This window comes from Bos indicus, chromosome 3 (genome assembly GCF_029378745.1).
Source record: "Bos indicus isolate NIAB-ARS_2022 breed Sahiwal x Tharparkar chromosome 3, NIAB-ARS_B.indTharparkar_mat_pri_1.0, whole genome shotgun sequence".
NCBI classification, from domain to species: Eukaryota; Metazoa; Chordata; class Mammalia; order Artiodactyla; family Bovidae; genus Bos; species Bos indicus.
In genome coordinates, this window is record NC_091762.1 from 99,472,869 (window position 1) to 99,533,816 (window position 60,948).

Below are 60,948 nucleotides of genomic sequence, written 5' to 3' on the forward strand. Positions count from 1 at the left end.
CACTCATGGGAGGAAATGAGGCCAGGTATACATTCACAGAGCTGGGTCTTCACAAACATCACCTCTGATCCAGACCAGGTACCACCTGTTCTTAGCTAACATTAGATGAACGAAAGCAATTGAGTAGCTCATGCCCCATTAGAGCCATTTTAGCTTTTCCTTGCCTTGAAATATTTGCTTCCTAGTGTTGGATATCAGAGAAAGCAATGACAACCCACTCCAGTACTCTTGCCTGGAAGATCCCATGGATGGAGGAGCCTGGTAGGCTGCGGTCTGTGGGGTCACTAAGAGTCGGACACGACTGAGACTGAGCGACTTCGCTATCACTTTCACTTTCACTTTCATGCATTGGAGAAGGAAATGTCAACCCACTCCAGTGTTCTTGCCTGGAGAAACCTGGGGACGGGGGAGCCTGGTGGGCTGCTATCTATGGGGTCGCACAGAGTTGGACACGACTGAAGCGACTCAGCAGCACCATCACCAGCAGTACTGGATATCACCTGTCCAGATCTGACATCAGGACACAAAGGTTCTGGCTTTGTCCCCTGAGAAACTATGCTTTCTGCTCTGCCAAAGGTGGTTATTTTCATAAATCATTCCACATATTCAAAATTACTTAGGATATTAGAGGAGAATATAACTGCATATATAAGAAAGATTCAGAAAAAATAGGCATCACATTACACATGGGTGTTACAGGCCTAAGTTGCTAAAACATGTCTACTTAGAAAAGGGGAAATCTCATCTGAAGATGTAGAGACAGAGAGAAAGCCTGGACCTGGCAGCACAGGTCTTCTAGGGGAGCAGAGCAGGGCCAGTGCCTCCTCCCTCCACAGGACAAGTGGGAGGAGCTCGTCAGCCAGGACTCACATCTGGAGATCTTTGGACATGTCTCCTTGATGACCCTGGACACCATCATGAAGTGTGCCTTCAGCCAACAGGGCAGCGTCCAGACGGACAGGTCAGTGACAGCTCTTCAAGGGCAGGGTCCTGTTTTCCCGAATGGGAAGGACTTACCTGAGAGGCAGTAAGGGCAGTGTGGATGTTTATCAACACAAAAAGTAACATTCTACAGAGAAACATGCACCACGGTCAAATTCCACCCAGACCACCCTTGACTCAGTCAGAGGTCCCTGACTCCTGCTCAGGGAGAAGCCTGGCCTCTCAGGACACCTGTAAAGGACTCCAGGGGGAGGGCTCCAGGGAAATGAGGCAGAAATCACAATGCCTCGGTGTTACCTGAGGAATCTGACCCTCTCCAGGTCAGTGCCTCCCTCACCTCCAGCCTCTTCTGCGTCCTCTCCCTTCAGGAACTCCCAGTCCTACATCCAGGCCATCAAGGACGTCAGTCATCTGATTATTTCCCGACTGCGGAATGCTTTCCACCAGAACGACCTCATCTACAGGCTGACCCCTGAAGGCCACTGGAACCACCGGGCCTGCCAGCTCGCCCATCAACACACAGGTTCCCCTCCTTCCTGGGCTGCTCCCCCACCTTCATCAGGCTCACATGGCCTGGCCTTGACCCCTTAGGCAGATCCCAGACTTCTGCTTCCTCTTCAGGAGCTGGCACAGACCCACCTGCTGCAGGGACTGGGAACCCAGAGGTCAGGGAGTAGGGTGTTGAACAGGGAGTTACAGGAGTCCCCATGTTGGTGATGACTGAGTGAGACCCTATCCAAGCAGCATTCAGCCAGAGGCCCAAGGGCTGTGCTAGTGTTGGGATTCCCATCTAGAGTAGAATGTGTTGGCGCCCTAATTCCTGACATGCTCACCCAGTCCCACACTCACCCTCACCCTCATCCACCTGGCACCAAACTGGGCCTGAGGGGCAAATGGGGTTATGGTGGGTGCAGAATCTGAACTGCCCAGAGTGCTCAGTTCTGGCTGGAAATCATCTGGGACAGATGCAGTGATCAAGGAGAGGAAGGCTCGTCTGCAGAAGGAGGGAGAGCTGGAGAAGGTGAGGAGCAGGAGGCACTTGGACTTCCTGGACATCCTCCTCTTTGCCAGAGTGAGTGTGGGCAGGAGAGGCCTGAGCCTTTGGGCGGAAGCACACAGGAAGGGCAGACCCTGCACTCTGGTCCTGCCTCCACAGATGGAGAATGGGAGCAGCTTGTCTGACGAGGACCTCCGTGCTGAGGTGGACACGTTCATGTTTGAGGGTCACGACACCACAGCCAGTGGCATCTCCTGGATCCTCTATGCTCTAGCCTCCCACCCAGAACATCAGCAGAGGTGTCGGGAAGAGATCCAGAGCCTCCTCGCCGATGGCGCTTCCATCACCTGGTGAGCATCCTGGAGATGGAAGAGCCCTGTCCTACCTGAACTAGAGAGAATCCGTGTTTGTCCAGTCCTGCCTGCCCTCAGATGGGCTTCCTTTCAGGGACCATCTGGACCAGATGCCCTACACGACCATGTGCATCAAGGAGGCCATGAGACTTTATCCACCAGTACCAGTCATCAGCAGAGAGCTGAGCAAGCCCATCACCTTCCCTGATGGACGCTCCTTACCTGCAGGTATGAACTTCACCTCACCACTCAGCTAAGCACTCTGTAGGACCACATGCTAAACCAGTAATCCACCTGTGCATTTCCAGTTCCAGGATGCTCTGGCTCTTGTCTGCCTGAAGATAATATTTATTCTGTAGTTTGAATGAGTTTTAAAAAATGCTTTTCCATAAATCCTAGGATTAATACTACCATATACTCAACAATCCTACTCCTAGGAATATACCTTGGGAAAACCAGAATCCAAAAAGCACATGTGCCACAGTGTTCATTGCAGCATCGTTTACAATAGCCAGGTCGTGGAAGCAACCAAGATGTCCACTGATAGATGAATGGATATGAAGCTGTGGTCCGTATACACAATGGAATATTACTCAGTATAAAATGGAACAAATATGAGTCAGTTGCAGTGAGGTGGAAGAATCTACAGCCTGTTATACAGAGGGAAGCACTCAGAAAGAGAAAAACAAATATTGCATAATAACACACACATGTATATATAGAATCTAGGAAAATAATGCTGATGAATGTATTTGCAGAGCAAGAATGTAGATGCAGACATAGGGAATGGACTTGTGGATGCAGGAGGGGAAGGAGAGGGTAGGATGATTTGAGAAAGTAACATCGACATAGATAGACTATCATGTGTTAAATACTAGTATGTATCTAGTGGAAAGCTGCTATATAAAAGGAAAGTAAAAAAGAAATAGAGTGAAGTCCTCAGTCGTGTCCAACTCTTTGCGACCCCATGGACACCAGGCTCCTCCGTCCATGGGATTTTCTAGGCAAGAGTACTTGAGTGGGTTACCATTTCCTTATCCAGGGAACTTCCCGACCCAGGGATCAAACCCAGGTCTCCCACATTGTAGACAGACGCTTTACCGTCTGAGCCACCAGGGAAGTCATATAAAAGGAAAAAAGGAAAGGAAAGGAAAGCGAAGTGGCTCATTGTGTCCGACTCTTTGCAACCCCATGGACTGTAGCCTACCACGTTTCTCCGTCCATGGGATTTTCCAGGCAAGACTACTGGAGTGGGTTGCCATTTCCTTCTCCAGGGGATCTTCCCAACCCAGGGATCAAACCCGGGTCTCCTGCATTGCGGGCAGAAGCTTTACCGTCTGAGCCACCAGGGAAGTCCTATAAAAGGAAGCCCAGCCTAATTCTCTGAAATGACCTAGAGGGGTGGAATGGGAAGGGGGAGAGAGGTGCAAGATGGAGGGGATATAGCTGTTGTTTAGTTGCTAAATCATGTCTGGATCTTTTGCAACCCGATAGAGCGTAGACCACCAGGCTCCACTGTCCATGACATTTCTCAGGCAAGAATACTGAAGTGAGTTACCATTTCCTTCTCCATATATATAGATACATAACTGTGCCTTATTTGCACTGTAGTATGGCAGAAACTAACACACTGTTGAAAAGTAATTAACCTCTACTGAAAGAAAAAATGTTTGACACAAAACTTGAATGCAACAAAGCTCAACAAATAAATGTTGGCCCTTCTGTGCGATCAGAACTAAAATTCTGATTCTTGAATCATGACGGCAGAAGCAGAGGGAGGCATGGTGCTTCCATATGGGGTGTAAATAAGGGAGGGAGCTCAAAAGACTCCACTGTCATGGGTCAGAGGCTCTAGTCTCTGAGGTGCCCTCTGCTGGGTGGCAGAGAGCAGGTGATGATGAGGTCTGAGCCCTGCCATGGCTGGAGGCTACCCACTGACTCAGCACCCAGTGGGTCTGAATCCCAGCCCTGTTCCCTCCTAACTGTGGGATCGTAGACCCAACCCTTAACCTCTCTGAGGCTCAGGTGCTTCATGGGCTTGTGGGGACAGGAGTGCTTGTGTGAGGATTCAATCCCAGCTTCATGATGGCACTTGATAAATGTGAGTTGTCACCTGAGCTGCTCCTAAGTGTAACCTTGCAGTTCTTTTAATTCTCAATCCTGGGCTGTGGTCACCTACCCCTAATCTGTGATCATGTGCTTTGTCATGCCCCGCCCACCTGTCTTGCAAGAGCATCATTTCTTTCAGAGTGACCGGGGGTGCTCCCATGATGGCTCCCAGGACTTTTGTGAAGCCGCTCATCCCCTGCACTATGGGACCATCAGGCTTCTCTCTCTCCTCTGCCCCACAGGAATCTTAGTCTCCCTCTCCATTTATGGGCTTCATCACAACCCGAAGGTGTGGCCGAACCCAGAGGTACGATGGACGTGGGAGGAGGAGATGGGATGCTCTCTCGACACCAAACCCTTCCCCTGCTCCCTCTCTGGGATTCTTATCCCCCAGTGCATTCATGTGAGGGGTTTGACCCTAAATGTCCTGGCCCTGATGCTCTCTCTACAGGTGTTTGACCCAACTCGGTTTGCGCCAGGTTCTACTCGACACAGCCATGCCTTCCTGCCCTTCTCAGGAGGATCCAGGTGAGGCCTCTGTACTGGGGGAGGCAAGTGTCACTGGTTGCTACCCGATGTGTGTGACTGTCTACCTTCATATGAGGAGCATGCAGTTCTGTCCTTGTCTGTTGATGTGCTGAGAAGAAGGCGTGGGTGTCCATGTACAAGAAGGTCTTCAGGGCCCTCCACTCTGACACTGACCTCCTACTGTCCACAAGGATTGACCTCATTTCCATGTCAGTGGCCAATCCAAAGTATCCAGTGTTTTCCTCACTTTAGGAGTATGACATTTGAGCATTACAGGTCTTCATGAAATTTAAACTACACATGTTTGGTTAGCACAATTTCAGTCACCTTAAAAGATGATTTTCTCTGTTCCCACCTTCCTAGTCAGCCCACTGTCTTTCTGCTTAATTCACTTGTCACTGTATTCATCGTGCTTGTCTGGATTGGGAATTCCATGTCCTGAGGCTTCAAGTCATGTATGTGATCAGTTACAGTTGTAGTTTGAAGAAAGTTTCACAGTCATGAGTGTGTTCTCAATTCCTGCAGTATATCCGACATAGATTTGACTGTGTATTAATATAACTGTGACATATATTTTCTGTTGCCAAAATTATTTATTAAAAAGCAGAGTTTAGACCGCGTGGTCCCAGATTATACGGAGTAATGTTAGTAAGAAAAACTTTAAAGTGGAGGACAATCAAGCCTGCTTTGGGAAGTCTATTGCTGATCCTGCTCGTGATGCCAGTTTCTCACTGTTCATACTGTGCACACTGTTTGCTGAACCCAGGATAGATGCAAAGCGTCAGCTAAGAGGCTGGAGGAGGACTGGAGGAGCCATAGGAACTGCAGACACATTTATTCTCTCCTGGCTGTGTTATGGCCGCCATAACACAGCTCTGTCCTGCCTGACGCAGCCACTGTAGCAGCAGCCATAAAAACCATAACATAGCTAGAACATAACCTCATATAATATAACCATAATGTTGCTCCAACGTGGCCCCAATGCAGCAGTAACCAGGGCTTTCATAGTCAAACTCATAAAGGCATACCACACACCTCCCTCAGAGCTTTTGCAGGTGGAGCTTATATAACAAAAGTAGCCAGAGTCCAAGCGAGTACCATGTGACACACATACGCAGTGCTATACCTGGTCTAGCTGTTCCATAATCATTAGTTACAAACCTTGAGGCGACAGTGAGAGACCGCAGGGAGAGAGCGCCTGACAATGCCATCTTGGCTAATTTGCTCTTTCCCTACATGGGGGAGAGTATTTTGTGTTTGACACGTGCATTTGAAAAATCTATTGCATGTAAAACATAAAGCACCCTTGAAATAGCTGTTAGCCTGACTGATACACTCCTAATGATTGCTGTGAAGATCTTAAAGGGCACAGAACCTCCCCTGAAATAGTAACTACAGTGACTTGTAACTTAGTAGAAACAAGTTTTTTCTGACTGTACAGATCTAGGAAACTTTCAGTTGGTGAATCAACCTTAACAGAAGAGTGTTGAAGTAAACTGTCTTCCTGAATTGATTCTAGGATTTGGTTTACACCAGGGTCCAGTCCTTCCTTGTAGACATGGCTGCAGGTCATTCAGTTGCTACTAGAGGGCAGGAGGGACTCAGCAGCTTGATTCCTACTTCAAACTGAATATTTCTTATATTCTCATTCCACTTGAGTTGTTTTCAATTCAATTACTATTGTTTAAATATGAAAGTATGTATTATGCGTGTCTTCGTGTGCCAAGACCTGTGCTAGGAGATGGGAACACGGGGATGATAACGCTGTCCTCCCCCAGGGCTCACTGTCAACAACATGTCTCCTCAAGACAGACATCATTCACACATCCACTCTTTCACTCATTCATTCCTTGAGCAGACTGTGGAGGATCCAGGATCCGGTGTTATGCTGGGCACTGGATGTGCTGTGTCCTTGAGTTACACCCATGGTGCCTTGAGGGTCCAGAGTGGGAAGAGGTGCAGCCAGCAGAGGGGGTGAGGGTGGTGGTCACTGGATGGAGCCTTGAGCATGAGGATGGCAGAGGCAAGGGGAGGGGACCTCAACCGTCCCTGAGTCAGGAAGACGAGAGGGACAGATTCCAGATGAGTGAGGAAGAATCCAGAGAGGGCTGTGATGCCGCTGAGGCACTGGGACATGTGCTCCCTGTGATGCGGAACAGAGCAGGCCTGGAGCTACTGGGGCTTTAGAGGGAAGGGAGGAAGGGAGGCTGAAAAGGCCAGATGAGGAGCCCAAGTGATTGTTAGGAGGGTCATTTTTGGATTAGAATGGAACATGCCAAAGGTAGATTGACTGAGGGACTGAGGGAGACAGGAAGCAAGACCATTAACTGGGAAGGAATGGGTCCAGTAGGTTCAGGGTCATTAACCCTTGTCCTCTCCAGGAAGCCTCCCTGTTGCCATTCTGATTCCTTGCACAGCCCTGTCTTGTCATCTCTGGGGACTGGGCAGCCTGTCTGTCCACCGTAGGTGGTAAGGTTCTGAGAGGCTGTCTGCCCTGCCCCTACAGTGCCCTGGGCTGACCTGAAACCGGGAATTGCCAGTGGACGAGTGAATAAAGTACTAGTTCACAGTCTTGATCCACTTGACTTGACTCTGTGGTTTAGAGCACTGATGCTCCCCAGGTTTTCCTGCTGAGAGCAGGAGTATGAGTTAGGAGCTAGTCCTTAGAGAGGTGGGCTTTGTCATCTGTCAGGGGGAGAGCTTTGCTGGCAAGTTCAGTGTGTTGAGTAAGGAAGGGATTAGGGCTGGGCCACCTCTAGGAGAGCCCTGATTCCCTGTGCTCAGCAGGGGTTAGAAGCCTCTGCTTACTTCCTTTTTATCTCCGAACGTAGGAACTGCATCGGGAAGCAGTTTGCCATGAATGAGTTGAAGGTGGCCGTGGCCCTGACCTTGCTTCGCTTTGAGCTGTCACCGGATTCCTCCAGGGTCCCTGTGCCCATGCCAGTCATTGTGCTGAGATCCAAAAATGGGATCTACTTGCAGCTCAGGAAGCTCTCTGATCCAGGTGGGGACAAGGACAAGCCCTGAGGGCCCCTGCCCGCCATCCTGTCTTGCTGTCACTCTCCCTGTCCTTGCCCCTTTGCCCACTTCCAGCTTTGATCTGCCCACCTGCCAGCTTGCCTCATCTCCTGCCTCCTGCTCAGCTGACTTGCTGCCCTTCTCTCACCTTTCTCCAGGCTCCCTATCTGCTTGTCTCTCCATCTGTCTCTGACCCCCTGTATCTCTCACTGTCCACCGGAATCCTCATCACCCAACACCCTCGAGTCTGTCTGTTCTCACCTGTGTTTCTCCCTTTCTGCCTGCCTGTCTGTCCCTGTATTTACTTCTGTTTTGATGGTAAAATGAATTGTCTCTGCCTTAGGGACTTAGAACAACACAAAGTTATCCTCTGATGGCTCTGGAGTGAGAAGTCTGAAAAGGGTTTCCCTGGACACAACCAAGATGTTGACTCGGCCCTCATCCAGGGACCTGGTACAGGATCCTGCTTTTTGCCATTTTTGTATCTAGAGCTGCAATCCTTGCATTCCTTGGCTCCTGGGCCCTCCTCCACATTCAAATCCAGCAGCATCTTCAAATGTCCCTCTGCTTCTGTCTTCATATAACCTTCTCTTTCATCAAGACTTTGTGCTTACCTGGGCAACTCAGATCAAACAGGCTTATTCTGGGTTTCTGGGAACTAGGATAAGAACACCTGGGGAGCCATCACTGGACCTGTTAAATCCTGTGTGATTCCTTCACCCTGGGCCACTGCTCTCTCCTGTGTGAGATGGGTCTACCCCCGTTTCACTCACATGGTTTCCTCTTTCCCCATCCCTGGATAAAGTGTGCAAATTCATATGGAATGTGTGCGTCTTGTCTGAAAGGAGTTGGATGAAGCAGAAGAGAGAGAAGGGGAGGGAATAACAGTGGGGAGGAGGAGGGGAGACAGCACCTGCTCTATGGGGCCAAGACCCTAGCAGGGAGAGCATGTCCAGCCCCTCTGCAGCTTCACACTCTGGAGTCAATCAAGCCCCACATCCTGCCTGGCGCCTGAGGCTCCCAATGACAGCTGAGTCAGGAGAAAGGCCTTGTCGCCTAAGGCTCAGAGGGAAGACGCTCACTCCAACACCTGTCAAAGAAGGAGCCTGCCTCTTCTTCTGTGGTAGCTTTCTCACCACATCTGTAGAGGGGCCCAGCCAGTGCCCACCCTGTGCTGAGCAGGGGAGACTTACAGACTTGGTCAGGCACAAGGGTCTCCTTCACCCCAGAAGAGATTTGAGAAGAGCCCAGACTGGCCATGTCACCAGCCCCCTGGCAGCCCTTCCTCATGGACAGGACCTGCAGGCTCCTCAGATGCCACAAGGGGTGGGGGCGTGTGTGTGCAGGAGGGCCTGGGAGGAACCAGCTGGGCACAAGTCTTGGCTGCCATGCAGGGAGAAGCCAGGCCCCTCAGGACACTTGTAAATACTGAGCTTCTCCAGAGGGTAAGGCAGAAATGACAATGCCCCAGTTGGGAATGCAAGCTAGTATAGCCACTGTGGAGAACAGTGTGGAGATTCCTTAAAAAGCTGGAAATAGAACTGCCGTATGACCCAGCCATCCCACTTCAGGGTATACACACTGAGGAAACCAGAATTGAAAGAGACATGTGTAGCCCAATGTTCATTGCAGCACAGTTTACCATAGCCAGGACATGGAGCAACCTAGATGTCCACTGGCAGACGAATGGATGAGGAATTTGTGGTACATATACACAATGCAGTATTACTCAGCTGTAAAAAAGAATGCATTTGAGTCCATTCTAATGAGGTGGACGAAACTGGAGCCTATTATACAGAGTGAAGTAAGTCAGAAACAGAAAGACCAATACAGTACATTAACGCATATATTTAGAATTTAGAAAGATGGTAACGGCAACCCTATATGGAAGACAGCAAAAGTGACACAGATGTAAAGAACAGACTTCTGGACTATGTGGTAGAAGCAATAGTGGGGTGATATGAGAGAATAGCATTGAAACATGTATATTACCATATGTAAAACAGATGACCAGTGCAAGTTCAATACATGAAGCAGGGCACTCAGAGCTTGTGCTCTGGGACAACCCAGCGAGATGGGGTGGGGGGTTCAGGATCGGGGACTCACACACACCAATTCACAGTTGACGTATAGGAACAACCACCACAATATTGTAAGGTAATTAGCCTCCAATGAAAATAAATAAATAAATAAAAGGAATGGAGGTGGTGTGTAATAATTACAAAATAATATGAATGAACTTGTTTACAAAACAGAAATGGACTCACAGTCATTGAAACATGCATTTGCTTACCAAGGAGTAAGGGAGAAAGGAATAAATTAGGAGTATGGGATTAATCCTGAGAAGGCAATGGCACCCCACTCCAGTACTCTTGCCTGGAAACTCCCATGGACGGAGGAGCCTGGTAGGCTGCAGTCCATGGGGTTGCTAAAAGTCAGACACGACTGAGAGACTTCACTTTCACTTTTCACTTTCATGCATTGGAAAAGGAAATGGCAACCCACTCCAGTGTTCTTGCCTGGAGAATCCCAGGGACGGGGGAGCCTGGTGGGCTGCCGTCTATGGGGTCACACAGAGTCGGACACGACTGAAGTGACTTAGAAGTAGCAGCAGCAGCATGGGATTAATCAATACACACTACTGTGTATAAAGTAGATAAATATCAAGATTTTACTGTATAGCACAGGAATCTTATTCAATATATTTTGATAGCCTATAATGGAGAAGAATCTAAAAAAGAATATGTATGCATATACTGCATATATCTGAATCATTTTGCTGTACACCTGAAAGTAACACAGTATTGCAAATCAACTAGAAGTCAATAAAGTAAAAAAAAAAAAAAAAAAAACAAATAGCACCATACATTGGCCTTTAATTTAGAGCATTTACCCTCTCCTGGAGAACCTTACCTCAGACATGCCAGTTATTGCCACCTAGAGGTGCTGTATACCCACCCCTCCTAAAGTTATTTTTCTGGTTCTGGAATGCATAACTAGAACACATATATTCATCAGTTGGTAAAGAAGAAGTAGCTAAATTTAGGGTTTTAATGTTTTGAGCTTCCCTGGGATCTTCCCATATGTCCCCATTCCAATGTCAGGTTCCCATTACTTCCCAATAAATGCTCACACTTTGGCAGAAGATTGAGGAATCAATTTGCATGTAATTCAGATACTGACAGGATGAGACTCTGGATTTTGTTTTCACAAATCTCAGCCCTGGCTGACGCCCTGTGACTACAGGAAACAAAGGTTTCTTTCAGGTCAGATATTGAAGCTTTCTGGTCAATTACATGTAGTTTGGCCTGGGAATTTGAATCCCCAACCTCATCCATTTCCTTCAGTGCTTTCACCAGTACAGCTAGGACCAATCAGCTGGTCTCACTAAAGTCTTAAATTTGCCTGAAAAGTTCTAAGATATTGAATATATGGTCATCAGAATTTTCCTTTTTATGAAAATATGGTTAGTAACATCCAGTGATGATGTTTTATGTATCTTTATTTAAAATCCTCAAAGATGATGCTCTTAAAGGACTGCCCTCAATATGTCAGCTAATTTGGAAAACTCAGCAGTGGCCACAGGACTGACAAAGGTCAGTTTTCATTCCAATCCCCAAGAAGGGCAATGCTAAAGTATGTTCAAACTACATATCCTTGTGCTCACATTACATGCTAGCAAGATTATGCTCAAAATCCTTCAAGCTAGGATTCAGCAGTATGTGAATCAAGAATTTCCAGATGTGCAATCTGGGTTTAAAAAACAGAGGAACCAGAGATCAAATTATGAACATTCGCTGGATCATTGAGAAAGCAAGGGAATTCCAGAAAAACATCTACTTCTGCTTCATTGACTATCCTAAAGCCTTTGAGTATGTGGACCACAACAAACTGTGGAAAATTCTTTGAGATGGGAGTACCAGATCACCTTACCTGCCTCCTGAGAAACCTGAATGATGCAGGTCAAGAAGCAACAGTTAGAACTGGGCATGAAACAACAGACTGGTTCCAAACTGAGAAAGGAGTACATCAAGGCTGTATATTGTCACCCTGTTTATTGAGTTTATATGCAGCATATATCATGTGAAATGTTGGGCTGGCTGAGTCACAAACTGGAATCGAAATTGCTGGAGAAATACTGACAACTTCAGATATGCAGATGATACCACTCTTAATAGCAGAAAATGAAGAGGAACTAAAAGCCTCTTAATAAGAGTGAAAGAAGGGAGTGAAAAAGCTGGCTTGAAACTCAGTATTCAAAATACTAAGATCATGGCATCTGATTCCAACAATTTATGGCAAAAAAGGCAGAAAAAGTGGAAGCAGTGACAGATTTTATTTTCCTGGGCTCCAAAATCACTGTGGATGGTGACTGCAGCCATGAAATTTGAGACACTTGCTCCTTGGATGGAAAACGTTGCTAAAACCATATAGCACATTCAAAAGCAGAGACATTATTTGGCTGACAACGATCCGTATTGTCAAAGCTAAGATTTTTTTCAGTGGTCGTGTACAGTTGTGAGAATTGGACCATAAACAAGGCTGAGCACCGAAGAATTATTGCTTTCGATTTATGCTGCTGGAGAAGACTCCTGAGAGTCCCTTGGACTGAAAGGAGATCAAACCAGTCATTCCTAAAGGAAATCAACTTTGAATATTCATTGGAAGGACTGATAGTGAAGCTGAGGCTCCTGTACTTTTGGCTACCTGATATGAAGAACAGACTCGTTGGAAAAGGCCCTGATCCTGGGAAATCTTGAGTGCAGGAAGAGAAGGGGGTGGTGGAGGATGTGATTGTTGGATACCATCACCAATTCAATGGACATGAATTTGAGCAAACTCCAGGAGAAAGTGAAGGACAGAGAAGCCTGGCATGCTGTAGTCCATGGGTCGCAAAGAGTCAGACTCAACTTAGCAACGGATCAACAACAATATTGCTACCTCATGCCCTAGACTACCTGGGTCCTCTTTACCATTGACCACATAGTCATTAGTGTCTTTCCAACTACTTGTATTAGAGAACCAGTTCCATCCAGAAGCCAATTCAGGAAACTCATCCCTAAGATTTTGCTCCCCCACCACCATTATGGGTAGCAAAATCTGAGATAGTCTGAGTTCTAACAGAGAAACAGAACGAGCAGAATAGACGTCCACACAGGAAAAAAGACAAATGCAGCAGGAGAAGGTGCCTGCGTGCTGCTTCTCTGCCCAGCCACGAGCTCTCCTACCTCCTTCTCTGTCATCCCACTAGGAAGCTGAGCAGCTGAGCTTAAGAAGGGACCATGGGGACCAGGCAGTCCGGTGGATCAGATGACTGACTGAGTGGGAACAGGGCAGGGAGAGCCAGGCCAGGCAAAGATCCTTCTCACACAGCACCAAAGGGGAGTAGGAAGGGCAGGGAAGGCAGGTGTTCACTCACCAATCCGCTGGAAGAAGAAGTCATGTATATCTGGGCCTTAGGATCTTTAAGAGACAGAGAAGACTGAGTCAGGCAGAGACTGAGGGATTCCCAGAGGAAGCCAGGAATAAATAAGGTGGGTCCCCACCTGGCCAGACTTTGGGTGCAGGCCCAGGACCCCTCCCCACATGGCACCTTGAGCCCTCTCCTCATGAAGCTTCAACTCAGAATCATTTCTGTATCTGATTCCAGGCAGAGAGATGTGATACAGATTTGTTCTTGTTCAGTCCCTCAATCGTGTTTGAGTCTTTTTGACCTCATGGACTGAAGCATGCCAGGCTTCCTTATCCTCACCATCTCCTGGAGCTTGTTCAAACTCATGTCCTTTGAGTCGGTGATGCCATCCGACCATCTTGTCCTCTGTCATCACCTTCTCCTCCTGCCTTCAATCTTTCCCAGTATCATGGTCTTTGTTAATGAGTCAGCACTTCCCATCAGGTAGCCAAAGTATTGGAGCTTCAGCTTTAACATCTATCCTTCCAATGAATATTCAGGATTGATTTCCTTTAGGATTGACCTCCTCTAGGAGTGACTGGTTTGAACTCCTGGCAGTCCAAGGGACTCTCAAGAGTCTTCTTTAACACCACAGTTCAAAAACGTCACTTCTTCAACACTCAGCTATCTTCATGGTCCAGCTCTCACATCCATAAATGACTACTAGAAAAACCTTAGCTTTAACTTTACATACCCTTGTCAGTAAAGTAATGTCTCTACTTTTTCATATGTTGTCTAGTCTTCTCGTGGTTTTCCTTCCCAGGAGCAAGTGTCTTTAAATTTCATGGCTGCAGTCACCATCTTCAGTAATTTTGGAACCCAAGAAAAAAAAGTCTGTCACTGTTTCCATTGTTTCTCCATATAATTGCCCTGAAGTGATGGGACTGGATACCATATTTTAGTTTTTTGAATGTTGAGTTTTAAGCCAGCTTCAACAGGGGTGGTACATATTGTCCAAGGCTAAAATAAACAGAATTATTCTGCGGCTTCCACTGCATGGGGAAAGCAAGCAAATATTTAGGCTTGAAAGACTTTTCCTGGAAGTTTCTGTCTTTATATGAGGGTAAAGGTAAACAAGATATGATAAGTTGCATCAGCATGAAACCCAACTTTTTCAAGTGCAGAGAAGAAGAAGTGCCTGTGACCTCCCCACAGCAGTAATCCCTTCAAGCTGCTAACTTGGGAGTTGACTAATTTCCCTCTTCCACCTTTCTGTTGCCTATAACCTGAGCCAGGAAGCATCCTGAAATAAAAATATTAATTTCCTTGTTAAAATATGGCACTAAAAACTGACCCTAGCCTGTTGAAGATTATGATTTAACTAGTCCAAAGTTACACTTCCTCCCTCTTTCATTCATTTATCAAATCAGTAGGTATTTACTGAGGCTCATCAGTAGGTACTGTCTTCTGGTCCAGGTTATGGAAATTATAAGGACATAGAATGCTTAGTGACAACTTTCGAGGAATCCTTGGTTGGGTTAGGTGAGTACCAAATGAATGGGAAAAATATTTACTGGTTAATAAATGTTAACCATAGCTGACATAGTATTTTTAAAGAGTTTAGCTCATACTTTAGTTAAATAGTTTCACTTTGTAAAAAGCTCGTTGAAAATTCTCTGTAAACATCATTTTCAGTGATTGCTACATCTAACCACAGAGTTTGCCAACACTTTCTCACAAAGGCAGCCCTGAGTAGTGAGGCTGCATTTATACCAGTACATGGAGCTGATAACCTGAAAGACTCTCCTGCTACTTGGATCACTGGAAAACAGATCAAACACGAAACGCTCTTGGAAAATTAGGCTGCATTCACATATGGACGGCAGTTCAACCCACTCATTATCTTTTTATGCTCATGGTTAACAGCAAAGTCTCTGGATCCAGACTGCCTGGTTTGAATCCTGGTTCTACCTCTCACCAACAGAGTGACCCTGGGCAAGCAGCCAGCCTCTTAGTGCCTTTGTTTTCTTGCCTAGACTATTGGGATTATTTTAATTTGTCTTGTAGGATCCTTGTGGGATAAAACATATAATGTTCTTTGTTTAGTTCCTTTAATGAAGGAGGTGCTCACTAACATTAGCTATTGCCAAGCATTTTGAGCTCAGCTACATAGAAGAGGCCAAGGACTGAGGAAGGGAAAGGGTAACAATGAGAATTCAAATCCAGCTTCTCCCACTTCAAAGTTCTTTCCCTTACTTCCCCTATGCTGTGGGAGAAAAGCTAGTGCTGAGCCAAGTGAGGGAAAGAGTCAGGGTCCAAGAGTCCTTGTGTGGGGGCACAGAGGGGGATGGAAGGCAACCAAAGAACAAGGTGAAAGTGGAGAAGAATGAGTGTAAGCGGTTACATGCCCTGGAGTTTGGACAGACTCAGGATTTAGGGGAAAAAGAAAAGAACTCTGGCCTCACGGGTTGTGTAATAAATCCCCTGTCATGAGGATGGGTAAAGGAGGAGGGTGTTGGGAGTAAGAGGTTAAATAGTTCAAAGAGCACGTCCATAGGAAATGGGGCCCCATTGGGAAAGCTTTCCAAAAAATCCTTCCTGAAATGTATGGTGTTTTACTTTCTGTGTTATGGGTCTTGGATATGGCCTTGAAGGAGATAATCGTGGGAAAAGTGAGAGGCATGTTGAGTTGAAGGTGATGTCCTCACCCCTTGCTTTTTCATGTATGACATCCATCAATGTGCCAATACTTGGAAAATTTTCCTAGCGTTTGCCAACTTGTGTTCTCCAATCCATCTTCCAAAACTTCTTTATCTTTTAATTTTCACCTTCCCTAGGTGGCCCAAGCCTACTATTCATTCCTTCAGTGCATCCTTTATCATATTTTATTGAACTAATTCATTCTTCTGTCTTAAGGCACCAAACCGTGAACTCAAAAGATATTAATTTTTGAGTGAATGATTGAATAATTGTCTGAGGTATTTAGAGAAAGGATTACCATCCTACCTTTATTAGTTTTGCAGGAGAACTGTACCAATTGACCAGAAACTTGGTGACTTAAAACAATATAAATTTGTTGTGCCATAATTCTTGGGGTCGTAGTATGAAATCAATATCACTGGGCCAAAATCAAGATATTGGCAGGGCCATACTCTCCCTGGAATCTCTAGGGTGAATTCATTCTCTTCCCTGTCCCCACAGCTGCTCCTAATGTACCGGTTGTAGGAATATTTTGAATTTGAAGCTCATCCTCACCTTAAGATGGAGTACAGAGCTAACTTGTTATTTGTAGAATAAATATTAGCATTAATCTTATATTAATTAGTGGATGTGGTATGGGTAGAACAATTCAATTTGTTAATATTAAGGAAAGCAATAGAACTGATGCAATGATAAATATTAATACAGAAGAAGCTCATGGGTATAATGATTCTTTAATAATTTTACAGCTTTGGCAATTAGTATTGGTATTCCATAGAAGACAATACACTAGATCCTTTGTGAAGTTCTGCACACCCTGAAACCTTTTGTACCATTAATGTTAGGAATGTATGGTAATTAGACAGGAATAGCAGTCACAGGGCTTCCCAGGTGATGCAGTGGTAAAGAATCTGCCTCCCAGTGCAGGAGACGGCAGGAGACGGGTTTGATCCATGGGTTGGGAAAATCCCTGAAGGAGGAAATGGCAACCCACTCCAGTATTCTTGCCTGGAAAATCCCATGGACAGAGGAGCCTAGAGGGCTATAGTCCATGGGGTCACAAAGAGGTGGTCACGACTGAGCGACTTGGCACACTGGAGCACGCAGACAGCTAACAACACGTCATTAGTAATGAACATATTGTTAAGAGGAATTGCCCCTCTGAGTAGAAAGGTTTAAGTGTTATAAAATTACCAGGCTTGGCTACCTTAAGAAACCCATCTTGGAGTAAAGCTAATATTTTTGGTTTTGATTAAGATGATTTCATCTATAATAATAGAAAAAACTTTCAAAAGATCGGCCTTACGTCTGTTGCCCACCTTAAAATACAGAAGCCTGTCAGGAGCTGTTTGTCTGTTAGTGCTGCTGCTGTTGCTGCTGCTGCTAAGTCACTTCAGTCGTGTCCGACTCTGTGCGACCCCAGAGACGGCAGCCCACCAGGCTCCCCCGTCCCTGGGATTCTCCAGGCAAGAACATTGGAGTGGGTTGCCATTTCCTTTTCCAATGCATGAAAGTGAAAAGTGAAAGTGAAGTCTCTCAGTCGTGTCTGACTCCTAGCGACCCCATGGACTGCAGCCTACCAGGCTCCTCCATCCATGGGATTTTCCAGGCAAGAGTACTGGAGTGGGGTGCCATTGCCTTCTCCAGTCTGTCAGGGCTAGATTTCCAATATTTACCAAAGATATAGGCAGAGTTTTAAGTGATCATCCTATTTTTTGCAAACCTGGCTCATCATTTAAATTACGAGTAATGGATACAAAGCATAAGACTAACCCACTGGAGTGGGTCGCTGATTCCTCTTTCACAGCATCTTCTCGACCCAGGGATTTAGCCAGACTTTCCTGCATCTCCTGCACCCCAGGATTTATTTATTTTATAACTGACAGTTTGAACCTTTTGACTCAACCCATTTTGCCTAACCCCCACCCCCCACCTCTGGCAACCTCCAATTTTTTCTGTGTAAGTCCAACTGTTTTATTTTATTTTGGATTAGACATTTAAGTGAGATGATGTCTCACTTAATAAGACATAACTAAGTGAAATATTGGCATAATGCCCTTAAGTTTCATCCATGTTGTCACAAATAGCCAGATTTCCTTCCTTTTTTATGTCTGAATTACATTCCAGTTATATATATGTATATATGTGCTCAGTTGATTCAGTCATGTTTGACTCCTTGTGACACTGTAGACTGTAACCTACCAGGCTCTTCTGTCCATGGGGATTCTCCAGGCAAGAATACTGGAGTGGATTGCTATGCCCTCCTCCGGGGGATCTTCCCAACTCAGGGATCAAACCCATGTCCCCTGCGGCTCCTGCATTGCAGGCGGATTCTTTCCAACTGAGACACTGGGGAAGTCTCTCTCTCTCTATATGTGTGTGTGTGTGTGTGTGTGTGTGTGTGTGTGTGTGTGTATAAAACATGTTTTATCCATTTATAAACATTTTCTTATTCATTCATCCATCAATTAACACTTAGATTGTTTCGGTGTTTCTTGGCTGTTATTAATAACATACTGTTTTCCGTAGTGGTTTCACCAAGTTACATTGCCACACATGGTGCACTAGTGTTCCCTTCTCTCAATATTCTTGCTAACACATTTCTTGTCTTTTTGGTAATAAGCATTTTAAGAGTTCTGAGGTGATAACTCATTGTGATTTAACTTGCATTTCCCTGATGATTACTGATACTGAGCACTTTTTCATGTGTCTGTGGGCCATCTATGTTTTCTTTTGAAAAATGCCTATCCAGATCTTCTACCAGTTTCTAGTCAGATATATAAGTCTGCTATTAATTTTATGAGTTCTTTATCCATTTTGTATACCAACCCTTTATCAGATTTATGAATTTCAAATATTTTCTCCCATCTGGTAGGTTGCCTCTTCATTTTGTTGATCACTTTCTTTGCTGTGCAGAAGCTTTTCAGTTTGACTTAGATGTTATATCCCACTTGGTTATTTTGCTTTTGGTGTCAAATTCAAAAAATCATTGCCAAGACCGATGTCAAGGAGGTTATCACCTATGTTTTCTTCTAAGGAGTTTTAGGATATTTTGAGCTTATGTCCACGTCTCTAATCTATTTTCAGTTAAGTGTAAGATAGTGGTTCAGTATCATTATTTTGCATGTTATGGTCCAGTTTTCCCAACACCACTTATTAAAGAGATTGTCTTTTTCCCATCGTATATTCTTGACTCTTTGGTCATGAATTAACCAACCATATACATTGGGTTTATTTCTGGGATCTCTGTTCTATGTCAATGGTCTGTGTGTCCATTTCTATGACAATACTATATTGTTTTGATTACTACAGCTTTGTATTCTAGGCTGAAGTCTGGAGGCATGATACCTCCAAATTTGTTCATTTTCTCAAGATTGCTTTGGGTATGTGGGGACTTACATGCTTCCAACTTTTAAATTATTATTTAATTCAGTTTGCTAATATTTTGTTGAAGATGCTTGTGCCTATATCCATCAGATATTGGCCTGAAAGTTTCTTTTCTTGAGATATCCTTATTTGGTTTTGTTACCAGGGTAATACTGGCCTCATACAAAGGGTTTGGAAGTGTTCTCACCTATTCTATTTTGAGAAGAGTTTCAAAAGGATCAGTATGAATTCTTCTTCAAAGGTTTGGTAGAACTCACCAGTGAAACTGTCTGGTCCTACACAATTTGTTTATTGAAGGTTTTTGATTACTGATTCAATCTCCTTACTACTAATCCTAAGTTTAGATTTTCTCTTTTCTTCATGTTTCAGACTTGGTCGGTTGAACAATTATAGAAATTTACCATTTCTTCTAGGTCATCAAATTTGTTGGCATGTAATTGTTCACAGTATTCTCTTATGTACCTTGTATTTCTGTGGTATTGGTTGTAACATCTTTTCTTTTTCTTGGTGAGTCTAGCTAAAGTTTTCTCAGAAGAAAGCAACAAGTTTTAAAATACCATTTTTTGTTTGTTTGTTTAAGAACAGATTGCAAGGGATTTGCATTTCTATACACTAATAATGAGAAAATAGAAAGAGAAATTAAGGAAACAATCCCATTCACCATTGCAACAAAAAGAACAAAATACTTAGGAATATATCTACCTAAAGAAACTAAAGACCTATATATAGAAAACTATAAAACACTGGTGAAAGAAATCAAAGAGGACACTAATAGATGGAGAAATATACCATGTTCATGGATCGGAAGAATCAATATAGTGAAAATGAGTATACTACCCAAAGCAATCTATAGATTCAATGCAATCCCTATCAAGCTACCAGCAGTATTTTTCACAGAGCTAGAACAAATAATTTCACAATTTGTATGGAAATACAAAAAACCTCAAATAGCCAAAGCAATCTTGAGAAAGAAGAATGGAACTGGAGGAATCAACCTGCCTGACTTCAGGCTCTACTACAAAGCCACAGTCATCAAGACAGTATGGTACTGACACAAAGACAGAAATATAGATCAATGGAACAAAATAGAAAGCCCACAGATAAACCCACACACCTATGGACACCTTATCTTTGACAAAGGAGGCAAGAATATACAATAGAGAAAAGACAATCTCTTTAACAAGTGGTGCTGGGAAAACTGGTCAACCACTTGTAAAAGAATGAAACTAGAACACTTTCTAACACCAAAAATAAACTCAAAATGGATTAAAGATCTAAATGTAAGACCAGAAACTATAAAACTCTTAGAGGAGAACATAGGCAAAACACTCTCTGACATAAATCACAGCAGGTTCCTCTATGACCCACCTCCCAGAATATTGGAAATAAAAGCAAAAATAAACTAATGGGATCTAATTAAAATTAAAAGCTTCTGCACAACAAAGGAAATTCTAAGCAAGATGAAAAGACAGCCTTCAGAATGGGAGAAAATAATAGCAAATGAAGCAACAGACAAACAACTAATCTCAAAAATATGCAAACAACTCCTGCAGCTGAATTCCAGAAAAATAAACGACCCAATCAAAAAATGGGTCAAAGAACTAAATAGACATTTCTCCAAAGAAGACATACAGATGGCTAACAAACACATGAAAAGATGCTCAACATCACTCATTATCAGAGAGATGCAAATCAAAACCACAATGAGATACCATTTCACGCCAGTCAGAATGGCTGTGATCCAAAAGTCTACAAGTAATAAATGCTGGAGAGGATGTGGAGAAAAGGGAACCCTCTTACACTGTTGGTGGGAATGCAAACTAGTACAGCCACTATGGAGAACAGTGTGGAGATTCCTTAAAAAACTGGAAATAGAACTGCCTTATGACCCAGCAATCCCACTGCTGGGCATACACACCAAGGAAACCAGAATTGAAAGAGACACGTGTACCCCAATGTTCATTGCAGTGCTGTTTATAATAGCCAGGACATGGAAGCAACCTAACTGTCCATCAGCAGATGAATGGATAAGAAAGCAGTGGTACATATACACAATGGAGTATTACTCAGCCATTAAAAAGAATACATTTGAATCAGTTCTAATGAGGTAGATGAAACTGGAGACTATTATACAGAGTGAAGTGAGCCGGAAAGAAAAACACCAATACAGTATACTAACACATATATATGGAATTTAGAAAGATGGTAATGATAACCCTGTATGCGAGACAGCAAAAGAGACACAGATGCATAGAACAGTCTTTTGGACTCTGTGGGGGTGAGGGGGAATGATTTGGGAGAATGGCATTAAAACATGTATAGTATCATATAAGAAACGAATGGCCAGTCCAGGTTCAATGCAGGATACAGGAAGCTTGGGGCTGGTGCACTGGGATGACCCAGAGGGATGGTATGGGGATGGAGGTGGGAGGGGGGTTCATGTACGCCCGTGGCGGATGCATGTTGATGTATGGCAAAACCAATACAATATTGTAATGTAAAAAAATTTAAAAAAAGAACAGATTGCAACAAACAGTGCATTAAAAGCTCCCAAGCAGCGTGTAAAATCGTTAATTATATAATTGTTTTCTAACATAGTATAAAAGGGAATTACTAAAACTAGTCCTGCTACAAGTGTAGTACTTCAGTGAAGTAGGACTGAAACTGGTGTTGGATCCTCTACGTCTGATGGAAAGTGAGGGGTGTCGTCCAAGGTGAGCACATTTTCTGGTCACAGCTCAAAGTAAACCTATTAGTAGGAAAATACCATAATTAAGATCAAGGATAAAACCTTGTTGAAATTCTCAAGTGTTTGAATGGAGAAGTAATTATGCATTGATATTGCAAAACCAATCATTCCAATGTGATCATAGGGCTTCCCTGGAGGCTGAGACAGTGAAGAATCTACCTGCAATGCAGGAGACCCAGGTTTGACCCCTGGGTCAGGAAGATCATCTGGAGGAGGGCATAGCAACCCACTCCAGCATTCTTGCCTGGCCTGGAAAATTCTATGGACAGAGAGGCCTAGTGGACTACAGTCCATGGGGTCACAAAGACCCAGAAAAGCCTTGCATGACTGACTGGTCATTGCAATGTGATTATAAAAATGTGCTTAAGGGTTGTTAATTATCCACAGTCACAACCAGGAGGTAGGTAGGAGAAGGTAAGACAGCGGACTGGGAGGGCCGGACTGGAGGGCTCAGGTTCTTAGAGTATGGTTATGGTCAATAAGTCCACAGGACAAAGTCTTGTTGTGTAACAATCACATGGTTCCTGGGGAAAAGCCAGCTAACCTCTCAGGTCTTGACCCCTCACCCAGTCCTGGGAGCTCACTTCTCTTCAGGCCCTGTGCTGGTAACCTCAGTTCTGTCAGACACCCCTTCCTTAAGGAGATATCAGACTGTCCTGGTAGCCCTGCCCTTAGAAAACAACAGCTGTTCCTTCCTGAGTCTCCCTGTTCTCCAGGCTGAGCACCTTCAGCTGTTCTCAGAGGCTTCCAGATGCTTCCCTGCCCATTCCTCAATCTCACCCTATCCTGGCTTGATTTTGTGGAACACAGCACTTTGCTTAAAACTGACATTCCCAGACAGACTGATGAGCCTCAAGGATGGTGTCTAGCAAGGGGTGCTGATATTTGACTTGTGCCCTTAAACTGGGTCTGGTTATCTCTGGGTGTTCTTCCCTCATACAGTGTGCTGTGAGTTTCCTGGGGCTGAGGTATCATCCCCTCCAGGTACCCCTGAACTCAGCACAGAGACCGACCTGGAGGGCTGCTCAGCCCAGGTGTGTGGAGAGAGAGAGGAAGAGAGAAATGAGCCGCTTGCAGGTTGGGGAAGTGCAGCATCTACCCACTGAAGGAGCCAGCACCCAGCCCTGTGGTGGGGCCGGGCTGGGGGGTAGAGGGGGTGAGGGCTCACCGTGGGGCCAGCCTTTTCAAGAGAAGGAGTCTCAGTCATTATCAGCAGAGTGGAGGCAAGATGGGGACTGTTAGAATCAGCCACAGAGAGACGCCAAAGCCCAGTTTGTTCACAGAAGTTGTTGTGTTAGATTTCCAGATTATTTTGATTTTCAGAACTTGTGGTCTTTTTTTGGGTGCAAATGTCCATTTTCTGAGCTAAGGGTTGACACATGGAACCATTAAAACACTTTCACTGATGTTCCCATTTCACTGTTTGCCATTACGTAATAGGTAGACTCTGTACATAGATAATTTCTCTTATGTCGATTGTATTACTCATGGTGCTTCAATAATGGCCCAGATGGTAAAGAATCTGCCTGCAATGCAGGAGACCTGGGTCTGATCCCTGAAATGGGAGGATCCCCAGAAGAAAGGAATAGCTACCACTCCATTATACTTTGGAGTATATTGGAGAATCGCAATACTTATGAGAATTCCAGGGACACAGGAGCCTGGCAGGCTGCAGTCCATGAAGTAACAAAGAGTAGGACACAACTGAGCAACTAACACACACACACACACACACACACACGGTGCTTAATCATCTCTCTATTTCTGCTGGTCTAATATAGCAATTGCAACCAAATATTTCTAGCTTATATAATACAGAGATTTTTTTCAAGACCTCTGTTATTGGCACGGTTAGGAATTAGAATTCCAATTTAATTGGGTAGAACAAAGGACATGCCCAGAAAGAAGGACTTGCAGGCATCTGGCTTTCTTAGGCACCAAACAATCAGAAAAGACGACCAGGACTTCTGGACCCACTAGAGGAGAAAACTAGGTAACATAGCTAGAGTGGTTAAGAGGCTCCTAAAGGTCAGTCCCTGCACTGGATCAGAAGAACAGGGCAGACTAAATGATGGTCATGACTTTGGAGCACAGAACAGCCCCCAGAATGCACTCAAGCAGTACATGTCTCAGTTCAGGGCAGGATTGTCAGACCCCACTAGAACAGGAGCTCCATGACGGCAGAGATTTTGTTTACTGCTGAATATATTGCTCCTGCTGCTGCTGCTGCTAAGTTGCTTCAATGATGTCTGACTCTGTGCGACCCCATAGACAGCAGCCCACCAGGCTCCCCAGTCCCTGGGATTCTCCAGGCAAGAATACTGAGGTGGATTGCCATTTCCTCTCCAATGCATGAAAGTGAAAAGTGAAAGTGAAGTCGTTCAGTCGTGTCTGACTCTTATTGACTTCATGGACTGCAGCCTATTAGGCTCCTCTGTCCATGGGATTTTCCAGGCAAGAGTACTGGAGTGGGGTGCCATTGCTTTCTCCTAGGTTGGCAATTGATCCAAAGTATGTCCTCAACATATAGGTATCAAATAAATGAATAACTGAGCTCATCTACCCACCTACTCTTTCATGTATTTGACATTCACTGTGGTAGAAACATTATGGGATGTCTGCCCAGCTGACTTGTCAGAGATTTATTCCCTCACAGAGGGTGGACCTTTTTAAGGTCTATTCACCCCAGCCACAGTTGATTGTAATAGGTGGACACCTTGGCCATGATATTAGAATCAGAGTCTTAGAATAGGATTTAATAGGGCCCCTCAGGCTTAAGGGTGGCAGAATGGGGAAACGTGCCAACCCCAGAAGGGTAGACATTCCCTCCTCCAGACCCCACCCAAGGACAGGGACTGTGTCTGTTGATTCATGACTGTATCACCAACTCCTAGAAAACTATCTGTTCAAGATAGAGCCTCCTTAGACACTTGCAGAGGGATGACTGCGTGGATGTACCGAGAGAAGGAATGGGAGACACAGTCCTGGCAGCCCTCCAGTCCCTGGTTCTCCCCTTCCACACCCTGGCTGCCCCTGCCCTCAGGCTCTGTGAGATGCCCCTGAGCCCCAGCTTTATTTTGGTGCTTCTTTCTTTCCTACATTAATTCTGACTCTATCTGATACTTGTGAACAGAATTTTGTATTAAACTCACTCACCACTCCTATATGTACTCATTCCTTCTTCATGAAATTATTGCTTCTTTGAAAAGTGAGGCTTAATCCCTATGAACATGCTCTACACTCGCTCTAAAAACAGGGATGATAGTTATGAAAGGCAAGCCTGTGAACACGATGCCAAGCAATTAGAACATTGAATGGAAATGTGATAAGAAAGGCACACAGAGAGTCTTGGGAATCCTGGGAAGGGACACCTTGGGGTCAGCAGCTTTGGGTTTAAATGCTCTCACCTGGGTATATATTCTTTACATGGGTTTTCTCATTCTTCAGTGAAACAAGATCAAGTAATATTCCCCCTTCATACAAGTTTGCCTTGTGTTTTACATAAGCCTATGAAAATGTTTTGTACTCCGTGGAGTTAATCCCTGAACATTTGTCAAGCATTCACTGTGTATAAGGTTCTAATGGCAGTTCTGAGTGAGAAACAAACAAGGAAACTAAATCAGATCTTAGGAAACTAAATTAGAAACAAAAAGGAAACTAAATTAGATCTAACTCAGATCTGCAGGCCAAGTTCTGGAGAGATATTAGAAGTCTGGATCAGAGTCTGACTCAGCAGTTCTAGTCTTTGATCTCTGTGGATACCTTCAGAACCATCTCACCATGCCTGTGCAAACATTCAGCCTTACCTCAAGCACTTGACCTTAAAACAGAGTTGCTGCTGTTTTTTATTTTTTGCTCTTGTTATAGTTCCAAAGAAACAGAAACAGCAACAACTGCTGAAAAGGACAGAGAAATTCCCATGTATTCGTGTTCACTACTGTGGGTGAGCAAGGTTAGCCCTGTGACTCTGACCCTGACGACATGAAAGTGGTCCTGCAATTACAGGTGGAGTGAAACCCACATGCCAGCAGGAGCAAATCTTCCCTCTTGGGTACATGCCCTGGGTCTGAGAAATTCCTACAGACTGGCCCTTCAGCATCAGTACGTGACTCTCCAGCAGCCATATGTGAAGCCTGAGAGAGTCAGGGATGGGAAGCAAGTCTGTGGTGACTGAGACAGATTGATAGCTGAGAGTCATCAGGAAGGGAAGGCAGTTCATTGTATTATTCTTATTAAAGATAGTCATGATAGAAGCAACAACCCTCTGAAGTATTTTCTCGGATCTAAAGAAGAAGAGATAACAAGCGCTCTTAGTAACACGAACTCTTCTTATTAAGTGCCAGATGAGTTCCCCCACCTGCCACAAATAGTGAAAGCCTGCATGTAGCAACGAGGATCCAGCACAACCAAACATAATAAAATAAATAAATAATTTTAATTAAAAAAGATGGCCCTATACGCTGCCCAATATTATTCTTCATATACTAGAAAGGAGGAGATTGTTTCATGCCTATCACGATGGATAAAACTTGTGAGATGATCGGTTTTCTTACTTTTTTCTGAACAATGAATAATTAATAACAAATAACAAAGGAAAGAGATTATTAAATGTTTTCAGAGTGTGATTATATTTCAAATATATATGATTTTTTAATAATTCATTTTAAAATACTTTTATTGCCATGTCATTGATTTACCCTGTTCTGCAGTGTTAGGTGTACAGCACAGGGATTCAGCTTCTTTTCCCTTATAGCTTACTACAAAATATTGAGCGTAGTTCCTCGTTTTATACTGTAGGTTCTTGTTTCTCCTACTCTTTTTTAACCTTTATCTCAAACTGTCACATCTTAATGGTACAGCAATTTTGAAAATTCACTTGCTGGAAATGCACTGGCCTTCCTGAGTTTTCCTGCCACATACCTCCTTCTGAAAATCTTGGTTCCTCCTATTCCCTCTGATCCAGTCTCTCTGACCCCCACACACACCCATCTGTGGCCCAGGGAATGGTTCTCTCCTGTTGGAGGGGCAGATGTGGTTCCAGTACCAGTGGATGCTGACCCCAGCCTTCCACCATGACATCCTGAAGCCCTCCATGGGGCACATGGCCTACTCTGTCCAAATGATGGTGGTGAGTCCACCTCTGTTTCATCTGCTCATTCTCACACCAGGCTTAATCCACGGTTCACTCTCAAGCAGATATATCTATCAAACATCCATCAGACACAGCTCCCTAGAATAATGTGTTCAATCCCAGAGACAGGCACATCACACACGAGAGTACACAACACATTGTCAAGTGCTGAAACTCCCTTCTACAGCCAAGCCTGTTCCCTCTTGCAGAAACATGGACATATTATTACCCATCTTATGTGACACACACCTCAACATACATGTACTACAGCCATATAGAGATAAGAATTTGGGACTATGGTGGGGCTGCATCTGGGCCCCCAGAGTCCTCAGCTCTGGCTGGGAACCAGTGTTCTGGGACTGACACAGTGATCATGGGGAGAAAGACTAATGTGCAGATGGAGGGACAGCTGAAGAAGAAGACCAGGAGGCACTTGGACTTCCTAGACATCCCCCTCTTTGCCAGAGTGAGTGTGGGCAGGAGAGGCCTGAGCCTTTGGGCAGAAGCAAACAGGAAGGGATACCTGCACTCTGGTCCTGCCTCTGTAGATGGAGAATAGGAACAGCTTGTCTTATGAGAACCTGTAGAAGTTTCAGTTGCCTTGGACAAATGAAAATGATTCATGTTGTCAAGCAGGGTATTTCAAGGCTATTTATACTAGAGAATTAAACCTGATTCTGAACAATATCACACTGTTAAATAAGACACCACAGGGATAAGTTATTCAAGGAGCTTTTTCCGTAATCTGAATGTTTGTTTGTTCTTTAACCTTTTATATTTTTTACTGAAAAGAAAGTTAGTTGCTCAGTAGGTTCGAACTCTTTGCAACCCTAAAGACTGTAACGTGCCAGGCTCCTCTGTGGAATTCTGCAGGAAAGAATACTGTAATGGGTAGTCATTGCTTTCTCCAGGGGATCTTCCTGGCTAAGATTCAACCTGGGTCTCCTGCATTGCAGGCAGATTCTTTACCCTCTGTGCCACCAGCCCAATTTTTATTGGGGTACAGCCAATTATCAATGTGTGATAGTTTCAGGAGAACTCTGAAGGGACTCAGTTGTCAGGAAGCTTTTAAAAATATTTACTTTTCTCTTTTATTTCAAACTGTCTAAAGGTTTCAAAAATGTAAGAATGTGATAGTTTGCAGTATCCTAGAACAACCCAGATCCCAAATCAATTTATAAATATTATCTTCTCTTCATAATACCTACATTTTGTAACAAAAGAGAGATTGGTTTAAGAAAAACAAACAAAAAAAAAGAACAGCAAATCTGGAGGCCCAGGTCTGAGCTCTGCCTTCACCTTCACCCTCCCCCAGGTGGGCGGGGACATCCTCCCAGATCAGGCTGGCTGCTCAGGGGAGGTCAGCCACAGTCAGGGACAGTCAGCGATCCAGAAGCCACTGCACCATGAGTGTCTCTGCACTGAGCCCCTCCAGAGCCCTGGGTGGTGTCTCCGGACTCCTGCAGGTGGTCTCCCTGCTCGGCCTGGTTCTGCTTCTGATCAAGGCGGCACAGCTCTACCTGCGCAGACAGTGGCTGCTCAAAGCCCTTCATCACTTCCCATCTCCTCCTTCCCACTGGTTCTGTGGACACAAGTGGGAGGTAAGATGGAGCTGGATGGGGGAGTGGGAGGGTCGGGAGGGCCGGAGATCTAGAGCATGGTCACACTCAGCAAGTTCATACCTGGCCCTGTGCTTTCCTGACAGCACAAATGTCCAGTCTGATGGATCAGCCCCGTGGGTTCACTGTGTGTGGAGACAACAGACAGGAATCTAAGAATGTGTCAAGTCACAGGAAAAGAGGCTTACCTGCGGGGTTGGGTTATGTCAGGTGTGGAGACAGAGTGGCTTGGTTCATTCAGACTAAGGGATTTTCTAGTCCGGTAAGGTCAGTGCCAGAAACCCACACCAGAGGCCACACACAGGAGCGAAGTTCCCATGATGAGGCCAAGTGAGGAGAACTGCCTGTTTGGTGTCGTCTTTCTGAACTATGAGCTCTGGGAACTGAGCCTGTAATCCTCCTCACCCTCAATGCCCAAAACAGAGCCTGCACAGAGCGGTGTCAGTCCATTGTGTGGAGGGACAGGCAGGAGGGAAAGGAGCAGCTTGCAGGCTGGGAGGGGCAGCACCAGCCCACCCAGCACCGGCACCAAAGCCTGGGGGTGGGGGAGCTCAGAGCAAAGTCAGGGACCACATGGAAATGGGTCACCAAGGGTCTGTGACTTAAACAAGTTTTAGGAGATAATCACAGGTTGCAGAGAGCTGAGGTCTCTCTTTCTCAGCAGCACGATTAGAGCAGAGTGGAGCCAAAGACAAGAACTAGAAGCAGCCCAAGCCCCATGCAGCCTGGCCCAGTACCTCTCTCTCCTCTCCTTCCTAATCTCCTGCACCCCAGGTCACTCAAGGTCCTTCCCCCCTGCCTGTGCATTCCAGCCTCTGGGACTCAGCTCCCATGTGCCCTCTCCCCGGAATGATCTCATCCCTCCAATGAGTGTCTCACAAGTCCCATGCCCAAGTCATTTTCATCCTGAATCTCCCAGGAGTGGAGAGGACACTCTTTTTCCCTTGGATGTCCTTCCCACAAGTCAGTGCTAACTAGTTATTTCTCTCTGCAAGATATAGCAATGAGCTTCTTCTGGGAAACCTTGCCTCTGGTTCATGTTTCTATCCTGAAAGCATCTTGGTAAATGGGAGCCAAAGAAAAAGCAAGTGCAGGAAGACTTCCTAACATCCAGGTCTGAGTTAGGCCCCCTTCCCCAAAGCTTCCTCATAGGCTTTGTCTTCTGTCCATCACACATTCATGATGCCTTCCGCTTATGGCCACTTGCTCTCTCAGTCTATTTCACGAGCCTTCAGGCCACAAACAGACAAGCATCTTGAGCCGCTGCCTAATTTAGTGCCTTCAATCTGTGTCTGGCACAGAGTTGCTGCTCAGTAAACACAAGCTCAGTGAAGGAACGTGACCCAGAGTAGCCAATTTGCCTCAGAGCTGGTGAGTCTTGATGGTAGAAAGATGCTGGTAGAGGTCAGATACCAAAGTGTAGAGGGTTTGATCTGAGTTACACAGAAGCCATTGAAATAAAGATGATGTGACTATTTGGAACTTGCCTGGGATCAAATGTTGACCAGAAATCCAGAGGTAACAAAACAAACTGAGTCTCCAAAGTAGAGGAGAGGCAGTTGCTCTGTGGTAAAGATGACAGGCCACCAGGTAGAGGGAAGAACTTGAGCAAAGACACGGAAGATGAGCAGGTGGACCCAGTGCAGGAAGCGCTGGCAGCAGCATCCTGGGGGCAGAGCAATGGGTCCTGTGGAATCGCCAGCCTGTCAGGGCAAGAAGAGAGAGGGCAAATTCAGAAAGGAAAGGCCTTTGTGGTCCACACTCAGGGGTGTACAAAGATTCCACCACAAGACGGGAAGTGCACAAAAGTTTCTGACAATTAGTCAACGAAAATGAGATCAAAACTCCACATATCAAAATCTTATTTCAATACCATTCTCATATGTGTACATGCCAAATCTGACCTACAACTGTGCACACACTCAAGATGGAAAATTATATCACACACAATGTAATATTTAATTTTTTTCACTTAGCCAAACACATTCCAAACATTCTTTCATACTCATATACATTAAATGTATGCTGGGATAACATCAAACATATATATGATCAGGATGGCAAATGAAACTAATGTATAAATTAAATTCTTAAAATATTTATCTCTTCTATAAATAAACCAAATAATATGAAAACTTGCTTACTTTCTCCAGGGAATCTTCCCAACACAGGCATCGGCCCAGGTCTCCCACTTTGTAGATAAATTCATAATACCTGAGGTGCCAGGGAAGCCTACCAAGTGATACAAATTATCATAAATTGCTCAAGAAGTTATGTCACTGTGTGCAAATTATTTCCAAATGTTTCACAAGCCATGGAATTATCTTTGATGTAAGATTCTGTAGGCAGTTTGTAGTGTTGGCCCATAACTCTACTTGACATGGGACAGAATCCGATCTTAGGAGAATGGTGGACAGCCTGCACGGTTGGATGAGATTCCAGGTCAGAAGAAATCGTTCTAAACTCTTAGTTCTGCTGATGGCTGCAGAGTGACCACCTGGTACCCTCGCAGGCCTTCACCTCCACTCCTGCTCTGGAACTAAAAGAAAGAAGTCACTGACTTGTCTTTCCCTTGGTGACAGTACCAAGAGGAGGGCGAGCTGCCACACCTACTGAAAAGGGTAGAGAAATACCCAAGGGCCTGTGTTCGCTGGATGTGGGGCACGAGGGCCTTGTTATTGGTCTACGACCCTGACTACATGAAGATGGTCCTGGGGAGATCAGGTGAGAGGGAAACCCTCAGCCGGAGACAATCTTCCATTTGAGTACATGCCCCTGGGTGTGAAATTCCAGAAGACACAGGCACATCAGATGCCAAGGCCTGAATTCCTCCAAACACCCTCCCAACCAAAGCCAGATAGGACAACATTATTTACTATTAATAAATGCTTTACTCCTGGTGAGGGCTGGTTTCTCTTTTACGTCTTTTTTTCTTTTTAAAACAAACTGAAATGATCCCAGACTGGAGCCAATTCCTTGTCCACACTGTCTTAGGTTGGGCACCTTTCACTGTTGCCTGTCCTGGTTCTTGAGATGGCCAGACCACCACTGACTATAGAAAAATCACAGATTCTGTCTCATTCTATGGCACTGAACAGAGTTTATGTTTCAGGGCAATTCACCATCTTAGTCCTGTGGGTGTTCTGCTCTGCAACACTGAGTCTACTTTCCTGGGACCACAGTGACTATCAGGACAGAGAGTCAGGGATGGGAGGCAAGTGGGTGGTGGCTTCAGAGTGAGTGCCGTTTGGCAAGCACCAGGAAGGGAAGGGAGCCAAGGTCTAGACCTCAGCTGCTCTAGAGGCTGTCTCCGTGTTTGGTCCCATCCATCTTCCCTCCTTACTTTTCAGACCCAAAGGCTCACGTTACCTACAGATGCCTGAAGCCCTGGATTGGTAAGTGCATTTAAATACAACTGCCAACCACCCACCCGTTAGGTTAACCAAGAGCAGTCTCTTTGTGTAAATGGAGAAGAACAGGAGTCAGGAACCCTCAGCTCTGAATCAACCCTCATTTTTCTAAAATTCCACCAGTCTTTGTAATGGCACTGTAGCCCTCCTGAAGCCTAGCTGTTTCTTCATCAATTCTCAGTCTTTTCTAATGTTCCCTGACTTTTCAATAAGTTCTTTTATGACCTGCCCTCTTACACTTTTTCATCATAATCACATGCTATGGACACACATACTGGAAATTCACATCCCTGAAGTGTACTGGCCTTGCTGACCCCTGCCCATGAGGAGACTTCTCCTGACACCCCTGGTTCCTCCCAAGAGGGCCCTAGTCTCTCCGATTCCCATACACACCCATCTGTGGTCCAGGGACAGGTTTGCTGCTGTTGGAGGGGCAGACGTGGTTCCAGCACCGGCGGATGCTGACCCCAGCCTTCCACTATGACATCCTGAAGCCCTACGTGGGAATCATGGCCGACTCTGTCCGAGTGATGCTGGTGAGTCCATCGCTTGTCACCATACACACTAGAATCCAGGACAGCTGACAAAGTCCACTATCAGACACTTACGTCCCTCAGACACCTATTGAATAGAGCCGCCCAGAATGATGCACTCATGACTTAGTAGGAGACAGCACTCATTAAAGCTAGGTGGGACAGAGGAACATCTAGGCACCAACCTGGATCCATACTTTTCTCCTCACCAAGAGAAATAGGGCCACGGTGTATTCAGGGTCCACTCTTCTCCCATCTCCATGTTTGAACACAGGGGAGTAGATCAAGGAGGTCAGCTCACAGTGGCCCTGGCTGGCCTGGACAATGACAGTTGCAGAGGCAGAGTGGATATCCCAGGATGTCACACAAGTGGGATCTGGCCTGGGTTCCATGGCTTTTGCATGTCACTGAGCCATCCATAAGAGGAAATGAGTCTGGGTCTACACTCACAGAGCTGGGTCTTCACAAACATCACCTCTGATCCAGCCCAGGTAGCACCTGTTCTTAGCTAACATTAGATGAACGAAAGCAATTGAGTAGCTCATGCCCCATTAGAGCCATTTTAGCTTTTCCTTGCCTTGAAATATTTGCTTCCTTGTGTTGGAAATCACCTGTCCAGATCTGACATCAGGACACAGAAGTTCTCCCTTTGTCGCCTGAGAAACTATGCTTTCTGCTCTGCCAAAAGTGGTTATTTTCATAAATTATTCCAAATATTCAGAATTACTTAGGATATTAGAGGAGAATATAACTGCATATATAAGAAAGATTCAGAAAAAATAGGCATCACATTACACACGGGTGTTACAGGCCTAAGTTGCTAAAACATGTCTACTTAGAAAATGGAGAAATCTCGTCTGAAGATGTAGAGACAGAGAGAAAGCCTGGACCTGGCAGCACAGGTCTTCTAGGGGAGCAGAGCAGGGCCAGTGCCTCCTCCCTCCACAGGACAAGTGGGAGGAGCTCGTCAGCCAGGACTCACATCTGGAGATCTTTGGACATGTCTCCTTGATGACCCTGGACACCATCATGAAGTGTGCCTTCAGCCAACAGGGCAGCGTCCAGACGGACAGGTCAGTGACAGCTCTTCAAGGGCAGGGTCCTGTTTTCCCGAATGGGAAGGACTTACCTGAGAGGCAGTAAGGGCAGTGTGGATGTTTATCAACACAAGAAGTAACATTCTACAGAGAGACATGCACCACGGTCAAATTCCACCCAGACTACCCTTGACTCAGTCAGAGGCCCCTGACTCCTGCTCAGGGAGAAGCCTGGCCTCTCAGGACACCTGTAAAGGACTCCAGGGGGAGGGCTCCAGGGAAATGAGGCAGAAATCACAATGCCTCGGTGTTACCTGAGGAATCTGACCCTCTCCAGGTCAGCGCCTCCCTCGCCTCCAGCCTCTTCTGCGTCCTCTCCCTTCAGGAACTCCCAGTCCTACATCCAGGCCATCAGGGACGTCAGTCATCTGATTGTTTCCCGACTCCGGAATGCTTTCCACCAGAACGACCTCATCTACAGGCTGACCCCTGAAGGCCACTGGAACCACCGGGCCTGCCAGCTCGCCCATCAACACACAGGTTCCCCTCCTTCCTGGGCTGCTCCCCCACCTTCATCAGGCTCACATGGCCTGGCCTTGACCCCTTAGGCAGATCCCAGACTTCTGCTTCCTCTTCAGGAGCTGGCACAGACCCACCTGCTGCAGGGACTGGGAACCCAGAGGTCAGGGAGTAGGGTGTTGAACAGGGAGTTACAGGAGTCCCCATGTTGGTGATGACTGAGTGAGACCCTATCCAAGCAGCATTCAGCCAGAGGCCCAAGGGCTGTGCTAGTGTTGGGATTCCCATCTAGAGTAGAATGTGTTGGAACTCTAATTCCTGACATGCTCACCCAGTCCCACACTCACCCTCACCCTCATCCACCTGGCACCAAACTGGGCCTGAGGGGCAAATGGGGTTATGGTGGGTGCAGAATCTGAACTGCCCAGAGTGCTCAGTTCTGGCTGGAAATCATCTGGGACAGATGCAGTGATCAAGGAGAGGAAGGCTCGTCTGCAGAAGGAGGGAGAGCTGGAGAAGGTGAGGAGCAGGAGGCACTTGGACTTCCTGGACATCCTCCTCTTTGCCAGAGTGAGTGTGGGCAGGAGAGGCCTGAGCCTTTGGGTGGAAGCACACAGGAAGGGCAGACCCTGCACTCTGGTCCTGCCTCCACAGATGGAGAATGGGAGCAGCTTGTCTGACGAGGACCTCCGTGCTGAGGTGGACACGTTCATGTTTGAGGGTCACGACACCACAGCCAGTGGCATCTCCTGGATCCTCTATGCTCTAGCCTCCCACCCAGAACATCAGCAGAGGTGTCGGGAAGAGATCCAGAGCCTCCTCGCCGATGGTGCTTCCATCACCTGGTGAGCGTCCTGGAGATGGAAGAGCCCTGTCCTACCTGAACTAGAGAGAATCCGTGTTTGTCCAGTCCTGCCTGCCCTCAGATGGGCTTCCTTTCAGGGACCATCTGGACCAGATGCCCTACACGACCATGTGCATCAAGGAGGCCATGAGACTTTATCCACCAGTACCAGTCATCAGCAGAGAGCTGAGCAAGCCCATCACCTTCCCTGATGGACGCTCCTTACCTGCAGGTATGAACTTCACCTCACCACTCAGCTAAGCACTCTGTAGGACCACATGCTAGACCAGTAATCCACCTGTGCATTTCCAGTTCCAGGATGCTCTGGCTCTTGTCTGCCTGAAGATAATATTTATTCTGTAGTTTGAATGAGTTTTAAAAAATGCTTTTCCATAAATCCTAGGATTAATACTACCATATACTCAACAATCCTACTCCTAGGAATATACCTTGGGAAAACCAGAATCCAAAAAGCACATGTGCCACAGTGTTCATTGCAGCATCGTTTACAATAGCCAGGTCATGGAAGCAACCAAGGTGTCCACTGATAGATGAATGGATATGAAGCTGTGGTCCGTATACACAATGGAATATTACTCAGTATAAAATGGAACAAATATGAGTCAGTTGCAGTGAGGTGGAAGAATCTACAGCCTGTTATACAGAGGGAAGCACTCAGAAAGAGAAAAACAAATATCGTATATTAACACACACACGTATATATAGAATCTAGGAAAATAATGCTGATGAATGTATTTGCAGAGCAGGAATGTAGATGCAGACATAAGGAATGGACTTTTGGACGCAGGAGGGGAAGGAGAGGGTAGGACAAATTGAGAAAGTAACATCGACACAGTTAGACTATCATGTGTAAAATACTAGTATGTATCTAGTGGAAAGCTGCTATATAAAAGGAAGCCCAGCCTGATTATCTGAAATGACCTAGAGGGGTGGAATGGGAAGGAGAGAGAGGTGCAAGATGGAGGGGATATAGCTGTTGTTTAGTTGCTAAGTCATGTCTGGCTTTTTTGTGACCCCATAGAGTATAGCCTACCAGAATCCACTGTCCATGAGATTTCTCAGGCAAGAATACTGAAGTGAGTTGCCATTTCCTTCTCCATATATATAGATACATAACTGCCTTATTTGCACTGTAGTATGGCAGAAACTAACACACTGTTGAAAAGTAATTAACTTCTACTGAAAGAAAAAATGTTTGACACAAAACTTGAATGCAACAAAGCTCAACAAATAAATGTTGACCCTTCTGTGCAGTCTTATAATACAGCCTAAAATTCTGATTCTTGAATCATGATGGCAGAAACAGAGGGAGGCATGGTGCTTCCATATGGGGTGTAAATAAGAGAGGGAGCTCAAAAGACTCCACCGTCATGGGTCAGAGGCTCTAGTCTCTGAGGTGCCCTCTGCTGGGTGGCAGAGAGCAGGTGATGATGAGGTCTGAGCCCTGCCATGGCTGGAGGCCACCCACTGACTCAGCACCCAGTGGGTCTGAATCCCAGCCCTGTTCCCTCCTAACTGTGGGATCATAGACCCAACCCTTAACCTCTCTGAGGCTCAGGTGCTTCATGGGCTTGTGGGGACAAAAGAGTGCTTGTGTGAGGATTAAATGATTCTTGCACATTCCCCAGCTTCATGATGGCACTTGATAAATGTGAGTTGTCACCTGAGCTGCTCCTAAGTGTGACCTTGCAATTCTTTTAATTCTCAATCCTGGGCTGTGGTCACCTACCCCTAATCTGTGATCATGTGCTTTGTCATGCCCCGCCCACCTGTCTTGCAAGAGCATCATTTCTTTCAGAGTGACCGGGGGTGCTCCCATGATGGCTCCCAGGACTTTTGTGAAGCCGCTCATCCCCTGCACTATGGGACCATCAGGCTTCTCTCTCTCCTCTGCCCCACAGGAATCTTAGTCTCCCTCTCCATTTATGGGCTTCATCACAACCCGAAGGTGTGGCCGAACCCAGAGGTACGATGGACGTGGGAGGAGGAGATGGGATGCTCTCTCGACACCAAACCCTTCCCCTGCTCCCTCTCTGGGATTCTTATCCCCCAGTGCATTCATGTGAGGGGTTTGACCCCAAATGTCCTGACCCTGGTGCTCTCTCTGCAGGTGTTTGACCCAACTCGGTTTGCGCCAGGTTCTACTCGACACAGCCATGCCTTCCTGCCCTTCTCAGGAGGATCCAGGTGAGGCCTCTGTACTGGGGGAGGCAAGTGTCACTGGTTGCTACCCGATGTGTGTGACTGTCTACCTTCATATGAGGAGCATGAAGTTCTGTCCTTGTATGTTGATGTGCTGAGAAGGAGGCGTGGGTCTCCATGTACAAGAAGGTCTTCAGGGCCCTCCACTCTGACACTGACCTCCTACTGTCCACAAGGATTGACCTCATTTCCATGTCAGTGGCCAATCCAAAGTATCCAGTGTTTTCCTCACTTTAGGAGTATGACATTTGAGCATTACAGGTCTTCATGAAATTTAAACTACACATGTTTGGTTAGCACAATTTCAGTCACCTTAAAAGATGATTTTCTCTGTTCCCACCTTCCTAGTCAGCCCACTGTCTTTCTGCTTAATTCACCTGTCCACCCTCACTGTATTCGGCGTGCTTGTCTGGATTGGGAATTCCATGTCCTGAGGCTTCAAGTCATGTATGTGATCAGTTACAGTTGTAGTTTGAAGAAAGTTTCACAGTCATGAGTGTGTTCTCAATTCCTGCAGTATATCCGACATAGATTTGACTGTGTATTAACATAACCATGGCATATATTTTCTGTTGCTAAAATTCTTTATTAAAAAACAGAATTTAGATAACATAGTCCCAGATTATACAGAGTAATGTTAGTAAGAAAAACTTTAAAGTGGAGGACAATCAAGCCTGCTTTGGGAAGTCTATTGCTGATCCTGCTCATGATGCCAGTTTCTCACTGTTCATACTGTTCACACTGTTTGCTGAACCCAGGATAGTGGCTGGAGGAGGACTGGAGGAGCTGTAGGAACTGCAGACACGTTTATTCTCTCCTGGCTGTGTTATGGCCTCCATAACACAGCTCTGTCTGGCCTGACGCAGCCGCCGTAGCAGCAGCCGTAAAAACTGTAACATAGCTAGAACATAACCTCATATAATATAACCATGATGTCGTTCCAACGTAGCCCCAATGCAGCAGTAACCAGGGCTTTCATAGTCAAACTCATAAAGGCATACCACACACCGCCCCCTGACCTTTTGCAGGTGGAGCTTATATAACAAAAGTAGCCAGAGTCCAAGCGAGTACCATGTGACACACATACGCAATGCTATACGTGGTCTAGCTGTTCCATAATCATTAGTTACAAACCTTGAGGCGACAGCGAGAGACCGCAGGGAGAGAGCGCCTGACAATGCCATCTTGGCTAATTTGCTCTTTCCCTACATGGGGGAGAGTATTTTGTGTTTGACACGTGCATTTGAAAAATCTATTGCATGTAAAACATAAAGCACCCTTGAAATAGCTGTTAGCCTGACTGATACACTCCTAAATGGTTGCTGTGAAAATCTTAAAGGGCACAGAACCTCCCCTGAAATAGTAACTACAGTGACTTTGTAACTTAGTAGAAGCAACTTTTTTCTGACTGTACAGATCTAGGAAACTTTCAGTTGATGAATCAACCTTTACAGAACAGTGTTCAAGTAAACTGTCTTATTGATTCTAGGATTTGATTTACACAAGGGTCCAGTCCTTCCTTGTAGACATGGCTGCAGGTCATTCAGCTGCTACTAGAGGGCACAAGGGACTTGGCAGCTTGATTCCTAGATCAGACTGAATATTTCTTATATTCTGATTCCACTTGAGTTGTTTTCAATTCAATTAATATTGTTTAAATATGAAAGTATGTATTAAGCGTGTCTCCATGTGCAAAGACCTGTGCTAGGAGATGGGAACACAGGGATGATAACGCTGTCCTCCCCCAGGGCTCACTGTCAACAACATGTCTCCTCAAGACAGACATCATTCACACATCCACTCTTTCACTCATTCATTCCTTGAAAAGACTGTGGAGGATCCATGATCCGGCGCTCTGCTGGGCACTGGATGTGCTGTGTCCTTGAGTTACACCCATGGTGCCTTCAGGGTCCAGAGTGGGAAGAGGTGCAGCCAGCAGAGGGGGTGAGGGTGGTGGTCACTGGATGGAGCCTTGAGCATGAGGATGGCAGAGGCAAGGGGAGGGGACCTCAACCGTCCCTGAGTCAGGAAGACGAGAGGGACAGATTCCAGATGAGTGAGGAAGAATCCAGAGAGGGCTGTGATGCCGCTGAGTCACTGGGACATGTGCTCCCTGTGATGCGGAACAGAGCAGGCCTGGAGCTACTGGGGCTTTAGAGGGAAGGGAGGAATGGAGGCTGAAAAGGCCAGATGAGGAGCCCAAGTGATTGTTAGGAGGGTCATTTTTGGATTAGAATGGAACATGCCAAAGGTAGATTGACTGAGGGACTGAGGGAGACAGGAAGCAAGACCATTAACTGGGAAGGAATGGGTCCAGTAGGTTCAGGGTCATTAACCCTTGTCCTCTCCAGGAAGCCTCCCTGTTGCCATTCTGATTCCTTGCACAGCCCTGTCTTGTCATCTCTGGGGACTAGGCAGCCTGTCTGTCCACCGTAGGTGGTAAGGTTCTGAGAGGCTGTCTGCCCTGCCCCTACAGTGCCCTGGGCTGACCTGAAACCGGGAATTGCCAGTGAACGAGTGAATAAAGTACTAGTTCACAGTCTTGATCCACTTGACTTGACTCTGTGGTTTAGAGCACTGATGCTCCCCAGGTTTTCCTGCTGAGAGCAGGAGTATGAGTTAGGAGCTAGTCCTTAGAGAGGTGGGCTTTGTCATCTGTCAGGGGGAGAGCTTTGCTGGCAAGTTCAGTGTGTTGAGTAAGGAAGGGATTAGGGCTGGGCCACCTCTAGGAGAGCCCTGATTCCCTGTGCTCAGCAGGGGTTAGAAGCCTCTGCTTACTTCCTTTTTATCTCCGAACGTAGGAACTGCATCGGGAAGCAGTTTGCCATGAATGAGTTGAAGGTGGCCGTGGCCCTGACCTTGCTTCGCTTTGAGCTGTCACCGGATTCCTCCAGGGTCCCTGTGCCCATGCCAGTCATTGTGCTGAGATCCAAAAATGGGATCCACTTGCAGCTCAGGAAGCTCTCTGACCCAGGTGGGGACAAGGACAAGCCCTGAGGGCCCCTGCCCGCCATCCTGTCTTGCTGTCACTCTCCCTGTCCTTGCCCCTTTGCCCACTTCCAGCTTTGATCTGCCCACCTGCCAGCTTGCCTCATCTCCTGCCTCCTGCTCAGCTGACTTGCTGCCCTTCTCTCACCTTTCTCCAGGCTCCCTATCTGCTTGTCTCTCCATCTGTCTCTGACCCCCTGTATCTCTCACTGTCCACCGGAATCCTCATCACCCAACACCCTCGAGTCTGTCTGTTCTCACCTGTGTTTCTCCCCTTCTGCCTGCCTGTCTGTCCCTGTATTCACTTCTGTTTTGATGGTAAAATGAATTGTCTCTGCCTTAGGGACTTAGAACAACACACAGTTATCCTCTGATGGCTCTGGAGTGAGAAGTCAGAAAAGGGTTTCCCTGGACATAACCAAGATGTTGACATGCCCCTCATCCAGGGACCTGGTACAGGATCCTGCTTTTTGCCATTTTTGCATCTAGAGCTGCAATCCTTGCATTCCTTGGCTCCTGGGCCCTCCTCCACATTCAAATCCAGCAGCATCTTCAAATGTCCCTCTGCTTCTGTCTTCATATAACCTTCTCTTTCATCAAGACTTTGTGCTTACCTGGGCAACTCAGATCAAACAGGCTTATTCTGGGTTTCTGGGAACTAGATCAAAAACACCTGGGGAGCCATCACTGGACCTGTTAAATCCTGTGTGACTCCTTCGCCCTGGGCCACTGCTCTCTCCTGTGTGAGATGGGTCTACCTCCATTTCACTCACATGGTTTCCTCTTTCCCCGTCCCTGGATAAAGTGCACAATATCATATGGAATGTGTGTGTCTTGCCTGAAAGGAGTTGGATGAAGCAGAAGAGAGAGAAGGGGAGGGAATAACAGCGGGGAGGAGGAGGGGAATAACACCTGCTCTATGGGGCCGAGACCCTAGCAAGGACAGTGTGTCCAGCCCCCCTGCAGCTTCACACTCTGGAGTCACTCAAGCCCCACACCCTGCCTGGCGCCTGAGGCTCCCATGACAGCTGAGTCAGAAGAAAGGCCTTGTCACCTAAGGCTCAGAGGGAAAAAGCTCACACCAACACCTGTCAGAGAAGGAGCCTGCCTCTTCTTCTGTGGTAGGTTTCTCACCACATCTATAGAGGGGCCCAGCCAGCGCCCACCCTGTGCTGAGCAGGGAAGACTTGCAGACTTGGTCAGGCACATGGGTCTCCTTCACCCAAGAAGAGATTTGAGAAGAGCCCAGACTGGCCGTGTCACTAGCCCCCTGGCAGCCCTTCCCCATGGATAGGACCTGCAGGCTCCTCAGATGCCACAAGGGGTGGGTCCGTGTGTGTGCAGGAGGCCTGGGAGGAACCAGCTGGGCACAAGTTTTGGGTGCCAAGCAGGGAGAAGCCAGGCCCCTCAGGACACTTGTAAATACTGAGCTTCTCCAGAGGGTAAGGCAGAAATGACAATGCCCCAGTTGGGAATGCAAACTAGTATAGCCACTGTGGAGAACAGTGTGGAGATTCCTAAAAAGCTGGAAATAGAACTGCCGTATGACCCAGCCATCCCACTTCAGGGTATACACACTGAGGAAACCAGAATTGAAAGAGACATGTGTAGCCCAATGTTCATTGCAGCACAGTTTACCATAGCCAGGATATGGAGCAACCTAGATGTCCATTGGCAGACGAATGGATGAGGAATTTGTGGTACATATACACAATGCAGTATTACTCAGCTGTAAAAAAGAACGCCTTTGAGTCCATTCTAATGAGGTGGACGAAACTGGAGCCTATTATACAGAGTGAAGCAAAGTCAGAAAGACCAGTACGGTACATTAATGCATATATTTAGAATTTAGAAAGACGGTAATGACGACCCTACATGGAAGACAGCAAAAGAGACACAGATGTAAAGAACAGAGTTTTGGACTATGTGGTAGAAGCAAGAATGGGGTGATATGAGAGAATAGCACTGAAACATGTATATTACCATATGTAAAACAGATGACCAGTGCAAGTTCAATATATGAAGCAGGGCACTCAAAGCTGGTGCTCTGGGATAACCCAGCGAGATGGGGTGGGGGGGTTCAGGAAAAGGGGACGCATGTACACCTGTGGCTGGGTCGACATATGGCAAAAACCACCACAACATTGTATAGTAATTAGCCTCCACTTAAAACAAATAAGTAACAGGAATAGAGGTAGTGTAGAAAAATTATAAAATAAAATGAGTGAACTTGTTTACAAAACAGAAACGGACTCACAGACATAGAAACATGCATTAGCTTACCAAGGAAAAAGGGAGAAAGGAATAAACTAGGAGTATGGGATTATTCGATAAACACTACTGTATATAAAGTAGATAAATATCAAGATTTTACTGTTTAGGACTGGGAATCTTATTCAACATATTTTGATAACCTATAATGGAGGAGAATCTGAAAAAGAGAATGTATGCATATAGTGCATACATCTGAATCTCTTTGCTGTACACCTGAAAGTAACACAGTATTGCAAATCAACTAAAAGTCAATAAAGTAAAAAAAAAAAAAAAAAAAACAAAGAAAAAGCACCATACATTGGCCTTTAATTTAGAGCATTTACCCTTTCCTGGAGAACCTTACCTCACACATGCCAGTTATTGCCACCTAGAGGTGCTGTATACCCATCCCTCCTAAAGTTATTTTTCTGGTTCTGGAATGCATAACTAGAACACATATATTCATCAGTTGGTAAAGAAGTAGCTAAATTTAGGGGTTTAATGTTTCCAGCTTCACTGGGATCTTCCCATATGTCCCCATTCCAATGTCAGGTTCCCATTACTTCCCAATAAACGCGCACACTTTGGCAGAAGATTGGGAAATCAATTTGCATGTAATTCAGACACTGACAGGATGAGACTCTGGATTTTGTTTTCACAAATCTCAGCCCTGGCTGAGGCCCTGTGGCTACAGGAAACAAAGGTTTCTTTCAGGTCAGATATTGAAGCCTTCCAGTCAGTTGTGTGTAGTTTGGCCTGGGAATTTGAATCCCCAACCTCATCCATTTCCTTCAGTGCTTTCACCAGTACAGCTAGGACCAACCAGCTGGTCTTACTAAACTCTTAAATTTGCCTGAAAAGTTCTAAGATATTGAATATATGGTCATCAGAATCTTCCTTTTTATAAAAATATGGTTAGTAACATTCAGTGATGATGTTTTATGTATCTTTATTTAAAATCCTCAAATATGATGCTCTTAAAGGACTGCACTCAATATTTCAGCAAATTTGGAAAGCTCAGCAATGGCCATAAGATGGGCAAAGGTCAGTTTTCATTCCAATCCCCAATAAGGGCAACGCTAAAGAATGTTCAGACCACATACCATTGTGCTAACTTTACATGCTAGCAAGAGTATGCTCAAAATCCTTCAAGCTAGGACTCAGCAGTATGTGAATCAAGAATTTCCAGATGTGCAAGCTGGGTTTAAAAAACATAGAGGGACCAGAGATCAAATTATCAACATTAGCTGGGTCATTGAGAAAGCAAGGGAATTCCAGAAAAACATCTACTTCTGCTTCATTGGCTATACTAAAGCCTTTGACTATGTGGATCACAATAAACTGTGGAAAATTCTGAAAGAGATGGGAATACCAGACCACCTGACCTGCCTCTTGAGAAACCTATATGTAGATCAGGAAGCAACAGTTAGAATTGGACATGGAACAACAGACTGGTTCCAAATAGGAAAAGGAGTATGTCAAGGCTGTATATTGTCACCCTGCTTATTTGACTTATATGTAGAGTACATCATGAGAAACGCTGGGCTGGAAGAAGCACAAGCTGGAATCAAGATTGCCGGGAGAAATATCAATAACCTCAGTTATGCAGATGACACCACCCTTATGGCAGAAAGTGAAGAGGAACTAAAAAGCCTCTTGATGAAAATGAAAGAGGAGAGTGAAAAAGCTGGTTTAAAGCTCGACATTCAGAAAACTAAGATCATGGCATCTGGTCCCATCCCTTCATGGGAAATAGATGGGGAGACAGTGGAAACAGTGTCAGACTTTATTTTGGGCTCCAAAATCTCTGCAGATGGTGATTGCAGCCATGAAATTAAAAGAAGCTTACTCCTTGGAAGAAAAGTTATGACCAACCTAGATAGCATATTCAAAAGCAGAGACATTACTTTGCCAACAGAGGTCGTCTAGTCAAGGCTATTGTTTTTCCAGTGGTCATGCATGGATGTGAGAGTTGGACTGTGAAGAAAGCTGAGCGCCAAAGAATTGATGCTTTTGAACTGTGGTGTTGGAGAAGACTCTTGCGAGTCCCTTGGACTGCAAGGAGATCCAACCAGTCCATTCTAAAGGAGATTGGTCCTGGGTGTTCTTTGGAAGAAATTATGCTAAAGCTGAAACTCTAGTACTTTGGCCACCTCATGCAAAGAGTTGACTCATTGGAAAAGACTCTGATGCTGGGAGGGATTGTGGGCAGGAGGAGAAGGGGACAACAGAGGATGAGATGGCTGGATGGCATCACTGACTCAATGGACGTGAGTTTGAGTGAACTCCGGGAGTTGGTGATGGACAGGGAGACCTGGCATGCTGTGATTCATGGGGTCACCAAGATTCAGACACGACTGAGCAACTGAACTGAACTGAAGAGGAACTAAAAGCCTCTTAATAAGAGTGAAATAAGGGAGAGTCGGACACGACTGAGTGACTGAACTGAACTAAACTGAAGGGAGTGAAAAAACTGGCTTGAAACTCAGGGTTCAAAATACTAAGATCGTGGCATCTGATTGCAACATTTCATGGCAAACAGAAGCGAAAAATTGGAAACAGTGACAGATTTTATTTTCTTGGGCTCCAAAATCACTGTGGATGGTGACTGCAGCCATGAAATTTGAGACACTTGGTTGGAGAGATTGTCTAGAGGGTGGTGTATGTTCTAGGACAGAGAGTATAGAAAGGATGATATAGAGAAAGCAGCTGGCACCATGGCACCACATAGCAAGCTGATACAAAATGAATGAGAGTCAGGAATTAGCAAAGCTGGAGTTATAAATTTAGGGCGATGGTCTTAATTCTGACAATGACTTGTTTTGTGTCTTGAAAAGTCCACTATCCCTGTTTTCTTATCCGTAAAACAAGCTTAATAACACATGGTAAATTGGGGAGTAGTTGTGATTGTGTTTTAGAAAGTATAAGCTCTATGTAAGCATTGAAGAGACACTTTAAAACCTTTACAGCTTTTACTGCCAGCATCGTGCAGAGTACAGGAAAAGGATACTGCGCTTTCTCAGATTCATTACTGTATCTAATTCCAGGCAGAAAGAGGTGATATGGATTTGTTCTTGTTCAGTCCCTCAGTCATGTTTGGCTCTTTGTGACTCCATGGACTGCAGCACACCAGGCTTCCTTATCCTTCACCATCTCCTGACCACTGAGTCAGTGATGCCATCCAATCATCTTGTCCTCTGTCATCCCCTTCTCCACCTGCCTTCAATCCTTCCCAGCATCACAGTCTTTGTTAATGAGTCAGCTCTTCCCATAAGGTAGCCAAAGTATTGGAACTCCAGCTTCAGCATCAGTCCTTCCAATGAATATTCAGGATTGATTTCCTTTAGGATTGACTGGTTCGAACTCCTTGCAGTCCACGGTACTCTCTAGAGTCTTCTCCAACACCACAGTTGAAAAGCATCAATTCTTCAACACTTAGCTGTCTTTATGGTCCAGTTCTCACATCCATACATGACTACTGGGAAAACCATAGCTTTGACTTTACATACCCATGTCGGTAAAGTAATGTCTCTATTTTTTCATATGTTGTCTAGGCTTGTCATGGGTTTTCTTCGAAGGAGCAAGCATCTTCTAATTTCATGGCCACAGTCAACATCCTCAGTGATTTTGGAGCCCAAGAAACTAAAGTCCGTCACTATTTCCACTGGTTCTCCATATAATTGCCATGAAGTGATGGGACTGGATGCCATGATGTTAGTTTTTTGAATGTTGAGTTTTAAGCCAGCTTCAACTGGAGTGATATATATTGACCCAGGCTAAAACAAACAGAATTGTTCTGTGACTTCCACTGCATGGGAAAAGCAAGCAAATATTTAGGCTTGAAAGACTTTTCCTGGAAATTGCTGTCTTTATATGAGCGTAAAAGTAAGCAAGATATGATAACTCACATCAGCATCAAACCCAACGTTCTCAAATGCAGAGAACAAGAAGTGCCTGTTACCTCCCCACAGCAGTAATCACTATAAGCTGCTGCCTTGGGAATTGACTACATTCTTTCTTCTGCCTTTCTGTTGCCTATAACCTGAGCCAGGAAGAATTCTGAAATAAAAATATTAATTTATTTGTTAAAATATGGCACTAAACACTGACCCTAGTCTATTGAAGAAAATGATTTAACTAGTCCAAGTTACACTTCCTCCCTCTTTCACTCATTTACCAAATCAGTAAGTATTTATTTCAAATCCTGAAAGACGATGTTGTGAAAGTGTTGCACTCAATATGCCAGCAAATTTGGAAAACTCAGCAGTGGCCACAGGACTGGAAAAGGTCAGTTTTCATTCCAATCCCAAAGAAAGGCAATGCCAAAGAGTGCTCAAACTACCACACAATTGCACTCATATCACACTCTAGTAAAGTAATACTCAGAATTCTCCAAGCCAGGCTTCAGCAATACGTGAACTATGAACTTCCAGATGTTCAAGCTGGTTTTAGAAAAGGCAGAGGAACCAGAGATCAAATTGCCAACATCCGCTGGATCATGGAAAAAGCAAGAGAGTTCCAGAAAAACATCTACTTCTGCTTTATTGACTATGCCAAAGCCTTTGACTGTGTGGATCACAATAAACTGTGGAAAATTCTGAAAGAGATGGGAATACCAGACCACCTGACCTGCCTCTTGAGAAATCTGTATGCAGGTCAGGAAGCAACAATTAGAACTGGACATGGAACAACAGACTGGTTCCAAATAGGAAAAGGAGTATGTCAAGGCTGTATATTGTCACCCTGCTTATTTGACTTATATGCAGAGTACATCATGAGAAACGCTGGGCTGGAAGAAGCACAAGGTGGAATCAAGATTGCCAGGAGAAATATCAATAACCTCAGATATGCAGATGACACCACCCTTATGGCAGAAAGTGAAGAGGAACTAAAAAGCCTCTTGATGAAAATGAAAGAGGAGAGTGAAAAAGCTGGCTTAAAGCTCAACATTCAGAAAACTAAGATCATGGCATCTGGTCCCATCCCTTCATGGGAAATAGATGGGGAGACAGTGGAAACAGTCAGACTTTATTTTGGGGGGCTCCAAAATCTCTGCAGATGGTGGTTGCAGCCATGAAATTAAAAGAAGCTTACTCCTTGGAAAGAAAGTTATGACCAACCTAGGTAGCATATTCAAAAGCAGAGATACTACTTTGCCAACAAAGGTCCGTCTAGTCAAGGCTATTGTTTTTCCAGTGGTCATGTATGGATGTGAGAGTTGGAATGTGAAGAAAGCTGATCGCTGAAGGGTTGATGCTTTTGAACTATGGTTTTGGAGAAGACTCTTGCGAGTCCCTTGGACTGCAAGGAGATCCAACCAGTCCATCCTAAAGGAGACCAGTCCTGGGTGTTCTTTGGAAGGAATGATGCTAAAGCTGAAACTCTAGTACTTTGACCACCTCATGCAAAGAGTTGACTCATTGGAAAAGACCCTGATGCTGGGAGGGATTGTGGGCAGGAGGAGAAGGGGACGACAGAGGATGAGATGGCTGGATGGCATCACTGACTCAATGCACATGAGTTTGGGTGAACTCTGGGAGTTGGTGATGGACAGGGAGGCCAGGCGTGCTGCGATTCATGAGGTCACAAAGAGTCGGACACAACTGAGCGACTGAACTGAACTGAAGTATTTATTGAGGATCATCAGTAAGTACTGTCTTCTGGTCCAGGTTATGGAAATTATAAGGACATTGAATGCTTAGTGACAACTTTAAAGGAGTCCTTGATTGGGTTAGGTGGGTACCAAATGAAAGGGAAAAATATTTACTGGTTAATAAATAGTAACTACAATTGACATAGAATTTTTAAAGAGTTTAGCGCATACTCTACAGTTGAATAGTCTCACTTTGTAATAAGCTCATTGAAAATTCTCCATAAATATCATTTTCAGTGATTGCTACATCTAACCACAGAGATTACCCAACACTTTCTCACCAAGGCAGCCCTGAGTAGTGAAGCCTCACTACTGCATTTATACCAGTTCATGGAGTTGATAACCTACTACTTGGATCACTGGAAAACAGATCAAACATGAAATGCCCTTGGAAAATTAGGCTGTTTTCATGTATGGACAGCAGCTCAACACACTCATTATCTTTTTATGCTCATGGTTAACAGCAGAGTCTCTGGAGCCAGACTGCCTGGGTTTGAATCCTGGTTCTACCTCTCACCACCAGAGTGACCCTGGGCAAGCAACTAGCCTCTTAGTGCCTTTATTTTCTTGTCTAGACTATGGGGATTTTTAAAATCTGTCTTGTAGGATCCTTGTAAGATAAAATATATAATGTTCTATCCTTAGTGCCTAGAACATAGGAGGTGCTCACCAACAGTAGCTATTACCAAGCATTTTGAGCCCAGCTACATAGAAGAAGCCAAGGACTGGGGGAGGGAAAAGGTAACAACCAGAATTCAAATCCCAGCTTCTCCCACTTCAAAGTTCTTTCCCTTACTGCCCCTATGCTGTGGCAGAAAAGCTAGTGCTGAGCCAAGTGAAGGGGAAAAGTCAGGGTCCAAGAGTCCTTGTGTGGGGGCACAGAGGGGTATGGAAGGCAACCAAAGAACAAGGTGAAAGTGGAGAAGAATGAGTGTAAGCGGTTACATGCCCTGGAGTTTGGACAGAGCTCAGGATTTAGGGGAAAAAGAAAACTCTGGCCTCACGGGTTGTGTAATAAATCCCCTGTCATGAGGATGGGCAAAGGAGGAGGGTGTTGGGAGTAAGAGGTTAAATAGTTCAAAGAGCACGTCCATAGGAAATGGGGGCCCATTGGGAAAGCTTTCCAAAAAATCCTTCCTGAAATGTATGGTGTTTTACTTTCTGTGTTATGGGCCTCTGATATGACCTTGAAGGAGATAATCATGGGAAAAGTGAGAGGTGTGTTGAGTTGAAGGTGATGTCCTCACCCCTTGCTTTTTCATGTATGACATCCATTGATTTGCCAATACATGGAAAATTTTCCTAGCGTTTGCCAACTTGTGTTCTACTATCCATCCTCCAGACATCTTCAGTTTTTAATTTTCACCTTCCCTAGGTGGCCCAAGCCTAATATTCATTCCTTCAGTGCATCCTTTATCATATTTCATTGAACTAATTCATTTTCTGTCTTAAGGCACTAAACCATGAACTCAAAAGATATTAATTTTTGAGTGATTGAATGACTATGAATGAATGAATAATTGTGTGAGGTATTCAGAGAAAGGATTACCATCCTATCTATATTAGTTTTGCAGGAGAACTGTAGCAATTTACCAGAAACTTGGTGACTTAAACAATATAAATTTATTTTGCTATAATTCTTGGGGTCATAGTATGAAATCAATATCACTGGGTCAAAATCAAGATATTGGCAGGGCCATACTCTCCGTAGAATCTCTAGGGTGAATTCATTCTCTGCCCTGCCCTCGCAGCTGCTCCTAAGGTACCTATTGTAAGCATATTTTGAATTTGAAGCCAATCCTGACCTTAGGATGGAGTACAGAGCTAACTTGTTTTTGGTAGAATAAATCGTATCCTTAATTTTATATTAATTAATGGATGTGGTATAGGTAGAGGAATTCAACTTGTTAATATATAGGCAAGCAATAAACTGATGCAATGATAAATATTAATACAAAGGAAGCTCATGGGTATAATGATTCTTTAATAATTTTACAGCTTCATCAATTAGTATTGATATTCCACAGAAGAGAAAAAATGATCTTTTTTGAAGTTCTGCACACCCTAAAACTTTTTGTACCATTAATGTTAGGAATGCTATGGTAATTAAACAGGAATAGCTAGTCACAGGGCTTCCTAGGTGGTATAGTGGTAAAGAATCTGCCTGCCAGTGCAGGAGACGGCAGGAGACGGGTTTGATCCATGAGTCGGGAAGATCCCTGGAGGAGGAAGTGGCAACCCACTCCAGTATTCCTGCCTGGAAAATCCCATGGACAGAAGAACCTGGAGAGTTATAGTCCATGGGGTCGCAAAGAGGTGGTCACAACTGAGCGACTTGGCACACTGGAGCACGCAAACAGCTAAAAACAGGTCATTACTAATGAACATATTGTTAAGAAGAATTGCCCCTCTGAATAGAAAGGTTTAAGTGTTACACAATTATCAGGCTTTGCTACTTTAACAAACCCATTTTGGAGTAGAGCTAATGTTTATTGTTTTGGTTAAGATGATGTCACTTATTTAATATAAAAAACTTTCAAAAGATTGGCTTTACTTCTGTTTCCCTTTTTAATATATAGTAGCCTGTCAGGAATGGTTTGTCTGTTCGTGCTAGATTTCTAATATTTAGCAAAGATATAAGCAGAGTTTTAAATGATCGTCCTATTTTTTGCAGATCTTGCTCATCACATAAATTACAAATAATGGATACAAAGCATAAGACTAACCCACTGGAGTGGGTCGCCATTAGCTCCTCCAGTGGATCTTCTCAACCCAGGGATCGAGCCAGAATCTCCTGCATCTCCTACACCCCAGGATTTATTTATTTTATAAATAACAGTTGGAAGCTTTTGACTCAATTCATTTTGCCTAACCCCTATCCCTTACTTCTGGCAACCTCCAATTTTTTCTCTGTAAGTCCAGTTGTTTTATTTTATTTTGGATTAGACATTTAAGTGAGATGATCTTTCTTGGTCTGACTTATTTTAGTTATCATATTGCCCTCAAGTTTCATCCATGTTGTCACAAATAGCCAGATTCCCTTCCTTTCTTATGTCTGAATTACATTCCAGTTATATATATGTATATATGTGCTCAGTCACTTCAGTCGTGTTTGACTCCTTGTGACACTATAGACTGTAGCCTCCCAGGCTCCTCTGTCCATGGGGATTCTCCAGGCAAGAATACTGGAGTGGGTTACCGTGCCCTCCTTTCTGGGATCTTCCCAACTCAGGGATCAAACCTGCATCTCCTGTGGCTCCTCATTGCAGGTGGATTCTTTACCACTGAGACACTGGGGAAGCCCCTCTCTCTGTCTCCCTCTCTCTCTGTGTGTGTGTGTGTGTGTGTGTATAATGTTTTATCCATTTATAAACATTTTGTTTATTCATTCATCCATTAACTAACACTTAGATTGTTTCTGTATCTTGACTGTTATAAACAACATACTGTTTTCCATAGTGGTTTCACCAAGTTACATTGCCACACATGGTGCACTAGTGTTCCCTGTAGGGTATGGAGTTAGAGAAGGTGAGGTTCAGAAAAAGAATGTAACTGGCACTTTACAGGAACAGATCACCTTTAATGAGGCAAGAAGGAGCAGCAGTCAGATTAGTGAGCTGCTGCACTAACCCAAGAAAAGAGTAGGTCTATATAGGCATACATGTGGAACTCTACTGTCTTAAGGGGGCCTGTTCTTCTTCAAGGTTGTTCGGAGTAGTTATCGCTTAAACTGCTGGGGCAAGGAATTCTGGACATCAGCCAGAGGCTGGACCTGCTGCGAGCTGAGCGTAATCAACCTTAATGTCCATTTTTTTTCTTTGGGTGTGAGAGTTCTTTGTTTTGCATAGAATGGTGGGGAGTTTTAACTCCAGGCTATTTTGAGCCATGTAACTTTCCTTCTTTCCAGACCCTAAGGAATATACACAAAAAGAGAAAGAGTGGTGGGTGCTGTTAATGTTCAGGGCTTCTTCGTGCTGATAAATCAGAGTCAGGGGTTTGTGGTCTGGGAGGAAGGAAGTCTAAGGCCCTTAGTGTTGATTTTCTATTCTAGCCATCAGGGTCTCAAGCAAAAGAACAGTCTTGACTTGGTCTCAGGAATTGGCTCACATTCGGTCTTGGAGGAATCCCTGGAAAAGATTAAACAAACAAGGCCCAAAGGTGAGTAGGAGGATGATAAAAATGAATGGTCTGAGAAGGGGTAAAACCCAAGGCATCCAGTTCCAATCTGTTAACCATGACTGCCAGGAGCTGCTTAATCCCTGGGGGACTCATGAGGCTCGATCTGTAAGGTTTTTTGCAGCTGCTTGGACATTATTGGACTGGTTGGCATAGAAACAGCAGGATTCATCTAGAAAAAGGCACAGACCTCCCTTCTCTGCAATGAGTAGATCTAATCCCCTTCTATTTTGTAATACTACGGCCGCCAAGGAATCAAGTTAATTTTGGATAGTTATTAGGCCTTGAGCTATTTCATGGAGGCTGTCTGATAAGTCTTTAGACAGTGTCTGGTAGTTTCGGATGGAGGTGGTTAAGCCCGCAGTTCCTGTTCCAGTTCCAGCCACTATTCCTAGTCCTACTAAAAGGGGAATGAAATGAATGGCTCGTTTTATTGGCTTGTGGATGAGAGGAATGGGCAAGGGTTGATCATTGGGGGCTATTAAAATGTTTGGACTGGAGTATACTAGGGTGCAGGTTCCAGTCCAATTAGTAGGTAAACAGAGGTTTGTAGACGTCCCACACAGGAAAAATAGGCCAGGTGTCATAATAGAACAGCTGAAGTCAATGGCAAAGAGGAGTCAAGGGGGCGTTTTGATCATTTGTTCAAGAATGTTCAGAGACCCCACTAAGGTGGCCCCTACGATAGGAGAAGTGGAGGAATATGCTGAGGGAAACCATCTTGTAAAGGTTAAAGAGTGTCCTGTAGGACCAGAAACATTATATATAGCCTTTCCAGTGGCAAAGAATAAGGTGGAGGCACGATTTATGGGGTCGCAAAGAGTCAGACACGACTGAGCGACTGATCTGATCTGATGGTTGTACATGGAGTTAGGGATTGTGCCCACGGGTTGGTCATACGAAATGTTTTGGGAATTTCTGGATATGCAAAAAGGAACTGCTTGTAACAGTGTTACTCTCTGGGAAATAGGGCCTCCTATTGGAGGTTTTTCATTGAAGGAGGGAAGTTCAGTGGGTAAAGATTTTAAGAGTATGTCTGAATTTCGAATTTGGTCACTAGTGTGAAGGTATTTAAGATATGAGATGAATAAAGGCTGTCCACATTATGAGTGGTGTAGGGACATGTTACCTGTGGCCCAGTCAAGGATGGATGTGGGGCTGGGGGGGGGGGGGCTGAATCTCCCAGAGGAGTTACAGATAAACATATCTAGCAGTCTTTAGCCAATTGTGGGTTAGAGGCACTGAGAAGGGTATGGGTTAAATTAAGGGTCTGGAATAGATAGTTGAGGTTAGAATTTTGAAGGAGTTCGTGGGTCAGAGGAAGAAGAGAGGATAAGAAGAAGATGTTAAACAACATTTGGGGAAGTGAGTATAAGACAGATCACTATGGAAAAGAATTGGATTTCAAAGGGGTAAAAGTTATAAAAGGTTCTCTGTAGCCACGGGGTGGAGATGTAATCTTCAACATGTTCAAACGTGGATCCTTGAGGACTCGAGACCCAGATATCTGCCAGAAGTTGTTCCAGGAATAATTGCAGCTGTGAAACCAACAGGCTCATCCGTTGCCAGTTGGGGCCAGTGTGAGAAACTTGATAAGTATTAGTCTGGCAAGCATTTTCATCATTGGGCTGCATAAACTTTTTTAACCGAGTGATGTGTACCCAAGGGGTGATTTCTTTAAATTTTGCAGTGGTAGGGGTCAGCAGAATTACCATTTAGGGCCCTTGCCATTTTGGGGGTAGATCTGAGTGGGACTGAGTTGTCATATAAACTTTGTCTCCTATTTGAAGGGATGGGTATGGAAGATTGGGGTGTGGTCAAGGGAGTAAGTCATCCATATGTTGCCAAAGGGCATCTCATATCTGGGCAAGTAAAGGAAAAGGAAGGTGGGACGGCAGTTTGGGACCATCCTGGGAGGGGGGAAGACCCAAAGGTATTATGGGCCTCCCATATATGGCCTCGAATAGACTGATATTTAAGGGTTTTTTTGGTAAGGCCCAGACCTTCAAGAGGGCTAAAGGGAGGAGTTTAGTCCAATCTTGATGAAGTTTGATCATTAATTTGGTCAGAGTTTCTTTTAGGACTCGGTTGGCTCTCTCAACCTTACCGGAAGACCGGGGATGATAAGGAATGTGAAACCTCCAAGGAACTTGAAGGGCTTGTGCAATATTTTGGGTGATTTGGGATGTGAACTCGGGCCTGTTGTCAGACTGGAGGGAGGAAGGCATTCCAAACCTTGGGAGGATTTCAGTAAGAATAAGCTGAGCCACAGTAGGGGCTCATTTCTCAGTGGTCAGGAAAGCTTCAATCCATCCAGAAAATGTATCTATGAAGACTAGGAGAAATTTAACCCTTTTTACGGGTGGCCTGTGGGTGAAATCTACCTGCCAGTCTTGTGCAGGAAGATGTCCATGAATTTGGTGGATGGGGAAAGGAGGGGGGCGAATGTTAGAATTAGGATTTGTCCGCTGACAAATGGTGCACTTTTGGGTCAGATTATTTTAGTAAGTCACATTGTCCTTAGTTAACTCTAAAGTTCTGAAGGAAAGTCTTAAGTACTTTTGCAGAGGGGTGGAAAAGGGAATGTAGATATGAAAGTAATGTGCGGATGTTAGGCTTGTCAATTTGGGCTATAGTAAAGACAGGACTAACAGAGGCGGCCTGCTGCTTTGTTTCTTGATCTGCTGTATTGTTATAAAAGGAGATAGGACTAAGTTGCTGATGTCCCTAGCAATGTATTACAGCAGCTTGTTTTGGGAACTGAGCCTCATGGAGGAGTTCAGAAATAAAAGAAGCACTGAGAATAAGTGTGCCCTTCTGAGAGAAATCCCCTCTCCCTCCAGATTATAATGTTAGAATGTAATATGTTATAGACATATTTGGAGTCAGTGTAAAAATGTTTACCTTTTGGCCTTTGGCTAGGGTCAAAGCTTGTGTAAGAGCTATCAGTTCAGCCTGTTGTGAGGATGTGTGAGCTGGGAGTGTGGCTGACTTGATGAGGTAAGGGGGGATAATTTTGTCAGGCTGTCTCTTAACTGTAGCATATCCAGCCCCAAATAGGGCTTGCTTCTGGGCACTGCCATCTATGAACCAGGATGGGACTTTGGGGTCAGTAAGGGGCTGATCAGTTATATGTTCAAAGGGGTTAAATGTCATATCTAAGGTCTGAACACAGTCATGAGATAGGTGTTCTACTGGATCTGGTGTGGGGAGTAAGCTAGCAGAATTAAGATGTTTACAAGGCATAAAAGAAAGGGATGGATTGAGGAGGCGAGCGTGGAGGATGTGTAGTCGAGCAGGGGGCTGAGAAAGGAAAGCCCGATGAGAGAGTAAATCTTTGAAGGAATGAGGTGAGCATACATTTAGAGGAGCATTTCGGGTTAGTTTTTGGCCTTCAGGTATTAAGAGGGTGGTTGCAGCTAAGGCCTGGAGACAAGGTGGCCATCTGAGCATGATGAGATCAAGTTGTTTATATAAGTAAGCTAGAGACCCCATATGTCCGCCCCCCCTTTTTGGCACAGAATCCCTAAGGCATGTCTTTGTCGAGAATGTACAAAAAGGAAAAAAGGCTTGGTGTAATCAGGTAAGTAAAGAGAAAGGGCCTGTAGTAAATGTTTGATAAGAGTCTGTACTGGGGTGGGGAGAGAGGTGGGGGCCAAAAGGATTCATCCAAGTTTCCTCGAGCAGCTTGGTAGAGAGGTTTTGCATGGAAGGCAAAATTTGGGACCCATATTCGGAAGAAGTTTAATAGACCTAATAGAGAAAGAAGTTCCCTCTTGGTTTGGGGCCTGGGGGTCTGTGTCAAGGCTTGAAGTCTCTGAGCTGGGATTATTTTAGATGCAGGAGTGAGAAGTAATCCCATGTAATTGACAGTGGTGGAAGCTATTTGTGTTTTGGAGAGTGAGACTCTGTAGCCCCAGTTGCCTAGGGCATTTAATACCATTGCAGTGTGGACGAGGCAGTTGTGGCTAGAGGAACTACAGAACAGTAAATCATCTATATTGATCTACATATTGTAAGGTAGTAGAGCCTAGGTCTAAAGTTTGTAGGTCTCTTTGGAGGGCTGGGCTGAAAAAATGAGGGGTATCTCAAACTCTTGTGGTAAAACGGTCCAAGTTAATTGTTGAGATTGATATGTGTCTGGATCCGTCCAGGTGAAGGCAAATAGGGGCTGTGAGGAGTGGTGTAGAAATAGTAAAGAAAGCATCTTTGAGGTCTAATACTGTGAAATAGAGTGTGTCAGGGGGAATATGTGAGAGAAGGGTGTAGGGATTAGTGACCATGGGATATACAGGTATTATGGCTTCATTGATCTTGTGAAGATCTTGGACTAGATGCCAGGAATGGAGTCCCCATTTGACTGCCAGTATAGGAGTATTAAGAGAACAGATAGACCTCAAAAGGCTGGCTCTGAGCAGTCGGGAGATTACTGCTTTAAGTCCTTGTTGGGATTCTGTGGTCAGGGTATGTTGAGTTTGTGTTATTACTTGAGAGGGATTTTAAAGAAAGATCTGTATGGGGAATGGTGTCGGGCTACCAATGAGGCTTCGGTGTCCCAGACCTGAGAATCTATCAGGGGAAGGTCAGGGGGCAGGTTTTGGGAGTGAGGGCTGGCCAGGGGTTTGGGTGCCATTGTACGCAAAGAATTGATATGGGATCTGAGAATGGGAGGTTCATAGAAGTTTGTAGCTTAGCCAGAATAACACGTCTCATCAATGACATTAGGCATTGAGGAACTACTGTAAAACAATGTGTTAGCGTTGCCTTAAGGAACAAAGCAGAGGAGGGGTTATTTTGGGATAAAAAGGGATGCCTGAGACCCCTTCAATGCCCACTTCTGAAGGTTGGAGAGGACCTTTAAAGGAGGTTAAAAGTGAAAAGGCCGCTCCAGTGTCTATTAGGAACGAGATTTTGTGTCTAGCCACTGTGCCAATTACCTGAAGCTCCGAGTCCATCTGTATGGGCGGAGTTGGGGTCTGGAGCTTGGGCTCTGTCACTGGAATAACTCAGCCACAATTGGATCATCTCTCACCTCATCTGAGGAATCATGGTCTGGGGTGCCAGGGCCCCCCAAGTCTGGTTCCCGGCCCATTGTTGTTGGGCCTGGGGTGGACCCCGAGATTTGGTGTGTAGTGTCTGAGGACAATCCACTTTCCAGTGGCCCCATTGTTTGCAGGTGGGGCAGGGTTTGGTGGGTGGCCGAGGGTTTGGGCAGGACCTAGGCCAGTCTCCTGTTTGGTTACATCTGAAGCAGGGGCCTGGAGGGTGAGGTCCCATACGGGTGGGCCAAGGTTGATGGGCCAAAGGGGTTGAATTTTTTTCTTGGATAGCTGCAGCAAATAAAGCATATTTGGCCTTTCTTTCCTTTTCTTTTTCTTTTTTGGCTTCTTCTTCCCTATTGTTGAAAACTTTAAAGGCTATTTCTAGGAGATCTCGGGGCCCTTGTCTAACTGGCATAGTTTTTGGCAAATATCAGGGGCTGACTGCCTTATGAACTGGACATGTAGGTACAGAAGTCTGGCAGGGGTGGAAATATCTAGATTAGTGTATTTTTGGACTGCCTTAGTAAGCCCTGAAAGAAAAAGGACAGGATTTTCATCTTTTTCTTGAGTCACCTCCCTAATCTTATCATTCAGTTCAGTTCAGTTCAGTTGCTCAATCGTGTCCAACTCTTTGCGACCCCATGAATCACAGCACACCAGGCCTCCCTGTCCATCACCAACTCCCGGAGTTCACCCAAACTCATGTGCTTTGAGTCAGTGATGCCATCCAGCCATCTCATCCTCTGTCGTCCCCTTCTCCTCCTGCCCCCAATCCCTCCCAGCATCAGGGTCTTTTCCAATGAGTCAACTCTTCACATGAGGTGACCAAAATATTGGAGCTTCAGCTTCAGCATCAGTCCTTCCAATGAACACCCAGGACTGGTCTCCTTTAGGATGGACTCGTTGGATCTCCTTGCAGTCCAAGGGACTTGCAAGAGTCTTCTCCAACAACACAGTTCAAAAGCATCAATTCTTTGGTGCTCAGCTTTCTTTATAGTCCAACTCTCACATCCATACATGACAACTGGAAAAACCATAGCCTTGACTAGACAGACCTTTGTTGGCAAAGTAATATCTCTGCTTTTTTTTTGTTTTGTTTTGTTTTTCTGTTTTCAGTTTTATTTTATTTTTTAAATTAAATTTATTTATTTTAATTAGAGGCTAATTAGTTTAAATATTGTATTGGTTTTGCCAACATCAACATGAATCTGCCACAGGTGTACATGAGTTCCCAATCCTGGACCCCCTTTCTACCTCCCTCCCCATACCATCCCTGTGGGTCATCCCATCCCAGTGCACCAGCCCCAAGCTTCCTATATCCTGCATCGAACCTGGACTGGTGATTCATTTCTTATATGATATTATACATGTTTCAATGCCATTCTCCCAAATCATCCCCCCCCCCACAGAGTCCAAAGACCACCAGAAAATTACTAGAGCTAATTAATGAATATAGTAAAGTTGCAGGTATCTCTGCTTTTTAATATGCTATCTAGGTTGGTCATAACTTTCCTTCCAAGGAGTAAGTGTCTTTTAATTTCATGGCTGCAGTCACCATCTGCAGTGATTTTGGAGCCCCCCAAAATAAAGTCTGACACTGCTTCCACTGTTTCCCCATCTATTTCCTAGGAAGTGAAGGGACCAGATGCCATGATTTTCGTTTTCTGAATGTTGAGCTTTAAGCCAACTTTTTCACTCTCCTCTTTCACTTTCATCAAGAGGCTTTTTAGTTCCTCTTCACTTTCTACCATAAGGGTGGTGTCATCTGCATATCTGAGGTTACTGATACTTCTCCCAGCAATCTTGATTCCACCTGGTGCTTCATCCAGCCCTGCGTTTCTCATGATGTACTCTGCATAGAAGTTAAATAAGCAGGGTGACAATATACAGTCTTGACATACTCCTTTTCCTATTTGGAACCTGTCTGTTGTTCCATGTCCAGTTCTAACTGTTGCTTCCTGACCTGCATACATGTTTCTCAAGAGGCAGGTCAGGTGGTCTGGTATTCCCATCTCTTTCAGAATTTTCCACAGTTTATTGTGATCCACACAGTCAAAGGCTTTGGCATAGTCAATAAAGCAGAAATAGATGTTTTTCTGGAACTCTCTTGCTTTTTTGATGATCCAGTGGATGTTGGCAACTTGATCTCTGGTTCCTCTGCCTTTCCTAAAACCAGCTTGAACATCTGGAAGTTCACGGTTTACATATTGCTGAAGCCTGGCTTGCAGAATTTTGAGCATTACTTTACTAGCATGTGAGATGAGTGCAATTGTGCAGTAGTTTGAGCACTCTTTGGTATTGCCTTTCTTTGGGATTGGAATGAAGACTGACCTTTTCCAGTCCTGTGGCCACTGCTGGGTTTTCCAAATTTGCTGGCATATGGAGTGCAGCACTTTCACAGCATCATCTTTCAGGATTTGAAATAGCTCAACTGGAATTCCATCACCTCCACTTGCTTTGTTCATACTGAATCTTATCATAGTTAACATGAATGTGATAGCCTTTTAGCATTCCTTCTAGTAAACAGGTGATCATATGGTGGGGGTACCGGATGCCAGCCTCGCTGGTTTGATATGTCCATCGTGGCTGAGTTAAAGGAACACTGCATCATCAGCCATCAGATTAGTCCTATCTTGGTTATGGAGCTGATCACCATGAGTCCAGGCAGCCTGCCATATCTGTTCCTTTACATCAGGCATTAAAGTGGCATTTAAGATGTAATAAAGATCATTTCAGGTTAAATGATATGCTTCTGTAAGGCAGAGGAATTCTTTTCTGTATCTAGTAGGATTTTCTGAAAAGGATCCTAATCTTCCTTCAATTTGGCTCATATCAGAAATTGAGAAAGGCACATGAACCCGTGTAGGGCCCTCCGGTCCCGCTACCTCTCTGAAAGGAAACATGTGTTTGCTTCGGGTCCTGGCCAATGGAGGGAGGGTGGAAATCTCTTTTGGGGTGTCAGAGTCATCACTTCCTGTTTTGGAAGAGGAAGGGCTAAAGAATGGGGTCTCGTCCCAGAAAGCTTTCTTTCTGGGATGGTAGGGAGGAGGCTCATCTGCCGGGTCGAAATGGGGGGCTGAGAGTTTAGGGGGCCTTTTATGGGCTTTAGATTTAGATTCTTTTGTAATGGAGGGGGAGAGAGAGCAGAGGAGGATTTGAAAGGTAGAACAGTCCTTGCAGAGAGAAGGACAGATTCTAAGGTCCCAGAAGGCTTGAATATAGGGGACCTCTGACCATTTGCCATTCCGTTTGAGGAAGTTAGTGAGATCTGATAAAATGTTGAAATTGAAAGTCCCAAAACTCAGGTTTTGGTTATCCAGTTTGTATTGAGGCCAAATTTGAGTG

The 60,948-nt window shown here is 45.0% G+C and overlaps 2 protein-coding genes across 5 annotated transcripts in view; both read left to right on the top strand.

Annotated features, from left to right (window-relative positions):
* The window catches only part of LOC109556325 (cytochrome P450 4A25-like), a 14,075-nt gene extending 5,311 nt beyond the window's left edge, over window positions 1-8,764 (top strand). The window contains exons 5-13 of the mRNA XM_019957524.2: window positions 837-961; window positions 1,311-1,465; window positions 1,908-2,014; window positions 2,099-2,289; window positions 2,387-2,520; window positions 4,644-4,708; window positions 4,853-4,929; window positions 7,761-7,933; window positions 8,291-8,764. Of these exons, the coding sequence (XP_019813083.2) occupies window positions 837-961; window positions 1,311-1,465; window positions 1,908-2,014; window positions 2,099-2,289; window positions 2,387-2,520; window positions 4,644-4,708; window positions 4,853-4,929; window positions 7,761-7,933; window positions 8,291-8,298 (1,035 nt within the window). The 3' untranslated portion in view covers window positions 8,299-8,764. The remainder of the gene's footprint in view (window positions 1-836; window positions 962-1,310; window positions 1,466-1,907; window positions 2,015-2,098; window positions 2,290-2,386; window positions 2,521-4,643; window positions 4,709-4,852; window positions 4,930-7,760; window positions 7,934-8,290) is intronic.
* A 19,896-nt stretch (window positions 8,765-28,660) lies between these two features.
* On the top strand, window positions 28,661-51,348 carry LOC109556326 (cytochrome P450 4A25-like). 4 transcript variants are annotated; one of them, XM_070786594.1, is made up of 13 exons: window positions 28,661-28,907; window positions 31,508-31,649; window positions 32,276-32,320; window positions 32,744-32,871; window positions 33,817-33,941; window positions 34,243-34,445; window positions 34,888-34,994; window positions 35,079-35,269; window positions 35,367-35,500; window positions 37,191-37,255; window positions 37,400-37,476; window positions 40,293-40,465; window positions 40,823-41,298. In XM_070786594.1, the coding sequence occupies exons 1-13, from the start codon at window positions 28,713-28,715 to the stop codon at window positions 40,828-40,830; spliced, it is 1,593 nt and encodes a 530-aa protein (XP_070642695.1). In that variant the 5' UTR covers window positions 28,661-28,712; the 3' UTR covers window positions 40,831-41,298. The 4 variants fall into 4 exon arrangements, with proteins under 4 accessions (XP_070642695.1, XP_070642696.1, XP_070642698.1 ...); XM_070786597.1 differs by lacking the exon at window positions 40,823-41,298 and adding an exon at window positions 51,060-51,348 and having other exon boundaries at window positions 28,662-28,907; XM_070786596.1 differs by lacking the exon at window positions 40,823-41,298 and adding an exon at window positions 51,060-51,348 and having other exon boundaries at window positions 28,662-28,907; window positions 34,291-34,445.
* Window positions 51,349-60,948: the final 9,600 nt, after the last annotated feature.

Bases quoted from the DNA above. Each gene is read 5' to 3' on its own strand.
- LOC109556326 (XM_070786597.1), top strand. From the start codon at position 28,713: ATGAGTGTCTCTGCACTGAGCCCCTCCAGAGCCCTGGGTGGTGTCTCC. The intron at 31,650-32,275 runs GTGAGAGGGAAA...CTTACTTTTCAG, and splicing joins GATGGTCCTGGGGAGATCAG to ACCCAAAGGCTCACGTTACC. The intron at 35,501-37,190 runs GTATGAACTTCA...TCTGCCCCACAG, and splicing joins TGGACGCTCCTTACCTGCAG to GAATCTTAGTCTCCCTCTCC.